This window comes from Solanum dulcamara, chromosome 3 (assembly GCF_947179165.1).
Source record: "Solanum dulcamara chromosome 3, daSolDulc1.2, whole genome shotgun sequence".
Classification (NCBI taxonomy): Eukaryota; Viridiplantae; Streptophyta; class Magnoliopsida; order Solanales; family Solanaceae; genus Solanum; species Solanum dulcamara.
This window is the reverse complement of record NC_077239.1, coordinates 59,383,463-59,455,551: the sequence shown is the minus strand read 5'-3', so window position 1 is coordinate 59,455,551 and position 72,089 is coordinate 59,383,463. Positions and strand designations below refer to the sequence as shown.

General features: G+C 35.4%; 2 protein-coding genes across 2 annotated transcripts; one reads left to right on the top strand and one right to left on the bottom strand.

The window, feature by feature from the left end:
• Positions 1–29,711: 29,711 nt before the first annotated feature.
• Positions 29,712–43,217, top strand: LOC129882645 (uncharacterized). Its single transcript, XM_055957025.1, has 6 exons — positions 29,712–30,045; positions 32,075–32,139; positions 32,258–32,541; positions 41,968–42,039; positions 42,125–42,187; positions 42,904–43,217. The coding sequence occupies exons 1-6, from the start codon at positions 29,939–29,941 to the stop codon at positions 42,946–42,948; spliced, it is 636 nt and encodes a 211-aa protein (XP_055813000.1). The 5' UTR covers positions 29,712–29,938; the 3' UTR covers positions 42,949–43,217.
• A 1,156-nt stretch (positions 43,218–44,373) lies between these two features.
• On the bottom strand, positions 44,374–50,924 carry LOC129882644 (uncharacterized). Its single transcript, XM_055957024.1, has 13 exons — positions 50,606–50,924; positions 49,813–50,485; positions 49,429–49,513; positions 49,237–49,326; positions 49,022–49,095; positions 48,481–48,565; positions 48,305–48,394; positions 46,873–47,003; positions 46,402–46,483; positions 46,284–46,331; positions 45,965–46,037; positions 45,765–45,868; positions 44,374–44,911 (listed from the first exon to the last, which is right to left on the bottom strand). The coding sequence occupies exons 1-13, from the start codon at positions 50,754–50,756 to the stop codon at positions 44,801–44,803; spliced, it is 1,797 nt and encodes a 598-aa protein (XP_055812999.1). The 5' UTR covers positions 50,757–50,924; the 3' UTR covers positions 44,374–44,800.
• Positions 50,925–72,089: the final 21,165 nt, after the last annotated feature.

The window sequence follows — 72,089 nt, the reverse complement described above, 5'->3', positions numbered from 1 at the left end:
ATTCAATATTGTCCAATGGAACAATGGATCTAGGATCACCAACAAACTTCCTCAACAAGGATACATGGAACACCGGATGCACCGATGCCAAATTAGAAGGCAAATCCAACTCATAAGCCACCTTACCAATCTGCCTCAAAATTTGATATGGGCCAACATAGCAGGAACTTAGTTTCCCTTTCTTACCAAAATGCATCATACCCTTCATAGGTAAAATTTTCAAGTAAGCCTGATCATTAACCTCAAATTTAATTTATCCTCTTCTCACATCCGAATAGGACTTTTGTCGGCTTTGGACTGTTTTCAATGTTTCTCTAATGAGTCTAACTTTCTCTATAGCCTCAAATACCAAATTGGGTCCTATTAAAGAAACTTCACAAACCTCAAACCAATCGATAGGGGATTTACACAGCATACCATACAAAGCTTCAAATGGATCCATCTCAATGCTTGCGCGATATTATTATTATAAGCAAACTCTATCAATGGCAAGTGATCATCCTAATTTTCTTTTAAATCAATAACGCATGCTCTCAACATATCTCCTAATGTTTGAATGGCACACTTGTCCTAACCATCCATTTGTGGGTGAAAAGTTGTATTAAGCTTCATTTGAGTACCAAGACCCTTTTGGAAGGATCTCCAAAAGTGAGATGTAAACTAAGTACCTTGATTCGAGAAGATAGACAATGGAATACCAAGAAGCTTAACTGGCTCTCGGATATACAATCTAGCATAATCATTAGCTGTATATGAAGTCGTAATAGGAAAATAATGACTTGACTTAGTCATTCGGTGAACAATCACCCATATAGAATCATATTGCCTACGAGTACGAAGCAAACCATTAACGAAGTCCATATTCAAGGTTTCCCACTTCCAAGTAGGTATCTCAATATCTTGAGTCAAACCTCTTGATTTTTTATGCTCAACCTTCACTTGTTGACAATTAGGAAACTTAGCCATGAATTCCGCAATATCTCTTTTCATGTCATTCCACCAATAAACTTTCCTCAAATTCGATACATCTTCGTGTAACCGGGATGTATAGAATACCGCAAACTATGAGCTTTAGAAAATATCATATCTTTCAAGCCATCAACATTCAGAATATACAATCGTCCTTGATATCTCAAAATACCATCTCTCCCTTGGGAGAAAGCCTTAATGGCTTTTTCGGCAACTATTTTCTTCAATTCAACCAAAGAAGGATCACTATCTTGTTTTGCCTTTACATCCGCCATAAAAGATTATTTGGAACCATTTTGCACAATAACACTTCCATCCTCGGAATCAACCAATCGAACACCGAAATGGGTTAATCTATGCACATTCCAAACTAGCTCTTTTTTCTCATCCTTAATATGAGCAACATTGTCCATGGACAATCTACTAAGAGTGTTGGCAACCACATTTGCCTTACCCGAATGGTATAGCACACTCATGTCATAATCCTTCAACAGCTCAAGCCATCTCCTTTATTGAAGGTTCAAGTCCTTTTTAGTGAACACATATTGCAAACTTTTTTGATCGGTGAAAACATCCACATGGACACCATAGAGATAGTATCTCCACAACTTCAAAGAAAATACCACCGCCACTAACTCCAAGTCATAAGTCGGGTAATTCTTCTCATGTGCCTTGAGTTGCCTTGAAGCATAAGCTATCACTTTACCATTTTGCATTAGAACACAACCAAGACCAACTCGTGAAGCATCAAAATACACATCGAACCCATCAGAACCTTCTCGTAAGGTTTATACTGGAGCAGAGGTAAGCCTATCCTTCAATTCTTAGAAGCTTTTCTGACATGCTTTGGACCATTGGAACTTCACTTTCTTTTGATTCAAAGTAATCAAAGGTGATACAATGGAAGAAAAACCTTCCACAAATAATCTATAATAACCATCTAAGCCCAAGAAACTCTGAATATCAGAAAGAGTCAATGGTCTAGGCCAATTCATAACCGTCTCGGTCTTCTTTGGATCAACCATAATTCCTTCACCGAAGACGATGTGACCAAGGAAAGCAACTGACCTTAACTAAAATTCACACTTATAAAACTTTGAATACAACTGGCGGCCATTGAGAATTTGCAACACAATCCTCAAATAATTGGCATGTTCTTCCTCACTCCGAGAGTAGTTCAAAATATCATTAATGAAGACAATGACAAACATATCCAAGTATTTCTTGAACACCCTATTCATCAAATCCATAAAATCTACAGGGGTATTCGTTAGTCCAAAATATATAACCAAGAATTCAAAGTGACCGTACCGAGTCTTAAAGGCCATCTTTGGAATGTCACATTCCCTTACTCGACATTGATGATACTTGATCGAAGATCAATCTTTAAAAAGTAGCTTTCTCCTTAAAGTTGATCGAGTAAGTCATTAATTCTTGGAAAGGGATACTTATTCTTAATTATGACATTGTTCAATTGCCGATAATCAATACACATATGAAGAAAACCATCCTTCTTTCTAACAAAGAGAACCAGAGCACCCCATGGAGATATACTCAATCTAATGAAACCCTTCTCTAGCAAATCTTTCAACTGGTCCTTTAATTCTTTCAATTCTATCAGGACCTTTCGGTAAGGAGGAATAGAAATAAGCTAAGTATTAGGGAGAAGATCCATACCGAAGTTTTTTTCCATTTTGAGAGAAATACTTGGGAGATGATCAGGGAAAACTTTCAGAAACTTATTAGCAACTAAAACTGACTCAAGAGTAGGAGTTTCGAAGTTAGTATCTCTATCCCGCACTTAATGATAGATGAAACCCTTAGAAATCATTTTCCTAGACTTAATGTATGAGATAAATTGACCCTTAAATACAGAATTACTACCTTTACATTCAAGGATTGGCTCAATAGGAAACTGAAACTTAACCACTTGGATTCTACAACATATAGAGGCATAACATACGTGAAGCCAATCCATACCAAAGATAACATCAAAATCGGTCATATCAAGCTCTACTAGATAAACAGATGTGACTTTATAAAAAACTAAAACTAGACAATTTCTATAAACTCTTTTAGCCATAATTTAATAACCAACCAGAGTATAGACCAAAAAAGGCTCTAGGAAGATCTCAGGACTAACAATGAATCTCATGGCAAGATAAAGAGTAACAATGATAGAGTAGCACCCAGATCTAATAATTCATAAACATCAAAGTCAAATACTTTCAACGTACCAGTCACAAAATCGGGGGAATGCTCTAACTTCTAATAAGTATGAAGGCCATAAAATGTGTTTTGGCGCTGAAAGCCACCCAAAGTAGTAGCACGTTGATCTGGATGATTGGTAGCCTGAGTCTAAAACTATGGTCCGGAACCACTCCTACACTCCCTTGTTTGATGACTGGGGTTCCTACATTAGAAAGAAACATCCAACCCCGCCAAGCACTCTCCCCTATGGTTTTTCCCATACATCTTACATGGAGGAATGACTTGGCCACCCGGAGCTCTACCTTGTGCCTTAGGATTTGGCACCTTGTCCTTTTCAAATTTTGGAGCCAGAGTGTTAGAAGAACCTTACCGTTAAAACTTTTAGCCTTATCGGAAATGACCATTTCCACCACCAGATATATTTTGAGAAAACCCATCTTTAAACTGAGCCCTCATGGACTTCCTTACATTCCTCTCCTTAAGCTTCTCCCCTTAAATTTGATTGGCATAAGTCATGAGCCTAGAGATGTCCATCTCTTTGATGAGCATAGAGGTTCAGTATTCTTTCATAACCAAGTTTGACACTCCTGAAATAAACTTGCTCATTCGGACATGAGAGTCGGCTACCAATGATGGAGCATACTTCAATAATTTTGTGAACTTGAGGGCATACTCTCTCACAGTCATATTTCCTTGCTTGAGGTTGATAAATTCCAACACCTTAGCCTCTCTTAACTCAAGTGGAAAAAAGTGATCAAGAAATACAACTTTGAAATTTTTCCAACCTATTAACCCTCTTCAACCTTTCGGCTTTCCATTGGTTATACCACACTTGAGTGACACCTTTTATTTGGTAGGCCACCAATTCCGCCTTCTCTTCCTAAGACACTCTCATAATCTCAAAAATCTTGTACAACTCATCAACAAAGTCTTGCAGATCCTTATTAACCTTGGATTTATAAAACTCGGGAGAGTTTATCCTCGTGAAGTCTCTAACCCTTGAAGCTGGAGAAATGACATTGGGAGGACCAACTACTCCTTGATTCACTTGAGTAATCACGGCTTGGGATAGCATTTTAAAAATAGCTCAAAACTCTACATTAGTCACTTGATCATTCAAAGGAGCATTTGGAACTTGTGGCTCCTTTTCCTCAACTTTCCTTCAGATAGGGTATCTTCATGGAGGCATAATTCTTTAATCGTAAAGAGAAAGAATTAGAGGAGAAAACCTTAGAGTTCAACTCTACAGCATGATGAGACCACAAAAGAAGTAAAGTGTTTCCTAAGATGTCTTATAGCCTCCTATTCATAAATGTGGTGTGCTTCACATCGATTAACAAGACTCTACTCGATGCGACATGTTAGACTCCCTATAACACTTGAACCTTGTGCTCTGATACCAAGTTTGTTACGACCTGACCTAGGGCCTAGTTGTAACACGGCAATTAGAATCCCAAAAAACTCCAATCAAGCCTCATAGCATAAAATTCATGAGAATAATTAAGGTAAATGAAGTAAATAAACAAGATCAACTATACGGAAGCATAGTCTCAAATAGAACAAAGTCTCAAAATGAGAAAATGACAACATATACTCTTTACTATCTAATATGTTTCTACTTACTCGATGGAGGCATAAGACAAGCTCTTAGCTCACCCAAATAAACAACATAAGAGTAACAAAGTACAACTGTCAAATATGAAATAAGTTTCATATCCTCGAACTGTGATGGCTCATCAACAAGAAGCTAATAGAAAACTCTAGCCATGAGTGGAAGGAGGATGAGCGTGATCGTCGGATGCTATATTATGATACAATATAGGCAAAAAGTATGTGTTATTATATAGAATGGACTAATTATGTGATAATATGCATGAGCAATAAATATAGGACATAATCAATATGAATCATGGATGCAAGACCAATATCACTAAAACATGAATAAAGTCATGAAAGTATAAAAACATTTATCTCATTGGTCAATGCATAAAGAAACTCATAATCATCATAAGAACTCAAACAAATCTCTATTAAATCACTTCTCTTATATCACAACCTACTATAGCATCTAAGGATTACTGAACTCACCTAATATTTTAGCTTCCTCCGATTTGTACCACCACTAGAATTGAAGAAGTATATTTTTGTTATGATATCATAGCACATAGTGAGAGCTTTTGGTTGTGTTCAGTGATATAACCATAAATTTGACAGAGAATCAAAACAAGCATCTTTAACAGAAGTCATCTTAGTAATCCAAATATAAAACAGTAGGGGTCAAAACTTTACTTATCTTGCATCATGTGGTTTTGTGTTGATTGTCTAGATAGTCTACAGGAGTGACTCAATTTCGGTGAACTGCTTCAGCTCCTCCACTAGCGGTGTATTTTAGGGTTTCTCCACCAATGCACTTTTTTACCTTTTCATTTTCTATCGATGTCTTGGATCTTTTTTTATTGTTCATTTTTATTTTATTGCTTGAGTCTTGGGCCTGATCCCCTTTGAAAATAATTAGATCTTGTAAATAAGTCCATTTTTATTTTGATAATAGGCCTGATGACCAACTTTTAATTAAAAAATGAAGAAATACAATCAATTACACATTAAAAATGAAAGATCTCATATGAATGTGTTTATGCTAATAAATATTGTTAACTTTTTTTATAAATTTACATGGGGTATTCATCTGATCGACATAAGCACTTGATCCATGCATGTTAACTATTTTTATGAATGAATTACTGTAATATCATGTTATTTTATATTACAGTCAAATTATACAAACATAACAACTAATTATAAAAAAGCAAATCAGGAATGTACTTGGCATGATTGCAATGATATTATATGATGATAGTGAAACTCTATCAAAAGAATGGAAATGAAATGATTAACCAGTTCGTCAAATAATAAATTTACAGATCGAACTCAAAGGCACTGTCAACCTCAACATATGATAAATTGGTATACAAAATCAGAGTGCATCATCTTCAAGAATTATGCTATGCTTTAATTGGAGGGAATGAAATATGTGTTGCACACTTTTTTCTTAACTAAGTTTTTCCCCTTTTGTTTAAATTAAAATTATGGTCAAGCTATGTTTATTTAAAAAGAGATCAAAAAAATATTTACATCTACAATTTCGTTTGGCCCATAAGGCATGAAATCAAAATAAATAAATAAAGATCAAAAAGAAATAAAAAAAAAATCTAGACACCAAAAGATACAAGCTCAACAACTCAGGTGTCAACTCCAATCTTCTCCCAAGAAATTCGATGAGAACATTAATGGATGGAGATTTTTAGAATTTGGGGCAAGTTGTTGTGAAGAGATAAAGGTGCTACCCATTAAGTCACCTTCAACGAGTTGAGTCAAGCAAAAATTGGGTCGATTTCATAATAGACGCCAAAAATTTTCATTGACACCGTGGAATTGATTTTAGTGAAGAGTTCTTCAACTATTTGTTGGTATGTAACTCATATTCCGACCCCATTTAGTAGCAACTTCATGCCGGATTGACTAGATAGATTAAATCGTGATCCTTTTTTTAGCTAAAAATTATTGGTCTCTCTCAACAGATTGAGCCTCTTAATGAGGTAGCTGGTAATGCATGTTACTAGATATGTATACTCATTTTCCTTTATTAAGTGTTTTTTTAACTGAATTATTTTTAGTAAAATTTTAACGAGGCACTTTATTATTAGAAATCCAAGGGGGAGTGTTATGAAACCACTAATTTTGTGGATGTCTTGAAAATTTTATCCAACTAATGATTATCTTAATACAGAATGAAAATCAATCTAGACATGAAAACCAATAACAAGTGTGATACAAAGTTTCTCCATTTTCTTTTTCTCTATATTCTTTATAATTATATATATTTTATATAATTTCTCGCTAAAAGCTCTTAAGGGTCATTTGGTAGAATGCATTAGAAAAATAATGCATGCATTAGATTTGTGTATTACTAGTATCTTGTTTGATACACTTTATATTTTGTATTGAGGTATATAAATAATACATGAAAATTTATGATATCAGTAATGCAAAGGGTTTTAATGCATGCATTAGCATGATTAAGAATTGTCCCTCAAATTTTTTTCCACATCCTTTCACCATATTTGTGGGGGGTATTTTTGTAAACAACTACTTTCTTTTAAAAATTATGAAATACATGTTGTTTTTAATATACCAAATCAAACACTGCATAAAAAATAATCTTGGCATTACTATTGCAAGCATAACTTAGGCCTTATTTATTTTCATTAAGATTAAGACGTCTGAATCTGAATAAAAATCTAAATATTAAGATGTTGTATTAAGATCTGAATATTAAATAGTTAAGACTATTTGTTTTCTCAAAATGTAAATGTATAAAATTTATCTTTGATTAAAAGATACTTCTCTGTTTTAAAAAGACTGATCTAATTATACTTGACACGGAGTTTAGAAAAATAAAAAAAGATTTTTTAATCTTGTAGTCCTAAATTAAAGTTATGTTAAATGTACTAAACGGTCCTTTAATTTTGAGGCCATAAATATACTACGTGAAAAGCTGAAATTAAAGTGTTGCCAAAAAAGAAAATGGTCATTCTTTTTGAAATAAACTAAAAAGGAAAGCGAGTCATTCTTTTTGAAATGGAGGGAATAATAAATATAAAATTTTAAAAAATTAAATTAATCTACTATTATATCAATAAAATATTTTAAAATTTTATATGATAATTAATGATAATGATGACTAACAATGGTGATTGTGTATGTCAATTTACGATGTGTTGACTAGTGATGGTGGTGGTTGTGGGGTAGTATTTTATGGTATAGTGATTGACAATAGTGATTAATTGTTATTGTTGGTAGAGGGTGTTGATGATTAGTAGTGAAATAATACTAATAGCTAATAGTGGTGGTGAATGATCATGATGGTTATCGATATATAATATTGACTAAAGTTGTTAATTATTGGTATTGACTAGTGGATGTAATATTGGTTGGCTGTGATGATTGCTAATGATGGCTAATGATGATGACAATTGATTTTGGTGATTGGTGATAGTTGTGGTAGAGCTGAGGATGGTGGTTGCGGATGATAGGTGGTGGTGATAGTATTAGCTGAAATAGTAGGTATGGGTATGAGTGAAAGTAGATGGAGTATAGTAAACTGTCATCTTTGCAAAAATTCTTAAATAGGTATCTTAATGATATTAAGACTTTGTTATAGATGTGAACCATTCAGACCTATAAACAAATGGTAAAATAAGAAAAATAAACGCACTTAATGATTAAGATTCAAATCTTGAAAACAAAAAGACTTAATGATCGAGATTTGAATGATTAAGATTAAGATTATCATTAAGTGCAAACAAACAAGGCTTAATACAAGCATTACTAATACCAACTTTGTTTTACTAATAAACCATATTCAACACAATACAACCTATCAAACGATCCCTTAATTTTTAAAAAAAAACAAAGGAGAAGGGTCAAAATTATCCCTCAACTTTTGTTAAATAGTTAGGTTTATCCTACGTTATACTATGCGGCTATTCTGTCATGCCCCAAACTCAAGGAGCGCAATTGGAACCAAATGCCAAAACATAGGCCTAAGCTGACCCTAGTGAACCATTTTCTACCAGCCAATAGCAGCCACACAATCAAGAAGACAAACAAATATATCTCGACTTAAAAATAAGCCTTCGGCAGGCAGGCCCTTGTCAACAATTCTATAAAGGAAACAACTACTCCCAATAGTTCATCTAAAGAAATAGCCAACTAGCACACAAGTCATGTTTGGACCGTGGAGGCCACCATGATCTCTATATAGAAGATGAAAGAAGGTATATATCAAGACAATACATCAAACAACTATCAAGCCTCAGTAAACCAACAAACTAGGCCAATATGGCCATTAACGTAGCAATACAATCCACACACTAGTCTGCAAGCCTCTAAGAGTAGTAAAGCTTAGCGGGATAAGGCCCCGGCCTACCCAATAATTACACAACAAAAGCGAACAAACCTCAAAAATCTGGCAGCTCTAGAAAAAAAGGACTAGCCAATCTACTTGAACTCAACCTTGTTGTTGGGGAGGTCTATCGAGCCGTCTAACGAAACTTGTAGGCATGAATGGAGCACCTCTCAGGTAATGGATGTTAGTACGGAATAATATATCAAGTATGAAATGCAATAGACTAAATGAGCATGTATCATAACATACTGAAAGTAAACAGGTAAAGAAATCAAAAATAAGATAAGTGTACTGACCTGCTCTCGAATCTAAAGTTATCAAAAATAATCAAACAACAACCTAACCAAGACCCCCCCCCCCATAAGCTTGGCAGGTAAAAATAACAAAAAAGACCATTTGTCCCTTATCCCCGTAGGTAGTCACATAGCCCTCATAGGAAACCATATAGCCCCGAAGGCAGCACATAGCCCTTTTAGGCAACAATATAGCCCCATATGCAAAACATAGCTTTTTTAGGCATCAACATAGCCCCGTAGGCAACTCATAGCCTCTTAGGAAACAACATAACTATGTATGCAAAACATAGCCGTTTTAGGCTTCAATATAGCCCCGTGGGCCGCTCATCGCCCTCTTAGGAAACAACATAGCCCTGTAGGCAGCACATAGCCCTTTTAGGAAAAGATCATAATAGTCCCAAGAGCAACAATAACAATTCAATAGGCCAAAAGCGAGTAAATTAACTACAGAAAAACCTCTATAAATGCATATGCTTGGGACTGAAAAAAAATATTTATTTATCGAGATTATTAGTTTATCGATAAATGCATAAAATTTTATTTATCGATAAATAAATATTTATTATTTTAGAGAGTATTTTGAAGTATGTGCCATAAAAAGGAAAAAAATATTTGAATTAAGAATTTCAAAAGTTTAAATCTAGGAAACTAAAAAGTGTAGTCTTTGCGTATTTATTTTTTAAATCTAAGAAAGCTAAACGAATTTAGTTAAGTTTAATGTTTCTAATTAATTTAGTATTATTGACTGATTAAATATATATAAATTCTTGATGTATTCTAGTAATTATTATTGTACATTTTTTCTAGGTCATTAATATTTTATTGAGGTTTTACTTTATAAGCAACCTATACAAAAGTCCCTAAGTCATAACCAACATAGGGCTGCTACCAATAGAATAAGAATATCGGCAAGGAAGGAATATAACCACTTGAGCAGGCAACTATGAATAATTACGACTACAAGTACTTCAATGATAACAACCCAATTATATTGCGCTTAAGCTTTACGGAAATATGCCGAAAGAAGGAAATAGCCTTAACATACCTTTTTCGATGAATTCAAGTGTCCTATCAACTTTTACTCAAACACACACACCCTTGATACTACAACAAGGCAAGACCATAATCAACACGCAAGAATAGAAGATACCTCGATAATCCAATAAAAGATATGAATATCCATTGCAAATTACTATTTGTGGCTTATCAAAGCTATAATTCATAAAAGAAGGGTCTTACCTTGATCTTAAGCTCATAAAATACCTAGAAATATTAAAATATGGACAAAATCTTGTTGCACCAATACCAACGTATGATATACTATGATATCAATAAAATAAGTTATACCACGATGATGAACCAAAGCGTAGAATAACTTTTCTCAAGGACTTAGGTCGAGAAAATTACTAATTTGGATGACCCTAGAAAAGGGTTTCCAAGGTTTTCTAGTTTTTAACCAAAGAATATAAAGAAAAAATCAAACATGAATATATATATATATAACGTTCCATCGACCTGGGGGCCTACTTCACGTGTCTGCTTGCATCATCTCACGAAAATGCGAATATCTCTCTATTTTGAAGTTGTATTGACAAACAGTTTGATGCGTTGTAAACTAGACTCATAAACCTTCGATTTGATAGGTTTTAGGATCCATAAATAGTAGATTGGGAGAAAACATCCGAGACATTTGACCCAAATTTCAGAGAAATCTTTATAAAGGAACTTACAATAATTTTTGCCAACTTTTATTTTGCAACCTGCTATACTTCCAAACTTAAATATGAACCTTGAACACTTAATATGTGACATTTCACATAATTCTTAATTTATTAATCACTCTTTATCTCATCACTATAACACGGGTTAATTTAGACATTTTGAAAAGTTAGGTTTTTGCATCCTTCTCCCCTTAGGGACATACGTCTTTGAATGAAAAATCTGAGTCACATGGTTATGTCTGTAGGAGTTGCCAAAATTTTAGCAGTCTCCTCTATAAACGTGACTATCCAAGAACCTAAAATGTAGAAATTCCAACCTAGGCATCTCACAGGATGATTAAACAGTTAAGCACCATGCCTCCGAAATCACAGTGCGAGCAAAAGTACAACAACAATGATCATAATGTTAATTAACAATATAAATACCAAATAGGTATCTTACCTTACTGCACTACTATAAAATGATATGTCATCACCCTGGGGTATGAAATAAGTAAAGATGTTTGGACCTCATGCCATCCTTAACTTCCTAGGTCACCATGAACGTCATACAGATAGTGTCTCCAGATCTTTAAGCACATGCACAACTGCAATCAACTATAAATCGTGGGCTGGATAGTTCTTCTCATGATTCCTCAATTGCCTTGAAGCATATGAGATCACCTTACCATGTTGCATTAGAACACATCCCAACCCAACAACAAAGCATCACAGGATACTGCATAGTCCTATGAACCCTTGGGCAAGGCTAGAACTAGTGTTGATGTCAACCTATCCTTCAGCTCTTGGAAACTATGCTCGTCCATTGAAATTTATATGCTTTCTGAGTCATCTTTACTAGTGGTACCGAAAGTGAAGAAAATCCCTCCACAAACTTTTTGTAATACCCAACTAACCCTAGGAAACTACAAACCTCTATCGGAGTTGTAGGCCTAAGCCAAGTCTTCACTGCCTTGATCTTCTACGTATAAAGCATAATGTTTGTATATGATATAATATGGCCTAAGAAAGCCACAGATTTCAACCAAAACTTGCACTTAGATAACTTTGCGTAAAGTTCCTGATCTCGAAGAACCTAAAGGAGTGCTCATAAATGATCTGTATGCTTAGCTTTTGAATGTGAATATACCAAAATATCATTAATGAATACAATCATAAACAGGTATAGAAACGGCCTGAATATGCTATTCATCAGGTCCATAAACATTGCTAGGGCATTAGTCAATCCAAAAGACATCACCAAGAACTCAAAATGTCCATATCTAGTTCTAAAAGCTGTCTTTGGAATGTTTTTCTCCTGAACTTGTACCTAATGGTACCTTGATCTCAAATCAATCTTTAAGAAGCACTAAGCACCATAGAACTGATCAAATAAGTCATCGATCCTCGGAAGGGGATACTTATTCTTTATAGTTGTCTTATTCAATTATCGATAATCGATACACATTCTCAGTGAGCCATCTTTCTTTTTCATAAATAACACTAGCGTACCCCATAATGAAGCACTAGGCCTAATAAAGCCTTTATCCATCATGTCTTTTAGTTGATCCTTCAACTCTTTTAGCTCAACAAGAGCCATTTTATAAGGAGGGATAGATCTGGGTTATGTACCCGGTAGCATATCGATAGCGAAATCAATTTCCCATTCTGATGGAATACCATGAAGCTCATCTAAAAATACGTCTAGAAACTCATCAGCCACCAAAATAAACTGGAAAGTCATTGCTTCTACATATATATTCTGAATGCGCACAAGATTATAAATACAACCCTTTATAATCATCCTCCTTGCCTTAAGATAGGAAATAAACCTACCTTTTGGTGTAGTTGTACCGCCTTTTCATTCCTAAACTGCCTCTCCTAGAAAGTGAAATCTAACAACCTTTGTCCAACACTCAACATTAGCATAATAAGATGCTAACCAGTCCATACCCATGATGACATCGAAATCGGCCATCTCTAACTCTACCAGGTCTACGTAGGTCTAACAGTCGATAACTTCTACCACAAAACCTCAATAGACTCTCTTGGCAAAAATAGACTCGCCAATTAGTGTAGGAATAATAAATGGTCGATTTAATGACTCTAATACTATACCCAACTTCCCCTTAATAAATGGAGTAACATAGGATAGAGTAGATCTGGGATCTATCAAAGCATAAACACAATGGGAGCAAACAATCAATGTACCTGTCACAACATCTGGTAAAGACTTTGAGTCTTGTTAGTCAGCAAGTGCATATGTACGATTCTGGCCACTACCAAAACTAGATGCTCCCTTTCTGCATCTGCCTACTGAAGTTTGGGATCCACGCCCTGCAGAATGTGCTGATAAGGAGGAACCTACTATTGAACTGATCGATTGACACATACCATCCTAACCTATGGTCAGGCAATTCCTCCACCCATGTTCCTCATTTTCAAAGTAGTAACAGCATGTGGAACCCTGCTTGTACCTCCCGAAATGCATCTTACCACAAGTAGCACAATGCGGCGGGGTTGACCTAGCCTGGCCTGAATTTTTCTGTTGTTGAGAGCCTGATGCTCGTGAACCCTTTCTCGGGACTAACTGTAACACCCCTAAAAATTTTACTAAGATTCGAACCCTTTTTCGTGTATGTGTAGGATCGAACTCGACTATTGTGAAGTATATGCATGAGTTAGGATAAGTTCCTAAGTAATTGAAGAGTGTTAGAGGTGATTTAGGGTCATAAGGGATCCCTAGAACCAAGCTAAGTCCAAAGAATTCATCTTGGCTAAGTTTTCCGATGAGTTTGTATAAAGGTCGACTTCCAATGACCATATCTTTTTAAATGTGATGATCTGGTGGCCCATGACCTATTAAATTAAAGGTCTTTAAATCTTCTTTCCAACGCCACTAAAATTGTATTTTGTGGAGTTTAGAGTCAAAAGTTATGACTATCTTAAGACTGACTAGCACTGCAGGAATTTCAGGCCTAGGCTAGAACTACAGAAAACCTGGGCTTGGCACCGTAGTGGCGCGATGCGCCACTATAGCGCCAGGAACAAGCCTCAGTAGTTTGGTCCTTGGCGCGATGCGCCACTATTAAATGTGCAGGGTTATTAAGCCCATTTTCTAGAACCTAGGAAATTTAGGCTTGGCGCTGCAAGAGCGCGACGTGCCACTATAGCGCCAGGAACAAGCCTCGATAGTTTGGTCCTTAGCGCGATGCGCCACTATCAGATCTGCAGGTTTTAAGCCTATATTCGACTTGGCGCTGTAGTGGCATGGCACACCACTATAGCGCCAGGAGGATTTTAGCCCATTTTCCAGATTTTTTAAGAAGGGAAAATTGGACATTTTCCCAAATTATATATACATTAGCCTTGGGATGTTTTGGACCATTATTTTCAGTCCCTTCCTCTCTCTAAAAGCCCTAGAAAATCCACTATTTTCTTCTCCAAATCCATCTCCAACAAGAATTGCCTTCAAGAACTTCAAGGATTCAAGCCTTCGATTGAAGACCCAATATCAAGGTTTCTTCAAAGTCTTCACTAAGGTATGTAAGGCTACTCAAAGCATGGGTTGAGTCCACCCATGTGCCCTACATCTTCTTTGAGATTGATTGTTCATAAAAATAGAGTTTATTGGTAGATTTATGTCCAACTAGGTCTTTTTCATCTATTAACCTAACTTTTATTATGTTGATGTTGTGGAGTTAAGAAAGTGATGTGCTACATATTGGTATGAGTTGATTGATATGAGTGGTTAAACATATTTTGTTGATTTTCTTAACTATGTTGATTTCTTTAAATATGTTAATTTTCTTAAATATGTTGATTTCCCTAAATTGTTGATTTAGAACCTTGGAGTCTTGATGAATCCCGGAAAGATTTGCTAAATGAATAGAGAAATGATTGGATAGAATTGTATGATGTTATAAAATGCATTTTTTAAATATCATTTGAAAGATACAATTGAGATTGATTGGATAGTATGATTGGAAGAGGTTTGATTGTGATAGAATTGATGATTTGACAAGGTTCCAAATGAGACTTGTCGATATGATTTGATTGAGTTGATTGAATGGAGTTTTATGAGCATTGAGTCTTGGGAGGAGTATCGAGCACCGAATTGGGTAAGAGTAAGTAATAACTCAAATCAATAACTACGTCGCCAAACATAGGAGGGGATTAAACCATTAAAGTCGGATGTTTCCCCAAAATTATTATCCTAACATGATAGGACTTGGTTGGATTGGATCCATGATTGGTTGATTGGTTCATACCCTGGCAAGGTATGAACGGATGTGGCAACAACGTCGGCTTGTTGTACTATCACTGGCTCATAAGTGATGGTTGTCGGATAAGAGAAACTCCCATATAGGTCTTGATAGTACTCTGAGTCGGATTGAGTTAAATTGTATGTGATTGGTCCCGTCTAAACCATACTCTTGTTTAGACTTAAGACACTTGATTGAGTTGTTCTTTTTTCTGAGTTGATTTGATTCTTCCATGATGTTTGGTTCCTTTGGCCATTTTACATACTCGTACATTCCATGTATTGACGTCATTTGACCTACATCATTTTATGATGCAGAGACAAGTACTAGAGATTATCAACCAATGCACCGTTGAAGATTTATTCACTTCCAGCTAGTTGGTGAGTCCTCCCAGTTTCCGGAGGATACCAAGATTTTCTTTATCATTTTGATTTATTTCCCTTATTTTGATTTTTGGTAGCCATAGACCTGTCATCGGCACCTTCTGGATTATTGATAGAGGCTTCATAGACTAGAGTGTAGAAGTGTTGAATTGTTCATTTTGCCTAGTTTTAATCTAGCTAGTTATTGGTTTGGTATTTGTTGGTCTTTGGCCCTAAATTATGAATAGTATCCTTATGATTGAATCTTCCGCGGATAGAATGTGAATGAATGAAAGTGTGACTAGACCAGATGGTTCGCTTGAAGGCCAGAAATGGCTTTTGAGTGCCGATCACGTCTAGGGTACCCTCCCAAAGCGTGAAAAACATGGTATCAGAGCACAGAATTTAAGAGTCCCAGGGAGTCTATGAAGATGTGTCTAGTAGAATCTTGTTTATGGGTGTGTTGTGCACCACACTTATAATCAGGAGGCTATAAGACATTAAAAATTATTTCACTTCTTTCATACTCTGAACTCGTGCGATAGAGTTAAACTCTATAAGACTTCCTTTCTAATTCGTGCATTTATACATTGCAGACAATGCCTCATAAACGTATTGCTAGCCAGAGAAATGCCAATAATATAGAGATTCCACAGTCAAAAATGCGCCCATCGAGGAATAGGGGCCAACCTGCAAGGTACGCTGAGGCACATCAAGTGCCTACCACTCCACTTACACCAACTTCGGAGGCAGATTTTTTAGGAGCGATTGCTATGCTCACTCAATTAGTGGATGCCCGCAATGGTAACCAGAGTTTGCCAAGTCTTAGCTCTAGTTCTCAAGAGCCGTATGCTGCCACAAGAATTAGAGACTTTCTGAGAATAAATCCGCTGGCATTCACAGGTTCTAGGTTGATGAAGACCCCCAAAATTTTATTGATGAGATGTGGAAGATCCTAAAAGCTATGCATGCTACGGAGATCTAGGGGGTTGAGTTGGTATCTTATCAGCTCAAGGATGTGGCAAACATCTGGTATAACTAATGGGAACAAAGTAGAGGTAAAGATGTTGAGCCTGTTATTTGGGATGAATTTGAGAGAGCCTTTCTTGACCACTTCTTTCTCAGAGAATTGAGGGAAGCAAAAGTGGAAGAGTTTGTTAATATGAAACAAGAGGGTATGACCATTAAAGAGTACAGTCTGAAGTTCATTTAGATGTCCAGATATGCTCCAGAGATGATCCCAGATATGAGGTCGAAGATGAGGAAATTTGTCTTCGGATTGGGAAGACATGTGAAAAAGGAGTGCAAAGCGGCATTATTGATCTCCAATATGGATATTTCAAGATTAATAGTGTATGCTCAACAGGTGGAGGATGAGAAGAGGAAAGACATGGAGGAGCATCTGAGCAAGAAGGCAAAATCAGTTGGACATGAGAATGAACAGAGGCAGAACAAGGGCAACAAGTCCTTCTTCCAGAAGAGGTCTTCCAACTATGCCTCGTCCACCGCAAGTGCACCTATGCCGCATAACAGGTATGATTGGCAGGGATAGAGTCACCAGAATTTTAGATCCCAAGATTCTTAATCCCAGGCTAATGTGGGTCGAGGTTCGAAAGAAAAGCCACCATGCGGCAAGTGTGGTAAGCTCCACTTGGGAGAGTGTAGAGAGGGGGATAAGGGTTGTTATAAATGTGGCCAAGTGGTCCATTTTCAGAGGAAGTGTCCAATATGAGGCAACAGGGCCCAATATTCTACCACCGCACCACCAGCTAGGGGTAATCAGAGGGGCAATACTCCAGGTATGAGCAGAGGTACAAACCATCTATATGCCATGGGTAGTCGCCAAGATCAGAAGAACTCCCTAGATGTCATGACGGGTATGATTCGAGTCTCTTCTATTGACTATTATGTTTTGATAGATCCGGGTGCCACACTATCTTTTGTGACTTCTTACGTGGCTAGTAAATTCAATAAAATTCTTGAATGTCTTCTTAAGCCTTTCTGTGTAGCTACTCTTGTTGGTGATTCTGTCTTAGCTGAGAGAGTCTATAGAGATTGTACTATGTCAATCCATCACAGGGATACCTTGGCTGACTTAGTTGAGTTGGACATGGTTGATTTTGATGTGATCCTTGGCATGGACTGGCTTTATGTCTGTTATGCCTCTATTGATTATAGGACTCAGATTATCAAGTTCAAATTCCCAAATGAGGCTGTCATAGAGTGGAAGGGTAGTATTGTCATGCCTAAGGGTAAGTTTATTTCCTACCTTAGGGCTAGACTAATCTCGAAAGGGTGTGATCATCATATCGTCCAAGTGAAAAATGACAGTATTGAGTCTTCATCCCTTGAGTCGGTCCTGATTATCATCTTAGAGTCATCTTGCAAACTTTGAAAGACCAGGTATTGTATGCAAAGTTCTCCAAATATGAATTTTGGCTTGCATTAGTGGCTTTTCTCGGCCACATTATATCTGGAGATGATATTCAAGTTGATGCTTAGAAGATTGAGACAGTAAAAAATTAGCCCAGACCCACATCCCCAAAAGAGATAAGAAGCTTCTTGGGTTTGGCTGGCTATTATCAAAGGTTTGTAGAGGGATTCTCATCCATATCATCACCATTGACTAAGCTGACCCAAAAGAAGGCTAAGTTCTAATGGTCCGATGCATGTGAGGAGAGTTTCTAGAAATTCAAGACCAAACTAACCACTGCTCATGTTCTAACTTTGCTCGATAGAACAGAGGATTTTGTGATCTATTGCTATGCGTCTAGAGTTGGTTGGGGATGTGTGTTGATGCAGAGTGGAAAGGTGATAGCCTATGCTTCAAGACAACTTAAGGTTCATAAGAAAAATTATTCAACTCATGACCTTGAGCTGGCAGCGGTAGTATTTTCTCTTAAAATTTGGCGCCACTACTTGTATGGAGTGCATGTGGATGTGTTGACCGATTATAAGAGTTTGCAATACATCTTTAGCTAGAAATAACTCAACCTGAGACAAAGGAGATGGCTCGAGCTACTCAAGGACTATGATATGAGCATCATCTACCATCCAGGTAAAGCAAACGTTGTTGCTGATGCTCTTAGCAGGTTGTCTATGGGTAGCATCGCCCATATAGAAAAGGGGAGGAAAGAATTGGCTAGAGAGGTGCATAGATTAGCTCGATTGGGAGTTCGTATTTAAGAGAATAACGAAGGTGGACTTAATGTTCAGGATGGGTCTGCATCCTCACTCGTGACAGAAGTAAAAAAGAAGCAAGACCAATATCCCGTCCTTCTCCAATTGAAGGAAGTTGTTCACAAACAAAGGGTGATGGTTTTTACCAAAGGGGGAGATGGTGTGTTAAGGTACCAAAATAGATTGTGTGTCCTAGATGTTGATGATGTGCGAGAAAGAATTATGGCCAAAGTGCATAGTTCCAGGTACTCTATTCATCCTGGCTCTACAAAGATGTATCATGACTTAAGAGAAGTTTATTGGTGGAGTGGAATGAAGAGAGATATCATGGAATTTGTTTCCAAGTGCCCGAATTGCCAATAGGTTAAAGTTGAGCATCAAAGGCCTTGTGGGTTAGCTCAAAATATAGAGATTCCAGAATGGAAGTGAGAGATGATCAATATGGACTTTATTATGGGTTTGCCGAGGTCCCAAAAGAAACATGATTCGATTTGGGTTATTGTGGATAGAATGACCAAATTAGCTCACTTGTTGGCAGTTAAGACTATTGACACTGCAGAAGATTATGCAAAATTATATATTCAGGAGATCGTCAGATTGCATGGAGTCCCCTTGTCTATCATCTCAGACAGAAGAGCTCAATTCACTTCCCAACTTTGGAGATCCTTTCAGAAGGGACTGGGTTCAAAGGTGAATCTTAGTACGGCCTATCATCCCCAGACAGATGGCCAAGCGGAGTGCACCATCCAGACATCGGAGGATATGTTGAGGGCATGCGTACTTGACTTCAAAGGAAATTGGAATGATCATTTACCTCTCATAGAGTTTGCATACAATAATAGTTATCATGCAAGTATTCAAATGGCTCCCTATGAAGCTTTGTATGGGAGGAGGTCCAGATCACCAATTGGGTGGTTTGAGGTCAGTGAAGTTGAGTTGATTGGGCCTGATTTTGTTCACCAAGCTATGGAGAAGGTGAAAGTTATTCAAGATAGGCTAAAGATAGCCCAAAGCCATTAAAAAACTTACACCGATGTGAGGAGGAGAGACTTAGAGTTTGAGGTAGATGATTGGTGTACTTGAAAGTGTCACCCATGAAGGGCGTCATGAGGTTTAGAAGGAAGGGAAAGCTTAGTCATCGATATATTGGTCCTTACCAGGTTGTGAGGAGGATTGGGAGTGTCTCTTATGAATTGGAGTTACCCTCGGAGCTAGCCACTATTCATCCGATATTTCATGTTTCGACATTGAAGAAGTGCTTGGGCGATCCCTCATTGGTAATACCCATTGATAGTATTGGAGTTAAGGATAGCTTATCATATAAAGAGGTTCCGGTCCAAATTCTTAATTGCCAAATTTGCAAATTGAGGAACAAAGAGATTGCCTCAGTCAAAGTCTTGTGGATAAATCAATTTGTTGAGGAAGCCACATAGGAAGCGGAGGAAGATATGAAAGCTAAATGTCCGCACCTATTCGTGTCCATCAATGAGAATGTTGAAGGTAATGTCCATTTTCTTGACTTGAATTCATTTGTGCATTTTAAGTTTGGATAGTAAATTATTTGAGAATTTAATTGGTTGAATGACTGAATTCTGATTATGATCTGTACCTTGAGTTTATCCTTGGGTTACTCGTCATTCGAGGATGAATGATCCCAAGGGGGAGATAATGTAACACCCCCAAAAATTTTACTAAGATTCAAACCCTTCTTTGTGTACGTGTAGGATCGAACTCGACTATTGTGAAGTGTATGCATGAGTTAGGATAAGTTCCTAAGTAATTGAAGAGTGTTAGAGGTGATTTAGGGTCATAAGGGATCCCTAGAACCAAGCTAAGTCCAAAGAATTCGTCTTGGCTAAGTTTTCCAATGAGTTCGTATAAGGGTCGACTTCCAATGACCATATCTTTTTGAATGTGATGATCTAGGTGGCTCATGACCTATTAAATTAAAGGTCTTTGAGTCTTCTTTCCAACGCCGCTAAGATTGTAATTTTTGGAGTTCGGAGTCAAAAGTTATGACTATCTTAAGACGAACTAGCTCTACAGGAATTTCAGGCCTGGGCTATAACCCATTTTCCAAACCCAGGAAATTTAGGCTTGGCGCTGCAAGGGCGCGATGCGCCACTATAGCGCCAGGAACAAGCCTTGGTAGTTTGGTCCTTGGCGCAACGCTCCACTATCAGATGTGTAGGTTTTAAGCCTATATTTGACTTGGCGCTACAGTGGCGCGGCGCGCCACTATAGCGCCAGAAGGATTTTAGCCCATTTTCCAGATTTTTTAAGAAGGGAAAATTGGACATTTTCCCAAATTATATATACATTAGCCTTGGGATGTTTTGGACCATTATTTTCAGTCCCTTCCTCTCTCTAAAAGCCCTAGAAAATCCACTATTTTCTTCTCCAAATCCATCTCCAACAAGGATTGCCTTCAAGAACTTCAAGGATTCAAGCCTTCGATTGAAGACCCAATATCAAGGTTTCTTCAAAGTCTTCACTAAGGTATGTAAGGCTACTCAAAGCATGGGTTGAGTCCACCCATGTGCCCTACATCTTCTTTGAGATTGATTGTTCATAAAAATAGAGTTTATTGGTAGATTTATGTCCAACTAGGTCTTTTTCATCTATTAACCTAACTTTTATTATGTTGATGTTGTGGAGTTAAGAAAGTGATGTGCTACATATTGGTATGAGTTGATTGATATGAGTGGTTAAACATATTTTGTTGATTTTCTTAACTATGTTGATTTCTTTAAATATGTTAATTTTCTTAAATATGTTGATTTCCCTAAATTGTTGATTTAGAACCTTGGAGTCTTGATGAGTTTCAGAAAGATTTGCTAAATGAATAGAGGAATGATTGGATAGGATTGTATGATGTTATAAAATGCATTTTTTAAATTTCATTTGAAAGATACGATTGAGATTGATCGGATAGTATGATTGGAGGAGGTTTGATTGTGATAGAATTGATTATTTGACAAGGTTCCAAATGAGACTTGTCGATATGATTTGATTGAGTTGATTGGATGGAGTTTTATGAGCATTGATTCTTGGAAGGAGTATCGAGCACCGAATTGGGTAAGAGTAAGTAATAACTCAAATCAATAACTACGTCGCCAAACGTGGGAGGGGATTGAACCGTTAAAATCGGATGTTTCCCCAAAATTATTGTCCTGACATGATAGGACTTGGTTAGATTAGATCCATGATTGGTTGATTTGTTCATACCCTGGCAAGGTATGAACGGACGTGGCAATAACGTCGGCTTGTTGTATTATCACTGGCTCATAAGTGATGGTTGTCGGATAAGAGAAACTCCCATATAGGTCTTGATAGTACTCTGAGTCGGATTGAGTTGAATTGTATGTGATTGGTCCCGTCTAAACCATACTCTTGTTTAGACTTAAGACACTTGATTGAGTTGTTCTTTTTTCTGAGTTGATTTGATTCTTCCATGATGTTTGGTTCCTTTGGCCATTTTACATACTCGTACATTCCATGTATTGACGCCATTTGACCTGCATCATTTTATAATGCAGAGACAAGTACTAGAGATCATCAACCAATGCACCGTTGAAGATTTATTCACTTCCAGCTAGTTGGTGAGTCCTTCCAGTTTCCAGAGGATACCGTGATTTTCTTTATCATTTTGATTTATTTCCCTTATTTTGATTTTTGGTAGCCATGGACTTGTCATCGGCACCTCTTGGATTTTTGATAGAGGCTTCATAGACTAGAGTGTAGAAGTATTGAATTATTTGTTTTGCCTAGTTTTAATCTAGCTAGTTATTGGTTTGGTATTTGTTGACCTTTGGCCCTAAATTATGAATAGTATCCTTATGATTGAATCTTCAGCGGATAGAATGTGAATGAATGAAAGTGTGATTGGACCAGGTGGTTCGCTTGAAGGCCAGAAATGGCTTTCGAGTGCCAGTCACGTCTAGGATACCCTCCCGGGGCGTGACACTAACTACCCCCGACAATCAAGTATACTACCCTAGAAATGCTATGGTGGAGGTCTATGTGGCCTACTAGAATATCGGGGTCTATGACCACCCTAAAACTTTCACTGTGAACCAGTGGACCTAGCCCTCTCCTGTTGCTCTCTCTCAACCCTTTCACTCATATATTGCTGATGTCGGCGGTCTTTTATGTCCTATGTAAGGGCCTGAATTCGTAAGAATTCCATATTATCATTTAGTGCAGCAGTAGAACAAACATAGATATAGTCTAAATCAAGCCCTCCCACAAATCTATAGTAACATAAATGTTTGAGAGTATGCGCTAAGATTTGATTCATTAGCTAGATATAGTTTGAATCAAGCCCTCCCATAAATCTATTCACCCTGTAATGCATCGTATCAACAAATTCTGGTGAATATCTAGCTAATGAATCAAATCTCAATGCGTACTCTCAAACACTCGTAATGGCCAGTCGGAGGTTCAAAAACTGATCTAACCAGGCATCCCTAATCTCTCGATGTAAGTAATGATATATGAAAGCCTCGGTAAAGCTATCCCAAGTGGGTAGAGGTGCATCTTTTCCCCTGGATCACTCCAACTCTTATACCACAATACTGCAATATCACGCAATCAAAATAATGCTAACTCAACTAACTCAGTCGCTGAGGGATGCATGACCTTGAAGATCCTATGAAGTTGATCAACAAAGTGTTGAGGTCCTCTCTGTGATCTGTCCTTGTGAACTATGGGGGATTTGAACTCTCAAACTTCCAGGCCCTTTAGAAGGTCCGATAACATCTGGCGTAACTGATTATCATTGTGCAGATACTAATTGTGCCAACATATACACTGCACTCTTAAAATTTTGATTAGATGGAATAGAAGGAGCTAAGATGGTATTGTTGGTAAAGCTGAGGGTCGTGTAGCCCTCAAAGGCTCCTAAAGTGGTGGAGAAGCTATAAGGGGCGGAGAAGATATCTCTCTCTGGGTCTAGGGATGGGCTACCTCCATCTGTGGTACCTTGCCAGTACCCTCACCTACAACTGTGTCTAGACCTTGGCTAGATGTGGTCTTTCTGGTGTCTGCCATCTCTTTCTATATACAAATATCAATTATAAGCCTAAAAACTCAACCCTTAAGATACCGATGTATAGCACGATGTGAGACAAAGAAGGATGACCATTCTAATATGCCATGTAGCTTTTTGCTTATCAAATGTAGTGCATAACACATTTATTACTAAGACTCTACCATATATATCTTGCAGACTCCCTAGTATACGACATTGATCTGATACCAAATTAGTCACGCCCTAAACTCAAGGGGCGCAATTGGCACCTAATGCAAAAACTCGGGCCTAACCTGATCCTAGTGAAACATTTTCTACTAGCGCATAGTAGCCATACAGTTAAGATAATAAATAAATATATTTCAGCTTAAAAATAAGCCCTCGACCAGTAAGGCCCCTATCAATAATTCTATAAAGGAAACAACTACTCCCAACAGTTTATCTGAAGAAATAGCCAACTAGCACACAAGTTCTGTTTGGATCGTCGAGGCCACCATGATCTCTATATAAAATCTGAAAGAAGGTATATATCAAGACAACACATCAAATATCAAGCCTCAGTAAACCAACAAACCATGCCAACATGGCCATTAATATAGCTATACAACTCACACACTAGTCTGCAAGCCTCTAAGAGTAGTAAAGCTTGGCGGCACAAGGCACACCCTACCCAAAAATATATATAACAAAATCGAAAAAACCTCAGAAATCTGGCAGCTCCGGAAGAAAGGGGCTAGCCAACCTACTTGAACTCAACCTTGCTGCTGAAAGGTCTATCGAGTCATCTATCAGGACGACTGCATGCATGAATACAGCGCCCTCAGATAATGGGATGTCAGTACGAAATAATGTACTAATTATGAAAGGAAATAAACTTAATAAGAAGGTATTATAATATATTAAAAGAAATTAGGTAAGAAAATCAAGAATAAGATAAGCTTCATGGCCTGGTCCCAAATCTAAATGTACCAAAAGTAATCAAACAACAACCTAACCAAGCCCCCATAAGCTCAGAAGGTACAAACAACAAACAAGACTACTTGCCTAGGCCTCTATAAGCCCAGAAAGTGCCAATTCAGTCTATATACCATTATTGGTAGTCCCCTAACCCCGTTTGTAGTCATATAGACCTCTTAGGCAACCGTATCGTACCGTAGGCAGTGCATAGCCCTTTTAGGCAACAATATAGTCCCGTAGGCAACACATAGCCTCTTAGGCATCATCATAGCCCCGTAGGTAAATCATAGCTCTTTTAGGCAACAACATAGCTCTATAGGCAACACATAGTCGTTTTAGGCTTTAATATAGGCTTGTGGGCAGCTCATAGCCCTCTTAGGCAACAAAATAGCCTTGTAGGCAACACATAGCCCTTTTAGGCAAAGATCACATTCATGAAACTAACCACAATAGCTCCAAGGGCAACAATAACAATTCAATAGGCCAAAAGCGAGCAATTTAGCTATAAGCAACCTATATGAATAGTGCCTAAGTCATGACCAACATAGGGCCTCTACCAATAGAATAAGAATCCCGAAAAGGGAGGAATATAACCACTTGAGGAGCCAAGCACCAATAATTACGACTACGAGTACATCAACGATAACAACCCAATTATATTGCGCTTAAGCTTTACGAAAACATGCCGAAAGAAGGGAATAGCCTTAACATACCTTTTTCGATAAATTCAAGTGCCTATCAACTTTTACTCACACCTCCTTGATACAAAAACAAGGCAGGACCATAATCAATGCGCAAGAATAGAAGATAACATGATAATCCGACAAAAGATATGGATTTCCGTTGCAAATTACTATTTGTGGCTTACCAAAGCAAGAATTAATAAAAGAAGGATCTTACCTTGATCTTAAGCTCGTAGCATACCTCAAAACCTTATAATATGGCCAAACCCTTGCTTCCCCAACACTAAAGTATGATACACTATGAAGTCTATAAAATAAATTATACCATGATGATGAGCTCAACGTATAGAACAACTTCCATCAAGGACTTAGATCGAGAAAATTACTAATTTAGGTGTTCCTAGAAAATATATATATATATATATATATATATATATATATATATATATATATATATATATATATATATATATATAAAGTTCCACAGACCTAGGAGCCCACTCCATGTGCCTGCTTACATCGTCTCACAAAAATGCAAATATCTCTTTATTCTGAAGTTGCATTGATAAATGGTTTAGGACATTGGAAACTAGACTCATAGACCTTTGATTTGATAGGTTATGGGCTCCATAAATCTTTATAGATTGGGAGAAAACCTCTAAGACATTTGACCCAAATTTTAGAGAAATCTTTATAAAGGAACTTACGATAATTTTCAACAACTTTTATTTTGCAACTCGCTAAACTTCAAAACTTAAATACGAACATTGAACACTTAATATGTGGCACACCAAATAATTCTTAATTTATTAATCACTCTTTATCTCATCACGATGACACGAGTTAATTTAGATATTTCAAAAAGTCAGAATTTTACATCTTTATACCCTCGTTGTCTACAAACATGTCATTTATACCTCTAATTTGATGAAAACCCCCCAAATCAAATGAAATTACCCAAAAAAGAAAAAAGAAAGAAAATCCACCATCCCGAATCTAACCCGCCCGATCCATCTTAACTAAAAAAGAACCAGAGAAAATATACCCCTCCCATGGAAGCTTTACTCCCAAATTGGAACTAATCATCTAATCAACATATGCACAACACAAAAGACTAACATACGATTTTTAACTATATTTTTTTGCTCCATCTTCATTGTGCCAGTTTCAAGTTAAACATTAAATTGGTTAAATTTGTCTCCTACGTTTTGACCGACTATCATCACTAAGAGAAGATGTGAATCTGCAACGAGTTCTTCACTGGTGGTCAGACAAATTAGCGAGTATCATCCCTACCCCACCCGTCTGTTTTACCACACTCCTTTCTTGACTCTAGTGTTGCCTCCCCTATCGCACAAAACTATTTAACTGGAGATTTTTTAGGGTCTAGCTTTCCTAGATAATAGTATTTCCTACACAGTCGCCAGAATAAACATCGACAATTTAAAATTGGTCAAGAGGTCACTGAAATACAAGGAAACGCTATCAAATATTCTATCATCTCATAGAATAACATATGCCAAAAACTCATGATCTATGACTCCCTTCCATCGTTACAATCGATCTTATATACAAGTTTTACCAACAAACATGTGGAATAAAAGAAATTGTAATTGCCATTGTGAACACAGACCTTCATGTATGCATTAGAAGACAAATCTATTAAGTTTGAAAAATAAATTTGGTAATCAAGTCAAACAGCGCGAAATGGATAGCCCAAGACATTTAGAGTAACTCTTCCAGACTTGGATTTAATGTAATACCACAAAAGTTGAAAAGTTAAAATGGAAAGGAAATATTGTAGAAAATTTCTGGTGCAGGCTCAGACGAGGCATACCTACGAACCGTATAAGGTCATACAGCTCGTAGGAGGACACTCGTAGGTAAGCCCAAGACTTGAGATAAATTTAGAATCTCAGGCGTTGACCCGATGGTCAACTACGGATCGTAGGAGGTCATACAATCTGTAGACAAGGGTCGTAGTATTGAAGTGTCAATTCCAGTAGCTTTTGTTTTGGTGCACAATTTTACGGACCAAAGGCACGGACCGTAGGAAATCATACAGACCGTAGGTCCTATCCATAGGGCACTTCCGGCAGATTCAATCTAGGGATATTTTGGTGAATTCATATTCTTTTAACACCTAAAATATGTCGTTTTGAAACTATTTAGGACATCTTATAACTACCTAAACCCTTCAAACTCCCCCATTCCCTTTCATTCTCTCAAAATCCTCTAAGACACTCAAAGGTTTCTCTCGAGGGTTTCTTCTCCATCAAGCTAGGGTTTCAAGTTCAATCTCCATTACTTTTGGGCTTTGATTATCAAGGTATGTGGGAATTCACCAATGGATTCCTTTCATCCATTGGGTCCTAAAAGATCTTAATCCTTCAAGTTCTATTTCACCCAATTCAATTAGGGTTTATGTCAAATATTCATGGGTCCTTTTCACTATGATTCAATTGATGTTATTTTACCTTATTATGCATGAATGTACTGAAATACATGATTTATAGATGATTCCATATGGACCCATGCATTAAGCTTTGAATTTCACTTATGAACTATGATCATGAATTTGATGAAAGATTTATGCATGTTTTATGAAAATGATGAAATATGTTTAAAGGATGCTTTTGAGTAAGTATCAATGATTGTGAAAGGTTTTCTCACGACATGAGAGAAATCAAGATTTAGATTTTTAGAAAGGTAAGTGTCTATATGAAGTACTTTATGAATCATGACTTGAAATGAGCTATTCTTATACAATTTTATGATGTGGATTGGTAAATAATTATTGCATTTCTTAAATGTTATGTTTTGATAATTGACTTTATCTATTCCGTTAGAATTTGACTTAGCACCGAGAGGACTTTGAGGTGGAGGCTTGGTAAGGGAGTCTCCAGTAGCAACTTCTAGTCCTAAACTACGTGCCCCGTAGGTTATCATAAATAACTTACCGAATGGATCCACAATAACATTGATGAAATGATACAGAGTCTATCTTGGCAAGTAACCTCTCTTTTTTTGGTGAAAGGAGTTACACCGAATCTTATGTTATAGCTCACATAGTTTTAAATATCAGTTAAGATTAATATCCCATAAAATGAACTATGTTTTCCTTAAAGCTTTTCACTACGTCTTTTAGTAATTGCATTGACCTTATCTCATGATTTGGGATTTACTTTTAATCTCTTAAAGGATTCTTGGTCATGCATTTCATGTTTATTCCCACTATGATTTCTTATTAACGTTATGCATATTTCTCATATACTTAGTATATTTCGTGTACTAATGCATACTTGTGCCTACATTGTCTCATAATGTAGGGTCCAACGCTTCTCATCACTCTCGTGGCTAGTACAGGTTGTTGTTGAAACTACACTATTTAGTGAGTCTTCATGTTTCGAGGGAGCAACCATGATGGTTCCTTATGTCTCTCCTTCCATGAATTTTAGACTTAGATTGTAAGGGTGAGTTAGGGCTTGTCATATGCCCCCATTTATGTTTGGTAGAGGCCACGTCAAGCAAAGCATGTTTTCATATTCACAGATGTTATCTCAGATTTCTTGTATGTTGAGATTGTTAGGTTTGAGACTTATCTTCCGCTTTCAATTTTATTATGCATGTGTTGTTTATTCTTAAGTCAATGCTTATGCTAATAGGCTTGTTTAGGGTCTTTAGGGATCTCATTCGTCATGTCACGTGTAGGGTCTAGCTTAGATCGTGACATTTAATTAAAAAGAATCCAAGCAAATGAATTATGATATATGTGGGAGTATATTTTTTGGGGTTCTTTTTTTAATTAAGATGGATCGAGCGGGTTAGATTAGAGGTGGTGGGTTTTTAAAATTTTTGAATAATTTCATTTGATTTGGGGCTTTTCGTCAAATTAGGGGTAAAATTGACAAATTCGTAGACAGTGAACATATGAATAGCCATATAGTATAACAAAGGATAAATCTAGCTATTAAACAAAAGTTGAGGCTAATATTGACCCTTCCCCAAAAGAAAAAAACACTTTTTTGAAAAGGCTATAACCTTGAACTATCCATTTTATCTTAAAACCCCACTAACCCGAATCTTTAACCCATATCATCAAGAGAGTGGCTGTATCGCGGTTCTTTTGATTATTATTATAAAAGCTTAGCAGAATAATATCTGCCGAAAACCCTCTCGTGAATTAGTTCCCCCAAATCCCTGCCCACTCCCTTTTTCCATTTCTCAATTTCCTCCAATTCTTGTCTGTAAAAGGGAAGTTTAATTAGGGTTACGTGCTAAGAATCGAGTGCGGGGGGGTATTCCGGAGCATACGATGTACGCTGATCGGGTGGAGGCAGTAACAAAGAGATCGATAAAGGATAGGCTTAACGGCAGCACTGCTGATGATTTCGCACGCCGGAGACAAATTGCTGGCAAGAGGTTTTCCCCTCTTTCTCCCCTTTTCTACTTGCATTTATCATTATTTCTGATGGCTTCAGATTTTTATAACTTTTCAGTTTTTTTTTTTCATTTCTTCTGTGTGTGCACAGCTGTGAATTTGCATTTGGTTAGATGTTTTATATAGTAATTTAAGTAAGGTTTTTTCTTCAATCCAGTGGAGAATTGGTTTAAAGAAGATCAATATTCTGCATCTGCTTAGCGCAGAGAGTGTTGTCACGATTTTTGTTGTGCCACCTGAGATGTGTGTAAATTGTAATAGCAGTCTAAAGATATTTTTTCTTATTTTGAATAGATAGTACTTCCTCCCTTCCATGTCTTGTGATTGTTCTTGACTAGGCATTGGCTTAAAAGAAAGAAAGAGACTTGGACTTTGTGGTTTAAAACAAGCTATAAAAATTTATGTTGCTATACATTATCTGCAAGAAGTTTAAAATTGAATTATTTCTAAATATAGAAAGCTGTCAACAAGGATTTCATACCCTATGCTAGTTCTTCCTCTCTCTCCCCCCCTCAGATATGCCTTTAATAAGTCCTCATTTCTTTTGGGCCAGACTAAAAAGGAAGGTGTGCACAGTTAACAGGACAGAGGGAGTAGCAGTTTTAAGTTTTATTGGCAAAGTTTTGTTTGGATTCTAATTCTTTTGGGCACAATTTCTTTCAATTAAATGTGGTTTAGGCAGTTGATATCTGTAAAAACTGTGAGTGCCTGTTAAACAGAGGCACTGAGAGCATTCATGCAATGGTCAGTTTTCTTCTAGTTTAGTGTCATTGTTGCTTACTTGGCCTTCCTCCTTGTTGCTTCTGTATGGCCTATTAGAAGTCAAACCAAATAAAGTCCTGTTGGGGCTCTGGGCCCTCATAGATTGGATTATCTGCTTGACATTCAAAAACATTAAGGTTTAGTCGACCTAATGATTAGGACCGGGAGATGCATTATTTATTTTTTTGAGAAGGCAGTAGATTATGTATTAAAAAAATGCAGCAATACTTCGCACTAGCTAAGCACCAAGTTGGTGCAAGCAGTACAAGAGTCAGTAATCTTTCTGCACATAAAAATAACAAAAAGAAGGTTAATAAAGGCCCTATTTTTGTACAGATTCTACGAAATCTAAACATACTATCTTCATCCTTTACAACCTGTAGATTACACCAAAAAGCTAAAATCCATAAACATTTGTATTTAAGCTGCCGTATAATAACTTTCTCCCCTTCAAAGCATCTCACATGTTTTGGGAGATGCATTCTACGAATGAGAAATGAACAAATTAGCTAAAAAACTATTATTTGCTAAGTTGCTCAGGTGCGGGTGCGGTTGTCTTGTACGGGTGCGGATCTAGAGGTCAGATCCTTCATGATCTAAATTTTAAGATTTTGCGGGTGCGACACCAAAAGTGAAGAGTCCACACAACTTAGATTATTTGTAAGTACTAGTGATGATATGTAAGCTAAGTTGCTCTGACTCTTCCCTTTTGGTGCCGCACCCATGTCGACAAGACATGGTTGTGGGTGTGGGTGTGGGTGTATGATCCATATCCGATCTAGTCAACCAATTTTGGGTACTTTGAACAAAATCGACAGAGAAATTCCTGACAGATTCAATGAAAGGAGTGACCGATTTTGGGTTCTTTGAAGAAAAAGAAATACCTTGTATGTAGAAATTTGTTTATCACTCCCTTTCCTTTTATCTCCTTTCAAGATTCTCCTCTGAATCAATATTTTCTCGTCAAGTTCCACATGATATCTCATAATTTAGGTCTTATAACTTTATATGTAGATATTTGAATTATTTTTAGCCGAATCTTCGCACCCACATCCAGGCTTGGATTCATATCGCAGAATCGTGAAAGATTCAACCTGTAGATCCGCATCTATATCGGACACCAACACCCGAGTCCGAGCAACTTAGTATATAAGTATATCAGATTAATCATGCTTATCTTTTTTTGCTAAGCCTCATATGGTGGAGTCATATTAACTTTCTTGTTCAATTACTGTAATCTTTTTGTAGGCACAGAGAAGAAGATGACAAATGGGAGCATGATCTTTACGAGCGTCATGAAGTTCCGGGATCAAGTACGGTGTTGTTTGATGCTTTGATACCATTAGATTCAGTTAGATATTACTTATTCATTAGGAAATATACTTGTGAATGCTCCACTAAACATTTTGACATCTCTATGGGTTTTCATAGGCCAGAGAATTGGTGCTAAGGATCTTCGTCTAAAACTCCAAAAGAAAAGTATCCAACAAGCTACTCAAAGTGTTAGAGGTTCTGTCTCTGGAGGTATGAGGGATCTCCGTGAAAAGCTCTCTGCTACTGTATACTCACAAACAGTGGAAAATGACCCCCCCAAAGCAAAGTTGAAGGCAGCTCCTGAAATAAGTAAACCTGTCAGGAGAAGTAGCATAGCTGAAGCTCCTGCCATGGAGACAAAAAAAGTTGCTAGCACAGTTTCAAAGAAGTCCCAGCAAAAGGCAAGATCTCCTTACTCAGATTAGTTTCACCGATAAGCTCCTTGTCAATAGTATTACTTCTTTATCAAATGGTGATATTGCCATTAAAATCTGAGCATACACAACTCGACCCCCAGTAGAAAAAGGAGATAAACTTTCAGAAATTTCCCACACGGAAGGGTAATAGAGTGCTCTAGACAAAATTAGCATGTCACATGTTTTACATGGTACCGTCTTCCTTACTTTCAGTTCTTTAGGTATTAGCTCCTTAAATTGTGTTGCTATTCTTGTTATATGTTCAGTGGGAGTGGGTCAGTTTCCTGCTTAGAACAATGTTATGCCAATAGGGTTTATAGTAGTCCCTGCATTTCGTTTTGCATGACCTTGTTTGCCTTGCCACATAGTTTAAGAAAGAAAGTAAGACTTTTGGAACTAGTTTTGTTTTGATGAACTATTGAAACTTGTGGCCTTTTTTTTTAATGAACTTTTGAAAATTGTTGCCTTAAACATATCATAACATTGTAAGACACTATGAAATTTCTCATCTTAAATATGACATTAATTTAAAGTTTTTCCAAATTTAGAATGTACATACTAAAAAAAAGGAACTAGTGTCACATAAGCTAGAATGGATGGAGTATTAGGATACTCTACAATGTATTACGTGACCAATATAAACCCATTTTTGTTGGTAAGTTCATTTCGTAGTCAAATTACTGAGTACGACTCAAATCTATGTCCACTTCCCTGCTGGATATTTATATTTTTCTGGATTATGGAATCGAACCAGTGAAAGAACTCTCAAAAGCAAACATCTTTGCTTCTGCACTTGGTTCATTCTTAAAAATTAAGACTACTTAGATCTGAATCAAGTTCATGCACACAATTGTCTAGAAGATTGACACCTACTGGCTGTTTATTACCAGGGTTGAGTTTTGTGAATACAACAACATACACAGTGTAGTCCGACAAGTGGGGTCTGGGGAGGGTGGGGTTTATGCAGACCCTTACCCCTACCTATGTGGAGGTTGAGAATTTTTTGGAGAAAGGTAAGTTGTATAAACAAAGGAATACTCCAGGAGTAGTTCAGTAATACTTACAAAACAAAAATCATAGAAGTGTAAAAACTAGCCTCCTATATAAACTCATAAGTAGGAGGTTGAGAATTTTTATTTCTAAGTGCTTCTTGGTTGGTCCTTATATCCTTGAGAAAATGTATAAAAATTTTTTTATTCCAGTTTGATAGAAGGAGCTTTTCTGGGCATACGTCTTTGATTTTGTTGTGTATGCATATGTTGTGGCTAGGACTCTGCTCTGCTCACTGGACTCTAAAGTATGGTTGAAGTAACTGTGTCCGTGCAACACATGCATAGGGAAAATCAACTCAACCTTTCTGAATAGCAGTCACTGAGACACATCTTCCCTTTGTGCTAGCTGGGCTTTTTATAGTGATCTATCCTCACTTCAACCAGCTAATCAAATGGAAGCCGGAAAGATTCTTGGTAATATAGATGAATCTGGGAATATCTTTGGTTGACATAAGGTAAGATTCTTTAAGTAGAGTGCCTTGATCCCCATAGATGATATATTCTTATGCACATATTACGTTTGCCTCAACTCTGTAGTGCTAATAGAGTACTACAGTGAGGTTTGTATACTCTTCCACATGTTAGGGGTTGATTGTTGAAAGAGTGGTAGCCAGACTTGTTACTCATCAATTTTAAAAGTAGAGGCCATTAATTTTTTTATGACAATTGACATATCCACAAGCTGCTTTATCAATGAATTAGGGAAGCTTTTTGCTTTATATATGAGTGGAAATTTTGGCTACCATATTAGGATCAATGGTAGGTTGGAGCCGCCAAAAGGACTTGTGCTTCTCTAGCATCAGACCCTTAGTTTGGGAAAAGGAAAAGGAAGATATGGGAAACCAACCAAGCTTGCATATGGTAGGTGATTTGGAGAAAGAGAACATGCTCAAATTGAAATACAATAGCATTTCACTTTTGGCCATTTGGTGTAGTATGCAGGATGTTTTTATGTAGATAGGTCTACAGCTTTTCTCAGTGTCCTCACTGATTAGAGGGGTAACTGAGCTTTTCGCAACTGCTATAAATACAACTCCCAACACTTTCTTAGTGCCTGGATTTCTTAATATAAAATTTTGCTTACCATTTCAACGGAAAAAAGAAAAAGGAAAATAGAATCAGGCTGCTATGCTTTTTTAAAAAAAAATCAGTAATGTTGCTAATTAAAAGCACTAGGGTAGTGCAAAAGCCATATTTACTGAAGAGAGACCGACAACCAACAAAAATCTAAAACCAATTACAGTTGCCCAATGAAATATATCAAAGAAACCTCCTCTAAAAAGCTATGTTTACACCAAAAGTGAAATCAAAGCAAACACTTCATCTAAATGTCCTGCACATGACTACCCCTATTGTCAAAAACTCCAGAGTTCTTTTTTCCAAATTGTCCACCATATGCAAGCAGTATTCAATCTCCACCAAGGCCTCATTTATTTTCATTAAGATTAAGACATCTGAATCTGAATGATTTGAACACTGAATGATTAAGATTGTTTGTTTTCAACTTCTGAATGTGCATAATGTATTATTTGTAAACATAATAAATATACAATTCAAATATAATAAATTAAATATTAAATTAATAAAATAAAATCATTATTTGATTAAAAAATGAAACATTTATGTTCGCTAGTGATGCTGGAGATGGTTTGTAGTGGTATCGATTGGTGTTAGTGGCTAATAATGGTGGTGGTGATAGTTTGCAGGTGGTTGGCATTGTAGTGTCTGTCATGATGATGGCGAAGGGTAGTGGTGGTGGTGGTTGTGATGGTGAATTAGTTGATGTTAGTAGTTAGCGGTGTTGATAGTGGTGTCGGAAGAATGTGTGGTGGTAGTTGGCAGCAGTGCTAGTTATGGTGGAGTTGGTTGATCTCCACAATATTGTGAAAGAGCTGTCATAGTTGGATAGTAAAAGAGCAATGAAGAAACAAATGGCTATTAGGTCTGCGTTGGTCTCGCAAAACAAACATCTGGAGCATATTTTGGAGCCCCCTCCTTCTCAGCCTTTCTTGAGTCAAAACCGCCTGTCTTGCCATGAGCCAAGTGAAACAGAGAATCTTTGTAGGGGAGTTTTTTTTCCAACTTGGCTTCCATGGCCAGCCATCAATCTGATGGGCACAGCTGCTGATTATCAGATAGGTAGACTTGACTGAGAAATTCCCATCCTTGCTATGATTGCACTACACCTCTGCATCTGTTAACCCTTGAAAATGCTCCAGTGTCTTTAAGAACTCCATTGCTCCTTCAATTTCCCAATTATTTAGAGCCCTCTTGAAGGTAATTTTCCACCCTTACATCTCCTTAACTGTGGATAAATAAGCATATGCGTTTGTTGAGATACTGAACAATTCAGGGAAAAGTTCTTTCAAACACCCATGTCCTAGCCAGTTGTCTGTCTAGAACAAGGTCTTTCTACCATTACCAACTTGGATACTCGAGTTCTCTAAAAACAAATCCTACTGTTGTCTAATCGATCTCCACACCCCTACTCCATAAGGGTTGTTAAAATGAATTGTGCACCACAACCCTTTCTAACCATACTTGTTGCAAATTACCCTTCTCCATAAGTTGTTCTTTTCCGAAGTTAATCCTCGACTCCTTTGTGAATTTCATTGGTCTAGTCAAATCCCACACCTTTCATGCTCACATTCGACACCTCCACTTTCGTCTGTGCTGGTTTATAGTAGAAACAGGAATTAAACTAAAACTTTTATTGTTATATATAAGGCTTCATATAGATCCTATGTTTTCTTTCTAGTTTACCATTCAACTGTGATCTGTCCACACTGTTCCGACACTATTCCGGCACTGTTCTGGCAGATCTCACTCTAAATGTCTCTTCTTCTTCCTCTCTTTTTGTTTCTTTCTTTCTTTCTCTCTTTCTTCTTTGTTTTTCAGATTTTCCACTTGGTAGTTCAGATTTGCTCCGGCCACAACTCTGACTAGATCTAGAAGGCATAGATCTATCCGGAGAGGATCAGATCTGACTAAAAAGGCTTCCCCGGCGACTTTTCGATGAAGCTTTTGGTCTCCTCTTGCATTTTCTGGCGGCTACAAGCAAATTTCGGCAACGTCTAACTTTTTCGGTGACGTTTAGGATTTTGGTCAAAATCTTTGTCACATTCTCTCTAGGCCAGATCTGTTTAGATCGGACCTAGATCTAGCGAGATCCTCCCGGCGAACTTTCCCGCGACTGAATATCTCCGGGCCGGGTTTTATCTTTCCTTTCCTCAATTGAATATTTATAGTTTGATTATTATTCTTCTTTCCTAGTTCCTACCTTTAGTGTTTTAGTTATTGTTATTCACTTTCCCTCTTCACTTAGTGTCTAGGGTTCTTGACTTGCATATTAGCTAGTGTGTGTTGTCTCTTTATTATACATTTTACATTGGCAATTATTATCTCGTTGCTTGTATTCTCTTAATTTATTTGTTATCAATTTTTTTTCACTTTGTAGTTCATATCGTTTTAGTGGCTTTGGTTACTGATGGTGGACTAGGGTCATGTCCTCAATTGGGGGTGAAGGCAAGGGGAAATAGTGGTAAGAGGGAGACGAGTTTTTGTAAGTTGAGAGTAGGATCGTGGAACATAGGGTCGCTTATAGGAAAGTCCATAGAGCTAGTGAAGAGTCTTAAGAGGAGAAAGATTAATATAGCGTGTGTTCAGGAGACTAGATGGGTAGGTTCTAAAGCTCGGGATGTGGATGAATTCAAATTATGGTACTTAGGAGGCTCAAGAGATAGGAATGGAGTCGGTATTCTAGTCGACACGGATCTTAGGGAGTGTGTGGTAGAGGTTAAGAGGATCAATGATAGGATGATGTTTATTAAGCTAGTTATAGGAAGGCTTATTGTGAACGTTGTTAGTGCATATACACCCCATGTGGGTCTGGATGAAGAAGTCAAAAGGCTCTTTTGGGAGGATTTTGATAAAGTAGTGAGAGGTATACCTAGTACCGAAAAGATTTTCATTGGTGGAGATTTCAATGGCCATATCAGTACAACTTCTAATGGTCTTGATGATGTCCATGGAGGCTTTGGTTTTGGGGAAAGGAATGGCAGCAGAGTTTCTCTCTTGGAGTTTGCCAAAGCTTTTGAGTTGGTTATTGCTAATTCGTATTTTTTGAAGAGGGATAATCAATTGGTCACCTTTAGTAGCACGGTAGCTAGGACTCAAATTGACTACTTACTCCTCTGGAAGGGTGATAGAGTACTTTGTAAGGATTGCAAAGTTATTCCGAGTGAAAATATTGCCACCCAACATAAGCTTTTGGTAATGGACTTGGAGATTAAGAGGGATAGGAGAAAGAAGACCCTTTATGATCGACTGAGGATTAGATGTGGGGCTTAACTCCCGCCTTTTCTCGGGAGATGGGGGAGAAGTTGAATAGTTTAGGCGCCTAGAGTAGTAGCGGGGATGTGAACATGTGGGACATGACAGCTAGTTGCATTAGAAAAGCAACTATCGAGGTTTTTGGGGTATCGAGAGGAATCTTTGGTGGTTGTCAAGGAGATTGGTGGTGGAATGAAAAAGTACAAGGCAAAGTGAAAGCCAAGAAGGTTGCCTATACGGAGTGGTTGGAGTAGTGCATGGATGAGGAGGAGAAGAATAGGCTTAAAGATATCTATAGGAAGGCAAAAACAAAAGTGAAGTCGGCGGTCACCAGTGCTAAGACTGCAGTTTTTGAACACATGTATGTCGAGTTAGGGGAAAAAGGTGGGGATTAGAGATTTTATAGGCTCGCCAAAACGAGAGAGAAAAGCACGCGATCTGGATCTAGTAAAGTACATCAAGGACGAGGAAGGTGAAGTGTTAGTGGATGAAACCTCTATCAAGCAAAGGTGGTAAGCTTACTTCTATAGACTCTTAAATGAAAAAGGAGACAGAGACATTGTACTGGGTGATTTGGCGTACTCTCATAGTCTTTGAGAGTTTGGGTATTGCAGGTGTTTTAAGGTTGAGGAGGTTAGTCGTGCTGTTAACAGGACGAGGAGGGGGAGAGTGACTGGGCCCGATGAGATTTCGATGGACTTTTGAAAGAGCACTGACAAAGCAGGTTTGGAGTGGTTGACTAAGTTGTTTAATGTTATTTTAAAGACTGCTAGATGCCTGGTGAATGGAGGTGTAGTACTATGGTTCCATTGTACAAGAACAAGGGTGATATCCAAAATTGTAATAATTACAGGAGTATCAAACTATTAAGCCACACTATGAAGATTTGGGAGAGAGTGGTGGAGATGAGGGTGAGGAGGAGTGTCAATCTCAGAGAACCAGTTTGGATTTATGTCGGGGCGGTCGACTACTGAAGCAATTCATCTTATGTGGAGACTGATGGAGAAATTTAGAGAAAGATAAAGGGATCTCCATATGGTGTTCATTGACCTTAACAAGGCTTATGGCAAAGTTCTGAGGGATGTTCTCTGGAGGTGTCTGGAGGCTAAAGGTGTCCCGATGGTGTATATTGGGGCGATAAAAGACATGTATGTTGGAGCCAAGACTTGGGTTAGGACGTGGGAGGTGACTTAGAGCAGACTACATCAGGGATTTGTGCTGAGCCCTTTTCTTTTTGTCTTGGTGATGGATGAGCTGACACGGTCTATTCAGAAGGAGGTTCCATGGTGTATGCTATTTGCGGACGACGTAGTTTTGATTGATGAGACTCAAGACGGAGTATGATAGATTGGAGGTTTGGAGACACGCTGGAGTCCAAAGGGTTCAAATTGAGCAGGACCAAAACAGAATATTTAGTGCAAATTTAGTGTTGCGATAATGAAGAGGGCAGGGAAATGAGGCTTGCCACCCAAACTATCCTTAAGATAGAAAGCTTTAAATATCTTGGATCCATCATCCAGAGTAGTAGGGACATCGAAGATGATGTCACGCATTGCATTGGGGCAGCATGGTTGAAATGGAGGCTTGCCTCTGGAGTCGTGTGTGATAAGAAAGTACCACATAGACTTAAAGGTAAGTTCTACAAAATGGTGGTTAGACCAGCGCTGTTATATGGAGTGAAATGCTGGCTAGTGAAGAACTCTCATGTTCAGAAGATGCATATTGCGAAGATGAGGATGCTGAGATGGATGTGTGGGCACACTAGGAGTGATAAGATCAGAAATGAGGTTATTCGAGAGAAGGTGGGAGTGACATCTGTGGTCGACAAGATGAGAGAAGCGAGACTGAGATGGTTTGGGCATGTGTAGAGAAGGGGTGTCGACGCCCCAGTTAGGAGGTGCGAGCGGTTGGATTTGGGGGTATGCGGAGGGTTAGGGGTACACCGAAAAAGTTTTTGAGCGAGGTGATTAGACAAGATGTGGCGCTACTCCATACCACCGAGGACATGACTTTAGATAGCAGTGTTGTGAAAAAGCGCCGAAGCGCTCGCTTTAAGCGTGAAGCGAAGCGAGGCGAGGCCCTAGCGCTTCAATACCGTGAAGCGAAGCGATTTCAAAAAAGCGTGCGTTTCATGGGAGAAGCGAGAAGCGCGCTTCATGTAGAAGCGAGAAAAAAGCTCGCTTATTTGGAAAAAGCGGGTACTAAAAAAAAAATCTCAGTAGTAAAAAAATTATAGAGAAAATCATTCATATTTTTCCTCATAATTGTATATTAAGAAAAATTATAAAGTTAACTTAGTGCTACTGCCAGGAAGGTCTAAAAGCGAAAGCATGAATCACTTGTCTGCCACAAAGTCCAAAAGGTTACACTTAGAGGATTGATAATTATGTATAGATTAATTTAATACTCTGCTCACTTCCATTTCATTTTTGTTTGAAACTATTTTTATATTATTCAATCTAGATATAATATTAATATTTAATTAGAAAGCTAATCAAAATTACTTATAAGAATACTACTGATCTGCTCACTTTATATTACTTTTTCCATTTCATTTTTATTTGACACTATTTTTCTTATTCTTCCGTCCAGATATAATATTAACATTTTTATAATTTCTTAATTAAAAGCTTTTATTTCTGCACAAATACTATGATATGTTTACACGCACAGTTTCTAAAGGTTCGATTTGGTACTCCTTCCGTTTCAATTTGATTGTTTGGTTTTGACTTGATACAGAGTATTAAAAAAAACTTCTGAACCTTGTGATCTTAAATTAAAGATATATTAATTATATTTAAATATTTTTTAATCTTGTGGTTTTAAGGAGAGTACTTTAAGGGGCAAGGAAAAAAGAGTAGCTACAGGTTCAAGTTCAAGTTCAAATAGAAGTAGAACTCTTGTTGATGAGTCCTCCGATGAGGATCAAGTAGAACCCTTGCTGATGGCACTTCAAGAGTTTGAGGATCTTGTTGAAGAATAGGATGTTACTCCCTTTGTGATTTGGTTATGCATTTGCTTTATATGTTGTTTCTTATGAGGATTATTGACTATCTATTTACTTTTTAATCCAAGTCTTTTGAGTTCTTGATTATTTATCTATGCATATTTTTTATTTTTTATTTTTATACTAAATAGCATTTTTTCTGAAAAAAACATGCACTTCGCTTCACGCTTCTCGCTTCTGTGAAGCGAGCCCCCATCGCTTTTTTCCGCTTCTTGCTTCTCAAAACATTGTTAGATAGGAAAGAGTGGAGGTCATGGATTTGGATAGAAGGCTAGTAGGGATAGAATTGTGCCTTGTTGTGTGTCGGTTTAGGGTAGCCGTAGGTTTAGGCGTGCCTTTATAGTTGTGTTGCTATTGCCTTTGATTATCGCAGTACTTTGTTATAATTATAACTATAGTTATTGTCCGTGTCTTGCAAATTTTGCATTGCATTTTATTTTTATTTTTATTTATTTATTTATATTTATTTTATTTTATCTTCTTTTTTTTTGCATTATGCTATATAGATTGTTTTTCTCTCGTACTTGGAACTGTGACTTTTGAGCTGAGAGTTTTTCGGAACAGCCTCTCTACCTCCATGAGGTAGTGGTAAGTCTGCGTACATCCTACCCTCCTCACACCCTACTTGTGGGATTTCACTGGGTATGTTGTTGTTGTTTGTTGTTTTTACCATTCAACGTCTTTCAACACACTTTCACATGTTTTGCATACCTTATCGTTGTTTAGTGACAATCATGTGTGGTGAGCTTATTGCCTTTGATCTGCACATTCCTTATTTCTTTAATTTTTCATGTGCAATTAAGACCCTCTGTTTTGCAATTCTTACTACTGTATGATCAGTGGTTGTGGCTGTCGGTGTTCGTTCTTGCTTGTTTCAGGACTCTGGTTTCTTACCTTGATGTTATCAGCTATCACATAATAAACAAAAGCGATTAAAAACTACTCAAGCATGCTCATTTGCTATTCCAGAGTACACTGTGGGACTACTCTTACATATAAAAGTTTATACATTTGGTGCAGGCGGAATCAGTGGATAATTTTCTACAGTCATTGGGTCTTGAGAAGTATGCAATTACATTTCAAGCTGAAGAAGTATGTAATTCACTGCTGCTCTTTCCTTTTTAATATAGTTTGAAATGCTGCAGAAATTCACCTTCTCTCTTTGCTTTTCTTGCAGGTTGATATGGCTGCTCTTGTGCACATGACAGATGAAGATCTTAAAGCTATAGGAATACCAATGGTAAGTATTGTAATTTTGTATGAGAATTCATTTGAATATTGTGCCTTCCTGTTTTTCATTTTCTTGTTAATTTTTGGTTATGAATGGGAAGAGAAATCATAATGAAGGAGGTCAATTCAGTAGACATTGTTTTTGATGCGAGAAATTTTTCAATAAATGTTTCTGCTTAAGCTTCTTAGGTTTGATTGTCTTGATAATAACGCTGATTCGAGAGATTAGGCTTTTCAAGGGTTAGGCCAAAGGATTCTTGAGTAGCACATCTTTGGATTTGCAATTTCAGAGTCAAGCCTGACCACGTGGTGATAGCTTGGTCTTTCAGTGGAAAACCTCTTTAACCATTTATTCTGTTCATTTCTTTGTTTTTGAGCTACTCCCTTTGTCCCATTTTATGTGATACACTTTCCGTTTTAGAAAGATGACACATTTCTCATTTTGGAAACTATTTAATCATATCATCCCCATTTTACCTTAATGACATGTCTTGTTGCGGTACACTTGATGTAAACGTTCACTGTTCATCAAAAGTCCTTTTATCTTACACTCAATAAACTATTATTTTTCTTTGGAAGAAGCGCAAAGGGTGTTATTGTTGTGAAGAATTTGAGGAATCAACCGAATACTGATAAAGTTGAAGCTGTTCTAGTGAAATGGCACGGGCAGTAGTCTTTTCTATTACGTGCTGATTGAAAGCTTTGTCCCCCTTTTGGTTATTTCAGGGTCCAAGGAAGAAGATAATATTAGCACTGGAGACTAGAATCTGATAATTGGGGATAATCTCCCTTTGCTGGGGTTATTCATTGGCCTGTCATCTGACAAGTCAGCAGGCTTGTGTTTTAACTGTACAAGTCTCTTTCTGGGATTTATTTCTTTCAAGTGTTCTCTTTTTCTTTTTCTTTTTCAATTTTTGGGTTTTATCAAGTCAAGTGTGGTTAATGAGAGCTCTCAACATGTACAACATGGGAACATTTAATGATGAGCTTGCCCTCAAGGGCATATAATTTAATGGCTTTGTTGATTGCTTTGCTTGTAACTTGGAAGCCAATTTTTGCTGCTTCTCCCTCATCTAGTTTTCCATACTTTTTTAAGTTTAGTATCACTATTATCTGTTCACTTCTCCTGAAGATAAATTGATATATTATTTTTACTGTGAAGTCTGTAGTTTCCCGCCGAAAAAATCGCATAAATATTGGGTTTAAGACCTTAATTTACGATACATGAATGTACTATTTTTTTATTTACAAAATATAGTTTTCTTAATTACAAAACATAACAAATAGATTAGTGCACTTTTTTTGGCTGAATTTTTGAGATTTGGGGCTGATTTTTTTAGAGTCGGAATCAATTATCTAATTTTTCGGATTTACGCCAAGTACATACGTATATAATACATTTACTATGGGAAGAGACTTTTTTTCTCTGGTTACTTCCGTTTAGCAATTTTTGGGGCAGATGTAATTTTTCTTCTCTCTTGAGTCATATTCTCTTTTTCTCACACCATAGCTATATACCATTGTATCTTGGTTAGCAGAAAACATTGTTTCTCCACTTAAGTTTATACAACATTTCTCAAGTCCCATCTTCAGTTTCGTTTTCAAATGTATCTTTTCTAAGTTATTTTTTTTTATTTTCTACAAATATGAGTAGAAAAGTTCCGGTGAAAGCTACAACCTAGAAAGAGCCCAAGAATTAAGGTGTCTACTAGCTATTCCTACTAGCCTCATTATATTATCACGACCAAGTTTTGAGTGGCATGCCTTCACTCAATATCCACTGTGTTGAATTAAAACTGAAATGTTGCTGCCTTCCGTCATTAATGCGATGGATTAGACGGTAAAATTCTTTGAAATAGTTTTGAGTTTATTTGTCGAATCGTGGAGGTTTGTAAAACAATCTGGGAGAAAATCAAGGAAAGAATATTTACCATGTTTTTTATTTTACCTTATTTGTTGTGTTTTGTAAAAATTCTACTGCTATATTTAGAAAAGAAGAAACTATTGTTATATGTGTATTATTTTATTTCTTAAATAGTGTACTTATGTTTTTTCCCTTTTCCAACTAAGTAAAACTACACACTCACTATATTGCCTCCTGTGTTTAATTAGCAACCGATCTAGTACGCTAGCCGTTAATGCTGAGCAGTGTCCATTTAGTTTGTTATCTCCCCCTCTGACCAAAATAATATTAAGCAGGGGAAATGCTACACTTTTTCCTTTCCATAGTAAAGAATTCCTCATCAATTGCTAAAATAAAAGAACAAATTTTTTAATGCACCATTATAGTGACAGAGAGTTGATTTCTTTAGCCTAAATATTATCTCGGAGACAAATTTAACTATGACAATGTTTTGCACTGTAGTACATCATTGCACTACACGCTACTGTAAGGAAAAAAAATACACACGTGAATTTGTATGTAGTAAAATTTGTATAAAATCTCCAAGAAATAGTGCCACATGTCAATTCTCAACTATGGGTCCAAAACTTTTTGGGTACACTACCACGAAAGGTTTCATCTCCAATCAAGCCTCATAAGCTTTTCCCACAACTTTTGCATTGTCCCTGGACACCAGTTTTTGTTCTTCCACTCTAAAGATTTATCTGTAACTCTGACATGCTACTCAAGTTTGACCTTCCATGCAAGGTACTTTCTGTTTTCCACTTTATATCTTTTCCATTCTCTAATGACTGCAAGAAGCACATGCAGTGAAACTGGCAGAAAGAATGGCTGCAACGAACAAACAAAAAACTTTTATTTCCTCCGATCCAAATTAATCTTGGACTGCAAATGACAGAATGAGAATAAAATATAAACTATAGCTACCATTTAAGTATTGATTGAACGTTAATCCCTAATTAATTACACTGTAAAATGGAAGAAATAGAAGTGGTATTAAGAAGTGCAAAACGAGTCCGATGCCACCCTCTTAAATTACACCAATGCAAATAGGAAGTCAACACAATCACTTAACTACGATGGGTTTCCCAGGATAGAATGGGCATCGACTTGCTGATGCTGGATAAAAGTTCAGTGCTCTCAAATTTATCACTATGGTGTAGCAGAAGAGTGTCAAAAGAGGACGGAAAGCTAAAATTAGAACAGTCAATTTAAAGAGTGTCGAGACTTACTCTATATGTTAACTACCCACCACAGATTATTAACCTGTTCCTAGATATTTCTTCGTATGAAAGCGACATGTAGAAATCCTTCAAGCAACAGCCCTCCTTTCAACAGTTTACACACATTAAATGTTATTTTCAAAGACTCGTGCATTTAATAATTGCACGAGGAAAGAACGAATTTTGAATGGTTATATGCTGCTCGTCTTTGTTTTGTTAACATAATTTCATAAACAGAAGACATGCAGAACCATCATCTGCTTTACATGCATTTGTGCCCTACCACATCCTACCTTTGACACGAAAGTGGAAGTGGTATAGTTAAGTGTAACAAATAAAACATACTAAAAACAGATGAACACTGAGTCGATGAAGGTGGGATCCTATAGTTAATCGTTAACAGAACTAAAAGCATGTGAATGCCATGTCAATATATTATACTTCAGTGACACGAAGCTTACCGAATATACAGCAAAACAGTGCTCAAATGAATAGTAGCTCACGGACATCATAGATGGATGGAAAAAGGCATCCTCTGCTAAGGCTCTTGCTTTTCTTGAGAAAACTGACAATAAACAAGAATAGTTTTTAGGTTTAAGTGCAAAGGAAACTACTAGTTGTAACCATGTCAAATACTAATACCAAGGTGAAGGAAACATACCAGCAGAAGCATCAGAATATCCTAAAGACACATTGCCTAGAGATAATTTTGCAGCTTCAAGAGAATACTTTACCTGAACAATTAGTCAGAGTTACGAGTGCTGACAATTTACCAATATGTATTGATAGGTGATGTAAAAAGTGTTTACCAATATGTTAAACCATAAATTCCACAATTAAAATATCTTAATCAGCAAAATTATCCTTTTTACTTTCATGAACTCAGGAGAAAGCCATATAAATAATTAGATTCAAATAAATATTTCCTAAAGTGTGAGGGGAAGTCACATTTAAAATTCATAGTTGATCGAAACTCTAACCTGTTTTCCTATTTCATCCATGATTATCATCCTGGGTAGTGACTGAACCTGGATGGAGAAAATTGTCAAAACCTAAAAGTATGAAGTAAGCAGAAAGGAGTTGTAGCTGATAACCCACCAATCGAGAGAGAGATCCAAGGGTGGTGCCACACTGAAGAAGATTGAAACATGTGTGATGCCTAGATAACATGTCCAACTCCCTACAACAAGAATGTTTAGAAAGATATATGATCAGATATAAGCCCCCAGAATATCTACATCTAAATTGAAAAAAGTTGAATTAAAAGTGTCCATTGAAATCAAAGAATAGTTTTGCAAACAGACAGATATATAAAACAACATAATACCAAGAGAAAACATTCAATCTCTGAATGATTTTTAAGAACCAAAATATGCAACAAGGAGATGCTGAAACAAATTCAGAGACTTAGTACACTTATATCCCATTTTAGATGAAAAGGAAATGGTTCGTATCAGATATCAATCCACTTACATTGGTGGCTTACTTTTATTTAAGCAATCATGCAATGTTTTTAAGCTGTTTCTTACGTTCCATCTTTGTTCATCCTAAGCAGTATCTTAATCTTACCATTCTGCAAAGCCTTTGTCACTGGTTAGAAGTACAGATGTGGCAAATCCACCAACATAAAGGCTCTCAGACTTCAAACCAAATAGTTGGCGCAACTGTCCCATTAAAACTTCAGAAATCATCTTCAAGTCCTGTTTCAGAGCATGCATTTCTCAATCTTAAGTAGTTAAATACCATCCAAAAAAAAAACAAAGATATGGACATCACAGATTCTTTCTTAATTTCCCTTGCAAAATGTAAAGGGGTCCATTCTTGGCTGTTCAATTAGAGAATATGTTGTAGAAGTTGCTGTATATCCTTTTTTTACTCAGTGAATGTTGCAGTATATCCGCATGCCCTCTTACCAATGATATTAAAAGCGAAAAACGCAAAAAAGCTCTAAGGTCCGTTGGGGGCTTTAAGCGCAAATAAAGTGTGGGCCTTAAATGAAAAAAGGCGCAAATGGAGAAATCAAAAAATACAAATATGTATGTTTAGTCCAAGATTAATAATAATAATAATAATAATAATAATAATAATAATAATAATAATAATAATAATAATAATAATAATAAGCATGAATAACAAACATATGGACAAAGAACTTGAAACAATTTTTAAAATGAAGTGAAATATCAATTGTTTAGTATCACTTCGTCAGGACACTCATTAGCAAGGCAAAGTATGACTTTGAACCTTGATGATGACACTGAACGCACATTAAGCAAGCGCTCAACATTTTTTGCGCCTCGCTTCCGGGCTTAACTGTGCCTTTGACAACACTGCCTCTTACTCTAGTTTTAGGGAAGAAATATATTGCACGAAAGCAACATCGTGCACTACTTGCTTAGTACTTAGTAGACAGATAAACATAGGAGACACCCCACAATAAACCTTAAAAAAAAGAATGAAGAAACAGGGAATCAATGTAGAAATTACTTCAACAGTGAGACAAGTTTGTTATCGATGTTGACAAAACCCATTTTAAACAAAATTGAAGTCCAAGCCTCCAACTTGTTAAAGTTGATGAGAATTACTTACATCTCAGTTTCTCATTTTGGATTTATGATACAGGTAAACATATTGTGCATCTGAAATCTCTCACATGCATACAAGCACAAATATACTCAGCTACACAAATATGCTTAATATACTAAGGATGCCAAAGCAACAACAATTTGAAGTGGAACTAAATACGTATGGACAAGACTGTAGGTGCAGATGACAATGCACGAATAACAGAAAAAAAATTCAACAAATTAAAACCCATATGAAGAATGCATAGAAATATATAAGCAGTGTAACACCTCCCTTCCTTTTTCAGAAAAAAAAGACCTCAAAGAAAAAGAAGGGCCATGTCACATAAACTGTATATTCTCAAAATCTTTTTCTCAATGAGGCTCATTCATCTTGACTTTTAAACTGTTAGTCACCATAAGGAGAGGATCCTTACCTTAGAAGAAATTTTGTGCCTGGAAAGATGTTGCATTTGAAAATTCTCTACACAGGCCGGTGGATTCCAAACAATAATACCTCCCCACATCTGGAATCAACTGTATTAAACTGCATGATAATATATGAAATGGCGGACACAGATAGAAACATCGAGACAATAAATTTAATACTCACCGGAGATATAAAACCATTTGTCATGGAAATCTCTCCATTTGGCAACTGCAATTTTAGTGGGCACTCTTTTGCAGATGGCACATATCTGGCATTGAGAAACCCAGGTTACTGTATTTTGCTAAATTTATCCAGCTTAAATATGATAGAACAATCATTTAGCATGACTAGATTTTGCAGTGCGTAGTGCTCAAGGAACTGGGTTTTTTCTTCTTTTTCAGAGTACAAGTCAGAAGTTGACTTTAAGTAGTAGACTTGCACAGGATTGTGCAGAATCCTCAAAGAATTATTAAATATGGATATGGAACTCAGTGGTGCTTCTCTTTTGCCTAAACAAGTATATTCAAGTCAACAAGTTCCATAGAAAAAGAAGAGGGCAGGGCAGGGGGGGGGGGGGGGATAGTTTAACGAGTAGATGCTATATTCCACATACTATACTATCAGTTCACAGATATCAAAGCATAAAAAGTTAACAATGCAATATCTGTGATAGAAGCTTCTGCAAGTTCTTCTTTAAATGAAATATCCATTACGAAAAACATACAAGACAAAATGCAAGACTTTTGACCGCCCTCCAGCTGCTGTTGAAGTATCCAAGTGCCATTCATTTGAATTTACCTACAAAAACTCGGATATTATACAAATCAGGATGCTGTTTGAATTTATGTCTTTTCCTTTTCTTTGGGAGGAGAGTGGGGGGTCGATACTTTGACGGTCAATAAGAATGTCAGATTCATATTAGTCATTAAGTTAACTTACAAAGAAAGGAAGATCTTTTGTACTGAAAATATAGCTACCCTGGGTGTCATCCCAATATGAATATGAAGACTTTGGAGTATGATATAGAACCTGCAATAAAAAGAGCTCATAAGTATAAGCTCAAAGGAACCAAAGGAAAGATATACCCTAAATCCTTAAGTGGTATAAGAATGTAAAGGTTAGACAGTTAACCTGGCTTTCCACACTAATATCAGCCACTGGTCTTAAAGCATCAACCACAGGAGTCAGCAGAATCTCATCTAACTCTTTAAAATCCCTGTAGATAGATGATAATATTTTAAATGAGTAAATAGATAATATGTTTGATTGGGTATTGGCTAAACAAAGATAAAAATACAACATTCATAACATATGAACTTTAGCAAGAAACACATAGTAAGCTACAAACACATTAACCAATAAACACTACATCGTTAATTCAAAAAAAAAAAGTAACTGAAACACCACACCATGGAACGAAAAAAACTAATTATAGGCTCCATTATTTGCAATGAGAAACAATGTGTAATAAAATTAGGATCTTCGGTAACTAAAAAGAGAAAATGAGGTGATTACCAATCATAAACCCAATCATGTGGATCAGAATTCAAAAGACTGAAAGAAAGCACGACCTTGCCATCTGCACCTACTGGCATGAATTCCCCACGAATTGATCCTTCTTCCTTCCCACCATTCACAAACACTTTGATAAAAACCTCTGCCATTTTCTCAACAGCTTTCTCCACAGAATCTTTTCCTACTATCCAAGCATGCCTATATTTTCCAACAACAATTCTAACGTCCTCCTGCTTCCTATTCATCACCACAACCGTATAAATCTTCCTATTCTTACTATCCAATACCGACTCCAAATACTCATCAAAATCCTCATCATGATCATTCAGCTTATCGAATCCATTCAACATACCACACTGCCATTTACCGTTGCCATTTCCGCTTTGGCTGTGAATACAGTTGGAATTGGAATCAATTGTTACAGCCACAGTAAAATTGTTTCCACAGGTGCCACAAAGTAGAGTATTTTCTGAAGTGAGTTTTTGCATATGAGAATTGATCAAAAGCCCTAGGTCATTTACGGCAGTAATGTCATCGAAGTTCACAAAAACTGCTTGAAATTGGCAAGGGAACAGCAAATGATTCTTCTCCATTTCCGTTGATAGTAAATCGATGTCTTCAAAAGGCAATGGTGCTCGGTAAATCTCTATGGACTTAAGTAAGAAAGGCAAAGCTGTATACATACATAAGAAATAGAAGAATAAATTGTTAAGAGTTTTGTAAAAAAAAAAAAAAAAAGAGTTTAAATACACAGAAAAAGGATACATAAATGGAATGAAGAGTGTAGGAATACCGATGAGAAAAGAAATGAAGACAGTGAGAGTGAGAAATAAACGCTTCAATCCAGGCTTTGTTTTACGCATGGTTTTAGGGTCGAAATCTTCCTCTTCCGACCTAGTGTTTGGTGGATCGGAGGAAGTTAGTGCTTCAGAGATCTCCGCCATGGCTGAATCCTCAGGAACTCCCGAAGAAGAAACCACTTCGTAACTATTTGACAAAAATAGCGGTTGTTTGGATGGTTGATTTTTTTAATTATTTTTTTGGTTAGAACGTAAGTATTACTATATCATACTAATATGCATCATTACAAACCCGATGGCCAAATGTTACACCAAATGTTCATTGAGGTTGTAGATGAGCACCCTCCTTCGTCAATAGGTCTTCAATTCAAATTAAAATTTTGTGGTGGGTGACGCATATCATGTTGGATTTTTTTTTAAGTCATCTATGACCATTTAAAGTTGTCTATATATTTCGTTTGAATATCTTAACTAGGGTTTGTACCTATTGAATACTTTCACTGCTTAAAATGAGTATCTATTAGACATTTTCCGTTGACATGGCAAGAAAGGTGCAATACACATATAGAGGGATATTTTTAGCTATTTTTTAAAATAATCTTCTTCTTCTTCTTCTTTCTTTCTTTGTTAGCTATAACTTCTTCCAATACCACTATCATTCCCGCTATTGTTGCCGCCTTCGTCATCACTATCATCCACCCTTTTCTTTTCTCTCTTTTCTTCAACCACCTCTCCCTCTCCCTCACCACTGTCGTTTTCATCTAAAAAAACACCACTATCATTTCCTCCTCTATTTTTTTTAAACCTGATAGCCACTATGTAACATCTCAGAAGTTCTAAGTCTAGATCAAATCAGACCATCAGATCATGAGGAGTTAAATGATTGACAATTTTAGAAATTTAGGATTGACGAGTGAAATTTACAGCTCGTAAATGAAATCACTAACAGTAGATTATGCTCGTAGATCAACTTCAGAAATATGGATCTCAACCAAAATTTTACAGGTTCAGTCTATGGGTTGTGAATCACTTTACGAACTGTAGATTGAGCTTGTGAAAATAAAGTCTTGAAACCTGATTTTAGTTGACTTTTACGGACTAAGTCTACGGTCCGTAGATGGAACTACGGACCATAGATTGGTCTCGTAGATGGAAACTCAGAAACTTAGGTATTTAGCCTAATTTCTACGGAAGGAATCTATTTCCGTAGATGGCCCTTGTGGAACCTGCCGATAGTTTTTCTTTCAGGGATATTTTGGTCTTTTTTCACTCTTTAAACTCCTAGACTATGTTGCTACCACAGAAGCAGATGTGAACAAGCACCGAACGATGTGAACAAACACCAGTTTCTTGCCGGTGTGTGTTAGTAAAGCTAATAGTTCGGATGCACATACGTTTTCTTGCTTCGTTTCTATCTAGTGCTGTTCTAATTGAATTTCAAAGATCTTGCTCGCTGTCAAAGCGCATTTTGTGAGACTTTATTTCTCATGCTATCAAGAATCAGTAAATGCAGAACTTTTTCCTTGGATTCGAGAAGAAGGAAATGAAGAATAGGAATGAAACGAAATCGATAAAGATAGATGTACTTGATGCCCTGCTCAAGAGAGACCCAAGTCCTAGTAGCCCTGCCAAATGGTGATTCTGGGTGAGATTAAGGGGAAGTTAGTCGACTAAACCTTCCTTCTCACGCCCAACACTTCGACAAATCAAATTTAGTACATTTTAAGTTCTCTTAAGGAAGAAACTACGGTTCTTCATCTTCAAGCTTTAGTTCAAGGTTTCAAGCTAAGATTTTTCCTTTCAAGTATGTGGGATTTCATCAATGGGTATCTTTTCACCCATTGAGTCCTAAAGTAAACCTAATTTTTCAATTAATGATTTCTACAGAAATTAAGGTTCTTACATACAACATGATTTTAAATTATTTTTCTCATTGTTCTTCATGAATAATTTGATTATGTGATTTCACTTATAAAATCAGTACTTCTAAATAGTATTTTCATGAGCCCTCAAGATATAAATATTTCATTTCTCATAACCATGTTGATTTAGATTGCATGTCTCAGATTATCAATTTCTCATGATTAAAAGTACTTTCAGATAAAATATCTACCAATTATTATCAGTTTGCCAATATTTATGAGCTACTCAGACTATTAGTTCTATCAGGATCATTCAATAATATCAAATATTAGTATTATCAGTTAATCAATATTATTTCTATTGGGAGTATTACTTAGCACCGAGCGAACCCAGGAATGAAGGCTCACTCGTCAGTTTAGGATTGAGACCATTAGTAGCAATCCGTAAGTTCCAAAGGTGACTGACTGGGTAACAGAAATAATTAGTAAGTTTGAATTTAGATTCAGAATAAATAAGGTAATTCTAGTGTTTGATAAGATGGGTAGGCTTGATAAGCCTTAGCATGACAAGGGGTTAGGTTATGACAGGATAGGAGGACGGAATACCTTGAAATGGTGGAGTTGGCAACGAAATGAGGTAGGGAGGCTTGGGATAGAGTGTATGAGTTTGTGGGTAGTATACCTGGTAGTAAGGGTTGTTGTTAAAGGATCGGGTTGTATAGCTTCAAGTTATATATTTATTTTGTTAAAGGATCAAGGTTGCATAGCTTCAAGTTGTATATTTCTTTTGAATATTTACATGATCTTGTGTGGTGGATTCGGGTCGACCGATGATGCCTACCAGTACGTTTTATTTATATTGATACTATTTTTTTATGTCACTTAGTATAGTATGGTTGCAGGATCAGTGATGTTTCTTAGGTGAAGACGATGGTGATCTCCGACAGCTTCGACTCCTCTCTTCCTTATAGTGGAGTTGTGTCTTGTTTTAAAATGTTGTATTCTCTTAGAAGCTCTTCTACCTATTTAGACTAGTTCCTAGGAAGGGTAATATGTTGTATTTGTAAAAGCTTATTATTTTAATCAAGATTGAGATTGATTCTTTTATTTTATTAAGGTGATTGTTGATACCCAATTTTGTCTCTCTGTGCTCAAAATTAACGTCTTTAAACTTCTTGATCGTTAAAGAACACAAATTATTATTTTTACACATTTTTTAGTTTTTTTTTGAATTATGAATAAGTATTCTTATTTTATGATTTTCATGAATTTATTCTCATTTTTTCCCTTTTAATAATTTATGGATGTGCTTTTCTTAGTTTCATAAATAATAGGATTCTTATCCATTTATTGTCATTGTAAATTTTAGTAGTCACAATATTTTTACAGTCATCAACAAACGTACGCAACATAGCACTGCAATTTATTCTTTACAACATAGTATATCTTCCAAAATATCGATTATATTTTTTATATATATCGATACATATTATTTTAAAATTAATTATACTTTTAGCACAGTCCACAAATATAGAAAGTCATAACAGTTGACACCAAATTTTGGCCTGATATTTTCAAAGTTCATACTTTTAAGTATTTTATTTGTTAAATAGTTCAAAAGTGCATTTTTATAATTTTAAATTAATTTTATCTATAATTATCCTTAGATTAAGATTTTTATCACTTTATTTTATTTAGTTTCAATTATAGCTATTTTTTATAACAGTTCATTAATTTGCATTTTTACATGTCATCTGTTATATTTGTTCATATTCATTTTAGTATTTTTAGAAAAGTCTATGAATACATTAAAATACAGATAAATATTAAAAAATTTCCACAATTATACCTACCCACTAATCACACAAATTTTTCCACAATTATACATACCCCACTAATCACACAAATTTTTCATACAATTTTACCTACCCACTAATCACAAATTTTCCACACAATGTTTTCTACCCTACTAATCACACAAAAATTTTCATACAAATCACCATTTTCAAACTCTCTCTCTCTCTCCTCTATTATTCTTCCTAAAAAAACCACACACATCAACAACTACAACAAAAGTCCAACACATATACACTACAATTTTCTACACATATACAACCATTTTCAAACTCTTTCTCTCTCATCTCTAATCCTTCCTAAAAAAAACCACCCATAATGTTTATTCTTCTTCTCCACTCTCTCCCTCGTCCTCACCCTCACTATAAATAACATCAATTTTAACTCTTCTTCACTACTTTATCCCTCTCCTTCACATTTCTCCATTAAAACCAAACAACAACCACCAGACCCACCAAAATTCTCTTCTTTTTCAGCCAAATACACTTCATTTTTGGTGAGGTTTGAGCTTTCGCTCCCAAATCTAACTAGACATAAATGTTGTTTCACTTTGTTTTATGATTTTTCTATTCTTGTTGCTATATTTTGTTGCATTTCCATGTATATTTTGTTCCATTTCAGATCTGGACGGAGGGGTTCAAACTCCAGCCATTGTTTTCTGTGTTTTCACGTTCTCCGGTCACTATTAATGATTCTCCGTTAAGTTTTATTTACTATTTTTGTTCGGGTCATTTTATTCGACATTTTTAGGTAATTTGGACATTTGTAATGTTATTCTTTTACCTCAATTTTGTTTGTTTTCTTTCTAAATTATTTGCAGAACCATGGCTAATGAAAAAATCTCTCCGTCGATTTTCAAGGCCTCCCCATTTTAAAAAAATGAAAATTTTAGTTTAAGTTTACATTATATATTATATATTACAAGTTGAAATAGTCCAATGAAAAAATCTCTCCGTCAATTTTCGAGGCCTCTCCATTTTAAAAGATGGAAATGTTAGTTTAAGTTTACATTATATATTACAAGTTGAAATGGCCAATGAAAAAAATCTCTTCATCGGTTTTTGGGGCCTCCCCATTTTAAAAAACGGAAATTTTAGTTTAAGTTTACATTATATATTATATATATACAAGTTAAAATTGGTCAATGAAGAAATTATCATCGATTTTCAAGGTCTCCCATATTTATAAAATAAATTTTATTTCAGTTATTATTATTATTATTATTATTATTATTATTATTATTATTATTATCTTACTAATACTTCTAATAAGTGTCTTTACAGGTATCCAGTCCAAAATTGCTTTCCGAGGAAGCTATTCGAATTTAATGTAGTCCGAATATTATTTTTAATTTATTATTGTGTATATTATTGATGTTAGGCAAAATTTAGGCCGTAAATACTTACATAAAGAAATTTAATTGATTTAACTATATAATTAGTTAATTCACATTTTTAGACAATATTAAATAATCTTTTTTTCTTTAAAATATTTTTCATAATTTATCCTCTCATTGATATTGTAAGTTAAAAATGTTATTTCAGAATACTTTTTTTTCTTCCATAAAAGAAATATTTTTTCTTTTCACATATTACAAAAGGTTTTTTGGTAAAAAAGTTCTTTCTTTTCATATTAATAAAGGGCAATTTTTTTTAATACTGGATAAAAACTACCTTTTTTATACATTTATATCGTCATTCTCATATTTTCATACACATAATTGACGATAATATAAATTACTTATTTGGTACATACTCTTTTATACATATATTTTTATACAATTTTAGTACATATTTTTTTATATATGTGTGTGTGTTATACTTGCAAATAATAATTTTATTTTCACCTTTTTGATAAATTAAGTCTAGCTAGGTACCACATTTTGTGGATTTCGAAGGATGCCTAACACCTTTCCTTTGAAATAATTTAAACCCTTACCTAGAATCTAAACTATTTTTTCGTAGATTGAAACGTGAGTTATACAGGTCATGCATCAAATAGATTTTTCTTATTTTCCTTAATAAATTAGGTGGCGACTCTCTATACAATAATTAATCCTTTTAGAGTCTATATGTTGTGTGCTTTATCTAACCGAAGTAAAAATAGGGCATAACAGCTTGGCGACTCCGCTGGGGATAACAATTTAGGTTTTAATCATGATAGACTCAATTTTTCAATTGAGGGAGGTATTTCTATTCATATTTTTTTTTATTTCAATTATTTTTAATTCTTTGATTATTTTCACACACTGTGAATTGTGTATTTTGTACATAAATTTATGTTCATTATTTACACATAAATTCTTTACACTATTACTAATTTTTAATTCTTTATTCATTTATATACCGTAATTGTATATTTGTTGACACTCTATTTATTTTCCACTTCATTTCTATCGAGTCTCGATTGTCCACTATCACACACTGAACATGCGATGAAGTGTCTTGCACATCACCGGAATCTTTTCAAAACTCCTCAATTTCAGAGTCAGCGTGTTTAGATTACTATACATCTTTTCACAGTTGTCCGAATATTCTTTATCGATACTTGAGCCGGATGAATTTATATTTTTTTGTTATATTTTGTTTGATACATGTTTTTGCATATTCTATATTTTATCTTACATTTACTGCACATTCTTTAGTTGCACGTATATACTTTACACATTATTTTCAGTCTCATTCATGTTGTTCAATGCTTTTGGTTTACCTATATTGAGCTTGGAATTTTTTTCAATACTTCACATTAATTTCAGTCTGTACGACCATCTTTCAGAGTCATATCATTTTTTGTTTGGCGGAATGACCTGGGTAACCCTTGTATTTAACTCCATTTGTCACCTGAACCCTTTTACTCACGACTTTGCCAATTGAATACTTAAAGTTATTAAAAAATATTGTTTTAAACCCCTATAATCATATGTGTCTCTCAAACGCTCTGATGTGGATAACACAACACTATCCACATCAGATATAAATTGTCACATCATTTTTATTATTACAAATATTATTTTTTAATGAAAATCTCAAAGTCATTTCCATAACCCTTTTTTTCTTGATTTCTTGAAAGTTGCTGGAGATGATGTCATCGCAAAAAGATTTGAGCTGGTAACGGCGGCGTTCCTGGTCGTGTTGGAGATGATGCAGCCTTCTGGATCTTTTCAGGAAGATTTGCACCTAGTTTTCTTGTGTTTGATGAGTATGTGGGATGCCCTCACTTGGTTCGGCACCATTTTTTCACCTTCCTTCTCCGATCCTGCACTCTATCACCACCGGTCTCTCGACTCAATGGTGGAGTGGAGTGAATAAATAAGAAATTGAATTGCATTCACTTCAAAATTCAATAATTTTTACAAATCAAGCCATTGATTTTATGATGGAAAAATAAATATCAATTATCAGTCAAATATTTTTAGCAATAACCCTATTTTGGGTTTGAAATAGTTGCAAAAGGTTAGGTTTAAAGAAATCAAAGTGGGTAAAATGAAATTTCGTTGTTAACACATATTTCTTTGCATTATATTTTTTAATGGCGATGTATTTATGTTTTGCCTTCTAATTTGCTTTCAAAAATGGTTAATAAGGGGGAAATGAAAGAAGACATAGATAATAATTCCTTCAGGTGACAATTTCAGAGTGACAATTTTAGAGAAAAAAAGGCAGTGGTGACGGCGAAGAAAAGAAATGTTGGCAGCCATGTTTGAAGATGGGATGAGCTTGGAGAAGGAATGAGTGTTTCTCTTTTCCTTTTTCCTTTTTTGTCCTTTTTCTTTGAGTTTTATTTACTTTTATTTTATTTTAATCCTTATTCAATCATTCACTCTCCTTAAATGCGTGAGACTCAAGCACTTTGTTCAACTCAGCCGTCAAGTTACCACACATGCTCAATCAATGGTCAGAGGTATTTAAAATATTATGTTTCATTGATTTTACGTGTTCAATTGGCAAAGTCGGGAATAGAAGGGTTCAGGTAACAAACGGAACCAAGTATAAGGGTCTTCCAGGTCATTCCGCCTTTTTTTACATCTATTTTGATCTTTAGGATCATTCTTTTTGAATTTTATCATCTAGTTCAAGAATTATTAACATTGCCCTGTACATTCTTTACATTCTAGAAATACATTAGTTCAGAGCTGAACTCTAACTCATAGCCTCACCCTTTTAAACACAATCATTAATCCTAGTAATCCTACAAAAGACGCATAGGTATGTTTATGCCCGAACTACGCAGACCTGATTCTTATTTTCTACAAGATATGTAGGCAACCCTCATTTGGGTTCGGTCCTATTTTAAAAAAAATAATAAAAAAAATGAATCAAAGCTATAACTCAATTGGTACCAACATAGTTTGGAGTGTGCATGAGGAAGAAATATTTGGTATGATGGAAAAGATCAACTTCATGGTAAACCATCAATTCTTTTGGAACCTCTTAATTGCAACTTAGTGACACGTGAGAAAATTCTCTTGCATACATCTAATACAAGAACGAAATCAACCTCATTGTTTCATGTGCATTTGTGTGGTGAGCCTTAGATTAATTCATTACATTGCCATGTTGATCTAGAACTTGACCTAAATGTTTATTGAGGTGAAATTATGAGTAATGTTTGATTTGAAAAATGATTGTAGGCCTTTTTTGACCCGTTTGTGCCCTTCAAAGCCTACCAAATGATATTAATCCTTAGCATGCCCCACTTTGAGCCTACGTCTATTCTTTGGACAACCACATTTTAGCTTATATCCTTTCTGAGTGCTTATATGCACTATCTCTCTCTTGGCCTGACCTTTTTGAGCGCACTGAAGATGTGTGAGTTATAAAAGAATATTCAAGGTTCAAAGTTGTCAAAAACAAAAATTGAGAAGTCCTTCAAAGTTTAGGATGCAGAAATGACTTCAAAAGAAAAAAAAGTTGAAAATTTTCCACAAGTTCAGACAAGCAAAATTGCAGCAAAAGAAGAAGAATACTCCAAACAAATAGGAGAAACTTCAAAAGATGATTAAAAGGGGGAAAATCTCAGACAAGTTAATCTTCAACAGAAGTCCAAAAGTAAACAAGAAAGGTACAACAATGAGGATTAAGCGTAAAAGCAAAACAAAACGTTGAAAGCACAAATTCAATGCAATGCTCAAGAAGGAATAAAATCACTTTTATCCCAAATGACTATCCTACCCATCCCTAAGCCTACATTATAAGCCAATAACAAGTCCTACATGATTTCATTTCAAATATTCTCACATTAGTGGAGATTTACATGAAAGCCAAACATATGGTACCACAATTGCATGCACAAATATCGTTCTGAGCGTGAGCGTACTTTTCAAAATGTCCTAAAATTATAATATTTAAATATTTGAAAAATAGGACTTTCTTTGTGGTGAGGGCACTTGAAACATGAGGGACAAATATAGTTCAAAACATTATTTGAAACAAGACGAACAAATCGTGTTGACTCTTAGGTATATTTGAGGTACCACTTGGAACTATAGGAATTACTTTGATGTTGATCTCGGTTAGCTGAGAAAAGACGGTGGAATTCTTAAGCATAATACTAATTATTGGTACCAACTGAAGTCAAGATGTGATTCTATCTTTTTTACTTTTTAACATTTCTTACAAAAACACACAAAAAATAAATTTAAAAAAATAACTCATGTTTTCCGCCTCCTGATACAGGCATTTTAAATTCAAATGCGAGCACCCACCTTTTAATGCGGGTATTTCATTACATTTCATAGGAGCCCACCTTCTAATATGGGTATTTCATTACATTTCATAGGCGCCCACCTTCTAATACAGGTATTTCAGTACATTTTACAGGCATCCACCTTCTAATAAGGGTATTATATTATATTTCATAGGCGCCCACCTTCTAATACAGGTATTTCAGTACATTTTACAGGCATCCACCTTCTAATAAGGGTATTATATTATATTTCATAGGTGCCACCTTCTAATACGGGTATTTCATTACATTTTATAGGCATTCATCTTCTAATGCGGGTATTTCAACACATTTAATATGCACCACCTTCTAATACGGGTATTTTAATACATCTCACAGGCACCCACCTTCTAATACGAGTATTTTATTACATATCACAGACACCCACCTTCTAATATGGGTATTTCAATACATCTCACAAGCGCCCACCTTCTAATACGAGTATTTTATTATATTTTATATGCACCTACCTTCTAATATGAGTATTTCATTACATTTTATAAGTACACACCTTCTAATGCGGGTATTTTATTACATTTCACAAACATCCACCTTTTAATACGGGTATTATAGTACATTTTATAGGCGTCCACCTTCTAATGCGGGTATTTCAGTATGTTTTATATGCACCCACCTTTTAACGCATATATCCACACTCTAACTTTTACATTTTGTCGTCCTGACAATCAAAGGTCTTTTACATTACAACTTGCCTCACCAGTCGAAGGCCCTTTACATCACATTTTCAGCACTCCATTTGTACTAAATTCATTTACCATTATCATAAAAGAAAATAGTGTCCTCACGATTCAACACTGAGTAAATTTTGAGAGTCAATCAAAATTTATCGCAATTTTGCCTTTTGAACTACATTAACTTTTTTCACGACACTCGAGATATGTAGGAAGTTTGATGCAGAGTTTGATCATCATAAGGACGTAATCATTCTTTCTCTCCAGCAAGTGCACGATCTTTGCTTTTCCAACTATCACAACTCGATATTAGGGCAATTTTGGAAGAGACATCGGGAACATATGAAACCTTTCACTAGGACCAGAGTTGTCAACTACAAACAACATGACAAGAGGTTATTTGCCTCAACTTTCAAACTATACATGGCCCGATCCTTATGCAGCTCGAGGTATTTGGGAAACTCTGAATCAGATTTTAATCAATTTATTCATTTTTTAAAAATTAAAACAATATATAAAAAAAGACTCTTTTGTCGAGAGAAATTGGCTGTATGTCAACATTTTCACTCGAAGACTTCTACGTCATCTTCAGTTGAAAAGGGGCAAACTGTTGACACCTAATTTTGGCTCTCTGTGCTCAAAATTAACGTTTTCAAACTTCTTGATCGTTAAAGAACACAAATTATTATTTTTACATATTTTTCAGTTTTTTTTGAATTATTAATAAGTATCCTTATTTTAGGATTTTCATGAATTTCTTCTCATTTTTTCTCTTTTAATAATTTATGGATGTGTTTATCTTAGTTTTAATAAATAATAGGATTCTTATTCATTTATTGTCATTGTAAATTTCAATAGTCATAATATTTTTACAGTCATCAACAAACGTACACAACATAGCATTGTAATTTATTCTTTACAACATAATATATCTTCCAAAATATCGATTATATTTTATTTTTATTTTTTTGTGTTATATATCGATACATATTATCTTTACATTAATTATTCTTTTAGCACAGTCGCATATATAGAAAGTCAGAATAATTGACATCAAATTTTGGCCTAATATTTTCAAAGTTCATACTTTTAAGTGTTTTATTTGTTAAATAGTTCAAAAGTACATTTTTACAATTTTAAACCAATTTTATCTATAATTATCCTTAGATTAAGATTTTATCAGTTTATTTCATTTAGTTTCAATTATAGCTATTTTTATAACAGTTCATTAATTTGCATTTTTACATGTCATTTGTTATATTTGTTCATATTTATTTTAGTATTTTTAGAACAGTCTAGGAATACATTAAAATACAGATAAATATTAAAATTTTTCCACAATTATACCTATCATACTAATCACACTATTTTTTCTACAATTATAACTATCCCACTAATCACACAGATTTTGCACACAATTATACATATCCCACTAATCACATAAATCTTTTATACAATTTTACCTACCCCACTAATCACACAAAATTTTCCACACAAATCACAATTTTCAAACTCTTTCTCTCTCTCTCCTCTCTTATTCTTCTTAAAAAACACACGCATCAACAACTACAACAAAAATCCAAAATCTATACATTACAATTTTCTACACCTATATAACCATTTTCAAACTATCTCTCTCCCCTCTCTTATTCTTCCTAAAAAAAAACCATCAACAACTACAACAAAAGTTCAACACCTATATACTACAATTTCCTACACCTATACAACCATTTTCAAACTTTTTCTCTCTCATCTCTAATTCTTCCTAAAGAAAACAAATCAATAATATTTATTCTTCTTTTCCACTCTCTCCCTCACTATAAATAACACAAATTTTAACTCTTCTTCACTACTTTATCCCTCTCATTCACATTTCTTCATTAAAATCAACCAACCACCACCAAATCCATCAAAATCCTGTTCTTTTTCAGCCAAACACACTTCATTTTTAGTGAGGTTTGAGCTTTCGCTCCCAAATCTAACTAGATATAAATGTTGTTTCACTTTGTTTTATAATTTTTCTGTTCTTGTTGATATGTTTTTGTTACATTTCCACGTATATTTTGTTCCATTTCAGATCTGGACGAAAGAGTTCAAACTTCATCCATTGTTTTCTGTGTTTTCATATTCTCCGGTCATTATTAATAATTTTTCGTTAAGTTTAATTTACTATTTTTGTTTGGGTTATTTTGTTCGACATTTTTAGTTAATGTGCACGTCTGTAATACTATTCTTTTACTTCAATTTTGTTTGTTTCCTTTCTAAACTGTTTGCAGAACCATGGCCAATGAAAAAATCTCTCCGTCGATTTTCAAGCCTCCTCATTTTAAAATACAAAAATTTTAGTTTAAGTTTACATTATATATTATATGTTACAAGTTGAAATTGGCCAATGAAAAAAATCTCTCCGTCGATTTTCGAGTCTTCCCCATCTTAAAAGACGAAAATTTTAGTTTAAGTTTACATTCTATATTATATATTACAAGTTGAAATTGGTCAATGAAAAAATCTCTCCGTCGGTTTTTGAAGGCCTCCACATTTTAAAAGACGGAAATTTTAGTTTAAGTTTACATTATATATTATATATTACAAGTTGAAATTGGCCGATGAAAAAATTATAATCGATTTTCAAGGCCTCCCATGTTTATAAGACAAATTTTATTTTAGTTATTATTATTATTATTATTATTAGTAGTAGTAGTAGTAGTAGTAGTAGTAGTAGTAGTAGTAGTAGTAGTAGTAGTAGTAGTAGTAGTAGTAGTAGTAGTAGTAGTAGTAGTAGTAGTAGTAGTAGTAGTAGTAGTAGTAGTAGTAGTAGTAGTAGTAGTAGTAGTAGTAGTAGTAGTAGTAGTAGTAGTAGTAGTAGTAGTAGTAGTAGTAGTAGTAGTCGTAGTAGTAGTAGTAGTAGTAGTAGTAGTAGTAGTAGTAGTAGTAGTAGTAGTAGTAGTAGTAGTAGTAGTAGTAGTAGTAGTAGTAGTAGTAGTAGTAGTAGTAGTAGTAGTAGTAGTAGTAGTAGTAGTAGTAGTAGTAGTAGTAGTAGTAGTAGTAGTAGTAGTAGTAGTAGTAGTAGTAGTAGTAGTAGTAGTAGTAGTAGTAGTAGTAGTAGTAGTAGTAGTAGTAGTAGTAGTAGTAGTAGTAGTAGTAGTAGTAGTAGTAGTAGTAGTAGTAAATACTTACATAAAAAAATTTAATTGATTTAACTATTTAATCAATTAATTCACATTTTTAGACAATATTAAATAATCTTATTTTCTTTAAAATATTTTTCATAATTTATCCTCTCATTGATATTGTAAGTTAAAAATGTTATTTGGGAATACTTTTTTTTTCTTCCATAAAAGAAATATTTTTCTTTTCGCACATTACAAAAGGTTTTTTTTATATGGTAAAAGAGTTCTTTCTTTTCATATTAATAAAGGGCAATTGTTTTAATACTGCATATAAACTATCTTTTTTTTATACATTTATATCGTCTTTCTCATATTTTCATACACATAGTTGACAATAATATACATTACTTCTTTGGTACATACTCTTTTCTACATATATTTGTATACAATTTTAGTACATATTTCTTTATATATATGTGTTATACTTGCAAATAATAATTTTATCTCCTCCCTTTTTGATAAATTAAGTCTAGCCGGATACCACATTTTGTGGATTTCAAAGGATGTCTAACACACCTTCCCTTTGGAATAATGTAACTCATTACCTAGAATCTAAACTGTTTTTTCATAGATTGAAATGTGAGTTATACAGGTCATGCATCAAATAGATTTTTCTTATTTTCCTTAATAAATTAGGTGGTGAATCTATACAATAATTAATCCTTTTAGAGTTTATATGTTGTGTTTCATCTAATCTTGATATAAAAAAAATAGGGCATAACAATGATATATCATGTTTCTGTTTACTTCCACAGGTACTCACACGGTCCGATAATTGGTTGGATCATAACAAAAATTATATTGGAGGTTCTACAAGTCAAACCTAAAAACATCCATGTCCACAATAATGATTCAAAATACAAGGGCAACTACTCTAGATTTATGTGTGTACTTACATGTGTTCTTTAATATTATTGAAATAGAAGTTGAATATTTTTTATTTTTTATTTTAAAAAAAACTATTCTACACATTTTATAATTAAAATATTTAGAAAATGGGTGAAAATATATATAACGGAAAGGCATTTTCAACTATTCAAATAGTAACACAATCCTACAGTTTTTTAACAGTCACCCTCTATAATAATATTTCACTATAAAAAATTTAAAAAAAAATGAAACTTATCTTTTATATTATATTCTACTTATTTATCACTCTTTTTAGCAATATGCTTGTAACGACCTATCCCGTAAATTTTTAATTAGGTATTTTGGACTTTTCGATAATTATGCTTATTTAGTTGAGGGGAAAACTTCGATAATTTATTTAATTAGTGGGTTAAAGTGGTAATTTAATTAATACCTTATATCACTTATCCATATTTATTAAATTAAAGTTAGTAGGGTTACCCACTTTTAGTACATGATTATTTTAGAAAAGAAAAGAAAATATAAAGGGAAAAAGAAAAATAGAGGAGAAGAGAAAAATAGGGATTTTCATTCCAAAGCGTCAAGGTAATTATTCTCATCCTTTCCATTAATTTTTTTTGTGATTATGAACATATTTTTAGGATATATTGGTGGAGAAATAACGCTGAAATAAGAAAATATGACCCTAGGGTTCTTCACATAAAATCTTGATTTGGGGGTCGAATAACGATCCGTTTTAGCTGAAATTTGACATGTGAATTTATTTTATCATGAGTGAACATAATCGAAAAGAAAATTTCAATGACTCGGGACGACTTTTTGACCCAATTTTGATCCAAAAATAAATATAGTTATATGGGTGTCATTGAATTCGTATTCTTATGAAAATTATGTATTTGAACAGATTTTGATCATTCGAAAGCGTTACGAAAGGCTCAAGTTTTAAAGTGATTATTTAATTTAATTGAGGTTTAACCCTAGTTTTGAAATTCAGAAAATATGGGAATTGATATGTTAAGTGGCATCAAGATTAGGAATGTATTTATAGAATTGGGTGAGTTATTGGGGCTAGGTTAAATATATATATATAATATTGGTGCTTACGGATTAGTTTACTTATAAATATCATATATTTGATAGATTGAGATTGGTCTGAGGCATTGAAGAAGGGGAAAGACATTGGTGGATTAGCTTGCTTTACTTCAGTTGAGGTAGGTTACGGTTTTTTATTCTATATCATAGATAGACTCTTAATAGTGATTGATATTCATTGAGTAATGTGTGAAGTTTACTATGCATTTAATTATTGTGGTTTGGATGGTTGATTATTGTTGTGATTGGTCTGAAATTTTGAGGCCATAAAATCCATAATCTTAAACTTGCCCTATCAAAATTGGTGCCTTGAATAAAGAAGGCTTGATAAAATATTGTTAATGAAGTGGAATGTAATCATGAAGAATGATAAATTAATTATATTTGGATCGGGTGTCACGTTCCGACACGATATATTTGGATCGGATGTCACATTCCGACATGATATATTTGGATTGGGTGTCACATTCCGACACGATATATTTGGATCGGGTGTCACATTCCGGCACAGTAATATTAAAGAAAAACAAATTAAAATGACTTAATACTACCCAATCTCCAAAACTCATTTTTCAAAAGAGTGTGATGTAGAGGCCTGAGTCCTCATGTGTGATCTTGATATTGTTGACTGGTTATGTAATTGTTTATTGGTTGCCACCTGTTAAGTATTATGGTTGATTTTTCACTATTATTTTATGTATATTAATTCCTATTTTGAGTCGGCGGATGATACCTACTCAGTACATGTTGTCATGTACTGAGCCCTACTTGTATCTTTTCTTATTTTATTTTGTGGGGTACAGCGAGTGTTCCACCGACTTTGACTCGACCTCAGATCTAGTCAGTCTCCAGTTCATAAGATTTCAGGGTGAGCTATTCTTCTAGCTGGCGATGGAATCTCTTGTCATGGCATGGTGTCCTTAGTTTTCGGATATGTTATGTTATTTATTTATTTGGTGTTTGATAATTCGAGACTTAGTTTTAGAATTCAGATGTCCTTCATGTGATGACTTTCAGGTTTTGGGGAAAACGTATTTATTTGAGATTCTGCATTATTGTTATATTTATTAGTTGGAGTTTGTATCGTTGGTTCTCCCACCTAGGAGGTTAAGTGTGGGTGCCACTCATGGCCCATTTTGGGTCGTGACAATGCTATTTGTGGAATTACTCCTTTATATTTTTAAAATATAATTTTATCGAATGATCTCCATTGTATTTATGCTCTATTGGATAAAAATATTCATTTTGTATAAAATAAAAATAATTCTCTCACTAATATAAATTAAATTGTCTACTTTTACTTATATACTGTAATATATATGATTAGAAAAAGCTATATAACAAGGAAATAACTCCATACATATAATTTATAATTTATGTGTACTTACATTCAACTGTTTATATTTTATCACAAGTTAATTTCATTTTAAATGATATATAAATTATAATTCTTACATTTACATTAAATTACTATTGTTTATATCTTTATTAGAGTTTTTTTTTGTTTGAGGTAGTATATTATCCCATTAGGTATGTAATTATTTACTTTTTTGGAACGTTTCTTTGTTTACTATTTTAAATTGTTCTCTTGATGTTGTTATATATAAAAATGAAGTGAAATCTATTTTAGCATGTTGTATGAAATAATCTGATTCATTTTAATTTTTATCACGTAGGTAATTATGCAATTTTTACTGATTAAACAATTGCAAAGTAATTTTAATTCAATGTATTCAAATTAGTTGATAGCTAGATTCCTATACTTTTTTGCTTTAACTGATTCTAGAATATTTATTAATACATTTGACACTTGTAATTTTAATATGTTTTTTATAGAAGTTTAAATGCAGTGCAAAAAACAAAACCATTAAAATTAGTTGCTTAATATGATAGATGTAAGACCTCGGAAGTTGGAAAGTCGAAAATCGGGGTTTAAAGGAAATTTTCCAGAAGTAGCAGCTTTTTGGGATCCTACACGGAGCCCTTCACGAGCCGTGGAAGGCTTCCGTGGTAGAGCCTTGGGAGCTTGAGGATCAGGGGAAGGGTCCACGATAGGGTTCACAGGCCGTGGTGGGCTCCATGGACCGTAAATCCGTCCGTGAATTCGACTCCCCAAGACTCCAAGTTGGGTGAGGAAAATGATGGGGTCCACGACCCGTGGAGAGCACCACAGGTCATGGTGGTCTCCGTGGAAGAAGCCCATGTTAAGCCCAGCTCACCCTTGTGACCACAACCATTACCACGGACCGTGGTGACTTTCACGGGCCGTGGTGACACCCCAGTCCAGGTTACTTCGTTTAGTTAAGTTAGGGGTGTTTTGGTCTTTTGTCCATTGGTTCATTAAAGTATTTGGATGATTTTTGGGATTTATCATATTCTATTAACTACCCTAAGTCCTCCTAAATTCCCTCATTCTCACCCTAACACCCAAATCACAAAATCTTCTCTCTAAAATTTCTCTGAAAGTTCATCTTCTTCCTCAAGCAAAATTCAATGATTTCAAGCTCAAGTCTCCAATTCAACATGCATTTAGGGTGAGTTTTTGGCCAAAATCATCCTTACACTATACTCCAAGCTTAGATTATATCCTTAAAATATTATTCTTAGCAAAAAACATCAATTAAGTATTTAAAATTTAACAATTTTCATTCTTCTGGTAGAATTTTTCAGAAAAGTAACAGATTCTACAAAAATCAAGTCACCCATTTGTATTTATTATTCTAAAATACACCAAAAATATTATCGTGAACTTTTTGGGTAATTGAGTTTAATTAATAGTTTTTTAATTTATTTTTTATGTGATTTAATATTAAAAAATTACCAGTTAAAATATATTTTTTCTCAACTGAATCTGCTTAAGTGGTGTTTGTAGGAGACTTTCACTTCTAGTAATGGAGATTGAAACTCGAATGCGAGACATAATCAAAATTTTGATTAAAAACTCGAATGCGAGACATAATTAGAATTTTGATCACCTTAATATCAGATTGCACTTAAAAATTATTGATCTAACTACAATTTGACTTTAAAAAAGGTGAAGATAATTAAGCTTCAGCTTCTTTCTGTTGGTAAAAGAGAAGAATAGTAGATAATGTATCCTCACACCTTCCTAACATTTTTTGTTTCAGCAAGCAATGGTCTCCACGATTTTTAATATTCTTTTTTTCAGGATCTTTTTATAGCAGGTAATGAATTATGCAGAAAAACTTTTTGTTCACATGAATTGCACATATTTTTTGTAGGATCCCTTAATTTTTTGATAATATCTAACTGAAGGATGAAAATTGTTAACTTTCAAATAATTGGAGAATGTTTTCTGTCAAAAAATATATTTTAAGGATGTTATTTAAGTTTGGGGTATAGTTTAAGGTTGTTTTTGGCCAAAAAACTCCATTTAGGACTTCTATAGTCTAAGTGTGTGGGAATTCATCCATGGATCCTTCCATCCATGGAGTCCCAAGGTTTTTTTTTTCTCTTTATGAATTTTCCTTCTAAGCCCTAATTTCTATGGAATTGCATTAGGTCATCCAATTCATGGTTTATTTCATTATCATTGATCTAATTATGCACAATTCAAGTTACATTGCATGATTTCAAGTTAATTTTCATGGACCCGTGCCATATGCTATTTTCAAGTATGATATTAAGGATTTATGATCATGATTTATAAGAGATTTCTATTAATAATTTATGAATGATTATCAAGGATTATGAATGACTCATAAAAAGTAATGAATCATGATTCCAACGATGTTTCAAGTAATGTATAAAGGTTGTGTTGAATTTACCTCACACACTCATGTTAAAGAGGTGAAAGTACTTTCTCACCGACTCATGGATTCATATGAATCAATCATGTTAATGATCTACTCTTATGACCGTTTTTATGATAAAAATTGATATTTATTATTGTCTTTCCTAATGATGTTAATGACTATGATTTATGACTTTTCGTTGGGATAATGACTAAGCACTGAAAGGACTTTAAGGTGGGGTTTGGTCCGGAAGCTCAAGTAGCGATCCAAGGGAATCATAGTAGCAACCTTTAGTCCCTAACTACGTTGCCCGCGTAGGTTTTCCAATATGGCTTTCCTAGTGGATCCACAAATAGCTCAATTTTAAAGAAAGATTCTCACGGAGTCTGCCTTGGCAAAGTAGTCTCTCTTTTCTTGATGTGGGAGTTACATCGAAACCCATGTTAGAGCTCGCATGGTAGGTCCTATCCCACATAAAGGTATATTAAATGGAAAATGTTCTCATGATGATTTTTATGATGCATTGACCACATGACTATGATATGAATTCTAAATAATTTCAAATTTACTCATGTTTTAATAATGTTGGTCATGCATCTCATGCTCATATTGATTATGTCCTACTTTCATTGATCATGCACACTTCTCATATATTTAGTGCATTCTATGTACTAACACATACTTTTGCCTACATTGTATCATATTGTAGGAATAGATGATCATCGCGCATCTCTCACTCATGGCTTGAGTTGAGCTTTACTTTCTTATAGTGGTGAGTTCTCATGCTTCGAGGACGAGAAATTTATCTTTTTTATCATTCTTATGACTTTTATTTTTTATTTTGGGTGAGCTAGGAGCTTGTCTTATGCCCTCATCTAGACTATCAGAGGCATGTTGGACTTTTATAGAGTCTGTGTTGCCTTTCTCTTTTGAGTTGAGACATTATTTTTGCCTTCATGATTTAGTCTTATTGCTTTAATTACCTTATGTACGATCATGTAAGATATGCTAAGAGGCTTGGTTGGGGTCCTTCAGGATTCTAATCACTGTGTCACACCTAGGGCCTAGCTTGGGTCATGACAAACTTGATATCAGAGCTCTAGGTTTAAGGTGTCCTAGTGAGTCCAACATGCCGCGTCAAGTAGAGTCTTGATCATCGATGTGAAGCATGCCACATCTATGAATAGAAAGCTATGAGGCGTTTAGGAAAAACTTCATTTCTTTCATCATTCCTATGTCACGTGATAGAGTTGAACTCTAAGGCTTCTCCCTCTAACACTTTCTCTTTGCGATTACTGAAATATGCCTCCATGAATAATACCTATATAAAGGAATGTTGAGGAGGAGAGACAAGCTCCAAATGACCCCTTAAATAAGTAGTCTCTCATGCGAAGTTCCGAGCCTCTTTCTAAGTTCTTGCTCAAGCCATAGCGGCTCAAGCCAGCAGAGAGGTGGTAGTTTCTGTGAACCCAAATACGGGTATGACGGCTAGCCTATTTGTGATTTTATCGACATGAACCCTCCGAGTTTCATAGTTCTAAGGTAGATGAATATCCACAAGAGTTTATTGAGGGTTTTGGCAAGATTATTAAGATCATGGGTATTAGTTCAGTGGAGAAGGTGGACTTAGCAGCTTATCAACTTAAAGGAGTGGCTCAAGTTTGGTATGATCAATAGAAGAGTGAGAGGAGTAGAGATGATGGTCCCGTTGATTGGGAGGAATTCAAGAGTGCTTTCCTTGACCGCTTATTTTCTTTGGATTTGAAGGAAGCTAAGATTCAAGAGTTCATTAATTTGAGTCAAGGCAATATGAGTGTAAGGGGGTATGCTCTTAATTTCACTAAGTTGTCAAAATATGCTCCTTTTATAATTACCGATCCAAGGGCTCATATGAGAAAGTTCATTTTGGGTGTGTCTAACTTGGTGGTCAAATACTGTAAAACTGTCATGCTAATCAAGGAGATGGACATCTCTAGGCCTATGACATATGCCGAATAAATAGAAAAGAAGAAGTTGAAGGAGAGGTCTAGAAGGAAGTCCAAAAGGGATCTAATTGATAATGGTGGATACTCTTATGACAAGTCCAGAAATAGTGACCGCCCTCAATTTCGCCAAAGGTACTCCGATCAAAATTCTTCAAACACTCCAGTTCCAAAGTTCAACAAAAATAGGATGCCAAATCCTAAGGTCCAAGAAGGAGCTCCGAGTGGCCAAGTCATTCCTCCATGCAAGAAGTGTGGAACAAACCACAATGGAGAATGCGTAGTGGGATCGGATGCATGATATAGGTATGGCAAATCAGGTCATTAGGCAAAGGATTATAGAGGTGGTGCTGGACCTCAGGCTCAGTGTAATGACCCGTTAGGTCATTTTGAGAACTATTCTTCTTTCCTTCATAAAAGATTCCTTCCGTAAATTTAAATTGAGAATATTGGACTATTTGATAACTACGATTAAT

Coding starts and splice junctions, on each gene's coding strand:
- LOC129882645 (XM_055957025.1), top strand. CDS start 29,939: ATGTACGCTGATCGGGTGGAGGCAGTAACAAAGAGATCGATAAAGGAT. Junction 32,140..32,257: donor TCATGAAGTTCCGGGATCAA/GTACGGTGTTGT, acceptor GGGTTTTCATAG/GCCAGAGAATTGGTGCTAAG. Junction 42,188..42,903: donor AAGCTATAGGAATACCAATG/GTAAGTATTGTA, acceptor TGGTTATTTCAG/GGTCCAAGGAAGAAGATAAT.
- LOC129882644 (XM_055957024.1), bottom strand. CDS start 50,756: ATGGCGGAGATCTCTGAAGCACTAACTTCCTCCGATCCACCAAACACT. Junction 49,514..49,812: donor CATGATTGGGTTTATGATTG/GTAATCACCTCA, acceptor ATCTATCTACAG/GGATTTTAAAGAGTTAGATG. Junction 49,096..49,236: donor CAAAAGATCTTCCTTTCTTT/GTAAGTTAACTT, acceptor GAGTTTTTGTAG/GTAAATTCAAATGAATGGCA.